A 72,089-nucleotide genomic window follows, 5' to 3' on the forward strand; every position below is an offset into this window, starting at 1 on the left:
GCAGCAGAAGTGAGGGGTGATTTGTGTTCTCACATTATGGACTTGCATGGCCCCATGGAAGAGGGGGAATAGCACCTGTACAAATGTGCTTCTGGGGGGAAAGTGGCTCATTATTTTTTGGGGGGGAGGCAGTGCATTGGAGAGGTGTGCCGTGATTGCCATGCAATGTAAGTCTGAATGACAGGATTAATGGGTGGGTGTACAGATAGAATTTATTGAAATGTTCATGTTGTACATAGCTAACTAGAGGAATACTATTTGTGTACTATTTTTTTCACCTTCCTCTGCAGCATGGGGCATGGGTCACTTGCTGAGGATTCTTTGCACCTTGAGGTCTTTAAACCACGATTTGAGGACTTCAGTAACTCAGACATAGGTTAGGGGTTTGTTACAGGAGTGGGTGGGTGAGAGTCTGTGTCCTGTGTTGTGCAGGCGGTCAGACTAGACTATCATAGTGGTCCCTTCTGACCTTAAAGTCTATGAGTCTGTTGCTCCTAAACATGTTTTAGCTTTATTAACTCAAATCCTGATTGTTCCATGTGATACAGTGATAGCAATAACATTTATTGAAAACATAACATGCTATATTTGTAAACAGGTCTTAAAATAGTAGAACACTCAGACAGTCTTGGGCAGGCCAGCTGCCATTACAAAACCACACACACATACACAAAAGGTCAGGAAACAGTTAATACCTGACAATCCCCAAGCCACTTTCTGGCACCTGGCCCAAGTTCTCCTTTCCCATCTACACATTTTCCCCACACGTGGCAGTGGAGGAGTGTGTGATTGGGTGGAGATTTCTGCTGGGGAGGGGTGGAAGAAGGAAGGTTCCCTGCCCAGCCACTCATGAGTCCTGAATGCATGGGCTGCCCCAACATGGAGACGTCCAAACTACTGCTGGACTGAGGGTACATTGCAGAGTGATCTTGCTGTGGTGTGGAGGAGGCAGCAGGAGCCAGTGCTCTTGCAGCAACAATGGACAGGAGTTGCTGAAACATTTATCTCTATTGGGCTCTGTCCTCCCCTCTTCGCCACTGTTCATGTTCCAGGAACTGCTTTGCAAGTGCCTGTTCTCCCCACTGAAACCATGTCCTCCAGCTGGGTGGTGAGCCACAGCCTTTCCTCCTGCCCGTTAGCATGACCTTGTTCCAGTCTTTTGCCCCTCTTCTTCCGGTACTGTACCTGCTGGTCTGCCATTTCGAGAACGTCGACCATAACTTCATCATGGAACTGTTTCCTTTTGGAATGGTCCGTGAAGGTACATGGGGACAGGGATCACGTTCCTGAAGAATAGCAGGCAGTACAGGTTGAGAGTCCTGAAACAGGACAAGAAACAGAGGGTTATTGTCTAAACAAGCTCGGGGAGAAGCACAGAATTAATTACTGTGAAATCTCAAGGACATAAAATATGTTTCTAAAGTGAACCAGCACATATTGTGATCTTCAGGCCTCAGACTGTCTTTGGTCACTGCCTTGTTAATCACAGTGACAGAAATGCAGAGATAACAGTAAATTTGAAATTATACACTTTTTTCTGTTTAAAAAAAATTCATAACTAACTGCCATATGTTGGTGGGGGGCAGATGTGTGTAGCACCCTTGCTGCAAAAGGCTTTTTCTGTCATTTCAGGCCTTTCCTATTTGGGAAGACATAACTATACTTGTGATGACCTATTCACAGAGGGAGATATTATTCCAAGCTGCTGGAGGGAAACCTGCACTGTATGGAGCTGAAGTATTCAAATGTATAGTGATCGAACAGCACATTGGTGAGTGGAGTGGGCTAGTCAGCTATTTTTGGAGCCTGGGAAATATTCTCTTTCCTGCAGCGTGACTACCTATCTGGAGCTTCTGCTTCAGGAAAATTTTGCAGCTCTCAGCAGCCAGGATATGGTCAGAATCCATGAGGGAATGAGCATGATGCTGTTAGCTCACTCATGGCTTACCACCTATTATTGCTGCACACAAACATGCTAAAATCTGCAGCTTTATTCCATTCCATGCCCAGCACAGCTCTGGGGAAAAATGGGAAAACCCCCGCGTGTACTTTGGAAAAATGATTTTGTGGCCTGCAGACTGCATGGATTACTTCTAACTGACATGGACCAGATATGGAAATGAATACCACTTCCCAAACATGTACACTCAGTTCACCATTTACAGGCATCTCCATAGGCACAGGAGGAGTGATTGCAGAGTGGCAAACTTCTTCTTACTGAAAGGAAAATAAGACTGACCTTAGTGAACACGTGATATAACAATTAAAATAACCTTTATAGCTGTTAATGAACGTTTGAAATTCCAAGTCCACATGGTAGGGGAGATGAGGAGGAAGGAACGTCTAGGCGCTATGATACAGTCCGCCATTAGTGGCCAAATGCTGGTACCTGGGGCTTATCATTTTTGCATTGCTTCTTACAGCAGAAATCCCTCGCATTACTGTAATACAAACCTTAAATTTGAGTCATACGCTTACCGGGCTCTGGCACGGCTTCTGTCTCTAATGGATTCTCTGCAGGCTTGGCTGTGCGCTGTTCACTGGGGTGAAGGCAATCAAACAGCTCTTCCGATCAGGAACCGAGAATTTGCTGTTGATCCTGATCCACAGCCTGCTCTGGCACTGGTTTCATTAAAAGAGTCACTTCATGCTCCTCACTGGGAGCCTGCTGCTAGCTCTCATCAATCCCCATGCTGCATTCAGGAGCCAGCAGGGCACCATTCTTGCCGATCAGGACCAGAACCTGGTCAAAGTCAGCATAAAATGAGCATGCTGTTGGCAAGTTGCGGTTCTTGTCCCTGGTCTTCCAGTACTTGTTCTTAAGCCTCTTACTTTGCTCCCTGCACTGATCACCTGTCTGGAAAAATCTGCAGAGCTGCCAGCTTTTTAGTTAGCCGATGGTATGCGTGGTCATTCTTAGTGCTTTTGTTGAAATCCACTGTTTACTGGCCTTGCACCAGAGATTCACCAAAATCTGGCTGTGCTCCCATGTCCATGAAGCAGCTCACTTTGCAAAAGGTTTGATCAGTTTCCTCTCCATTGCAAACCCAGGAAGCTCTCTGATAGTGTGCTTGCAGATTGGTGATCAGAAGAGAATGGGTTAACACTGACCTGAGCTGCTTCCATTCACTAGGGTGGGAGAGTGTCGTGGCTTCCATTTTCAAGAAAATGAATTGCAGATTGTTGGGATAGAGAGGATTAAGCAAGTTGTCCCATGGAATTGTAGGATACTTCTGGCTGTAGGCAATAAGGCTCAGGCCATGGGTCCCAGCTTGACTTGAGTTCAGATCCTACTGGCCTGAAGACTTCTGGGACCCTGGGTCCCAGCCTTGGGTTAGTGCAATTACAGTGTAGATACAAGGGTGGTTAGGCTTGAGCATGGGCTTACGCTGAAGTTTAGACGTACCCTAAGTGTCTGTGTGCACCCTGCTGCTCTGCACTAGCAGTTCCTGTGAGTGATACATCCTGCTTTGATACAGGAGTAGGTCATGTTAAGGTACTTCAGCAGGGTCTACACAGACGCTTAGTACATGGCAGGCATGTGTGGGGCAGAGCTACACCCCTACTTGCTGCTTTGTGTTGTAAGCAAGCCCTACGTGTTTTCTTTAATTCTGGTTAATATTACTATTTATTAGTTATACTGCAGCATGTGGAGGCCTCAGTCAGGAATCCTGGCCCCTTTGTGCTGGGCTCCATACAAATGACAATTCCTGTCTCCAGGGAGATTACAGTCTAAGACTATGACATGAGGCACAGCAGGTAAGTGGACGTTGGAGTGGAGTGTGTGTGCGTGTTTTGGGGGAGCACAGGAGAACAATAAAGATGGATATGTTTGCATAAGTAACTAGTCTCACTGGTCAAAGCAATCTCAAGGGGCCAATCTAGACGATGGTCGCACAGTTACATTTAAAGACGGTGAGTGAAATCCTGATTGCTTTGGCGTCAGTGAGAGTTTTGCCATTGACTTCAGTGTGGCCAAGATTTCACCCAAATTAATAACATTTTTACTTTACATAGCTAAAGGAGGTTAAAATGTATAAAAATGGAATCTCTCACTCTCAGCTATTGTCAGTGTCAGCAGCTGGACTGGACTGTTGCATCTGCTCTGTTCTGAGATGGGAAAGCTATTACATCATTCCTTCATTTAACTCTCATATTTGCAATGAGTCTGTGGGTTCAAAGCCAGTTCTCCTGTTTGCTAAGATGGCAGAGGGAGAATGGTGCATACGGGCTTCCTTTCCTATGGCAAGGCAGTGAGACTTATAGCCATCGAAACTGGGAGAGTGTTACCTATTTAAACTGTTTTTTTCTGACTTAAGAATTTTTCATCTACGGCAAGCCATTTTAAAATATTGTCTATACACAAACAGTCATTCTGAATAATAGGCCTGCACACAGTAAATGTCAGCTCTTTAAATCACAGAGGATCTCGGAAGCAGAGTAGAGAATGCTTCATAACAGTTTAAACTTCAGCCTCCCATTTATTATGTATGTGTTTATAAATCTCTGAGGGGTACTTTTTTTCCTTCTGGGAAACCCAAAACAGCAGAGTTGTTTATCAGCGTAACTTGCTAGTGTGTTTGCGCACTGGTCATTCTTTTGCCTACCGACTGCATTTGCTTTCAAGGTTGGTATCCAAGGTTGTTACCCAAGGAAATGTTTCTTTTCTAATGAGTACCATATGGGACTTTGTTTCTGGAAAAGTAATACAGTGTGAAAAACACAAAGAGGGAGTCAGTGGTGTGTTGTGTTGTTCCATTTTCTTTCTGAGTATGAATGATCACTACCTTTAGAAAAGTGCTTTTGCTTTGTCACATGAGAGGAGTATAAGATCTCACAAAGCTATGGCTCTGAAAATTTTTTTTGCCATTCCCATCTATCTTGGTTAACATTAAGTGGAGAAAAGGAGAATCCATCAATAGTTAATAACTGACCTTAAGATGGGAATTCAAAGTTCACTACAATTAAACCCAAGTGTCAGCAGAACTCACAAGGGAGACTGTCAATATATTTGACTACACATAACCTGAGATAGCAAATTTAAATTCTATAAAAGAGAGAACCATGCATTATTTCTAATAAAAAATATTGTTGTACTGTCTTATGTCCCAGACAAAGCACAGAAGTTCTGTGATATGAATGATAGTGGATGAAAACAAACTGAAGAGCAAATGATATTCTGGATGGAATTGCATCACATGATTCTATTGTAAACCAGATGTTTGTCAGATTCAATGGGAGAATGTATCCGTCTTGAAATTTTTAATAAGGTTATGTGGAGGATTAAAAGCAAACATTTACAATGTAAGGGATTTAAAGATAATTATATTTCTCTTAAATTTGTTATTTGCCTGCTAGATCATTAAAATATTTACATAATTTAAGCATGGTGCAATGCACCTCATGGATGGCTTCTTTCATTATGATATTATGATGTGCATCTATAACATCACGAAAGCAAGACATAAAAGGGCTGTTCCACAGAGATAAACAATATTGTGTGATATAAAAAGCATGCAGATAAAAATATGGAGATTTCAGCTGAGCTAGGAGTCGCTGGGCAAGATTCACTAGTGCTGGCATGTAGAGGTGTAAAATATACCTCCCTGCTCTAGCAATGCCCACTGCACCAGAGGGACACTCACTCTGGCGGATGAAAAGCTGCTTCCCTCAAGTTTTTTGTGAAGGTGGATAGCTTTGGAATGTAGCTGGGTAGCTTAATATGAGGCTGCTGAGGGAACACCAGTTAATGCATCCCCAAGGGCTCCTGTCTAGCAAATGCTGGCTACTCTGGGGAATGCACTGGTCCTGTACATCCCCAACTTGCAGCAACAGAAAGTTCATCTACTTTTTATCCAGGGACCTTTCTGTTGCTGGGACTACTTGCACAGGGTTCTAAACTAGCATACATCTAGCGGAGTGTATCAAGGGCATGAGTTATATCAGAAATACCATATAACCCAGTAATTCTCTAATTTTTGTACCGGTGACCCCTTTCACATAGCAAGCCTCTGAGTCCAACCCTCCCTTATAAATTAAAAACACTTTTAAATATATTTAACACCGTTATAAACGCTGGAGGCAAAGTGGCGTTTAGGGTGGAGGCTGACAGCTCGCGACCCACCACATCATAACCTCACAACCCCCTGAGGAGTCCCAACTCCCAGTTTGAGATCCCCTGATATAACCATAGAGAGAGGCTGCAGTGCAGCAATATTACTCTAGAGTCTTGAAATGCTAAAACTGAATACTAAACAAGCTTACCAAAAGGCTGTTTTAGGGAATCTAGGATAAAAGGAAGGAAGTAAATTAGCAAATCATAATCCTTATTCTGGGAGACACCCAAAGGTACCTCTTCCAGTGAGCAGGTTTCTAGTTCTTAGGGAAGAACAAGATCAAAATCAGTGGAAGTAGTAAAATAATTACCGTACTTACCGTAGTGGGATCAAATTCTTCACTGAATTAGGGCATGTCTACACTATGGGCACAACAGCATCACAGTGGCTGGATCTTACCAGCTGAGAATTACCCTGTGTGGGAGAATACTCAGATTATATTTTGATGCTACTGTACCAGCCCCTATCCTTGATTACAGGACCTGGCTAAAGCACTACTCCACTCTGACTACTCTCAACAGTCAGGTGGTTGCTTGGGATCCATTACAATGTGGCATAGTTTAGGCTATACTTATCATAGAATCATAGAATATCAGGGTTGGAAGGGACCTCAGGAGGTCATCTAGTCCAACACCCTGCTCAAAGCAGGACTAATTCCCAACTAAATCATCCCAGGCAGGGCTTTGTCAAGCCTGACCTTAAAAACCTCTAAGGAAGGAGATTCCACCACCTCCCTAGGTAACCCATTCCAGTGCTTCACTATCCAACCTAACCTCCCCCACTGCAGACTTGAGAGAACATCTTACTACCGTTTCTTCTAGTCTATCACGGGTAACACGGAGACACGAGTCTAGAGCATCCCCTCTTTGGGTAGTTGAAAGCAGCTATCAAATCCCACCTCATTCTTCTCTTCTGTAGACTAAACAATCCCAGTTCCCTCACCCTCTCCTCATAAGTCATGTGTTCCAGCCCCCTAATCATTTTTGTTGCCCTCTGCTGGACTCTTTCCAATTTTTCCACATCCTTCTTGTAGTGTGGGGCCCAACACTGGACACAGTACTCCAGATGAGGCCTCACCAATGTCGAATAGAGGGGAATGATCACATCCCTCGATGTGCTGGCAATGCCCCTACTTATACAGCCCAAAATGCCATTAGCCTTCTTGGCAACAAGGGCACACTGTTGACTCCAGCTTCTCGTCCACTGTAACCCCTAGGTCCTTTTCTGCAGAACTGCTTCCTAGCCATTCGGTCCCTAGTCTGTAACAGTGAATGGGACTCTTCTGTCCTAAGTGCAGGACTCTGCACGTGTCCTTGTTGAACCTCATTGTTGTCCTTGTTGAACCTTCCTCTTAGGCTGCTCTAAACTTTACTGAGATTGGTGTTGATGTCGAATCAACCCAAGAATCAAGGAACCACAACCAGTTCACTGAGTATTTGAGTTCAGTGAGACTACTCACGTGTATGAAATTAAGCACGAGAGGTGTTTGCAGGCTCAAAGCCCTTAAAGACAATGTTCACTGCAAGAGAATAGTATGAAATGCCATAAACGTCCAAGGTGAAGAATGCAAAAGCTATAATTTAGAAGTTTGCAGTTTCTATAAGGTAGAAGATTTCAGCCATTTTTGAGTTTTTTACACTAGTTAGGGTAGCTTTGGGGAGTGTGTGTGTCTGTGTGTGTCCCCTTAGTAATAGAGCTCAGCAGGCTACTTTTCTAGTGAACTGCCTGCTTTAAAGTATGTGGCCTGATGGGCAGTCGTTAATAATCTGGGTTTCATTTATATTTGGCAAATAACACCACAGTTGCCCATAGAAAAATATCTGAAATGGCTGAGCCATGGTGGGGCTTGATAAGTATTTCTTTTATTGAATAATGCAATTTTAAGGTATTGAGGCAGTCTGAGGGAACATTACTAAGTTAAAAATATGTCATCAAAGATCAAGGCACAGTTGAAAAATGTACCACTGAAGCACAGAATCAAAGCAGTTAGGGCTAGAAGACACCTCATAGGACGCCATGTCCAAACTCTGCGCTTAGTTTATCCCTTTTCACCATTCCCCTGAATGTGTTAGCTAATCTCTTTTTGAAGATACTGCAGAGGAAAAAATAAACAAGAAATAGCTAAATCTGAGTTATGTTCAGTATCTGCCAAGTTTCATGTCTTTTAAGTTCTAAACAGAGTTCAGTACTACCATAAGCTCCCTGACAGCTCAACATAAATCAGAAAGCAGTTTGGGAAAAGGTGCTTTTGTAGCCAACTTGTCTATTTCATAGATTCCAATAGAGTGTACATAGTTACATTGGGTGACTTGAACTCCACAATTACAATAGAGAGTCACTATTCTGTAGTGCTTACCCTCAGGAGCTAGCTGAAAAGATTAACAGTATCTATCAGGTTTACAGGGTGCAACAAATTCAGTCTAAATAAAATGTAATCTCACCTATGTAGGTCAAATATTCCAAGTTCATTTACCAATCACTGGCCAAATGTCACAGGTTCCAGCCAGCCTTAGAATAGATCAATGCAATATATCAATACTTAAGCATCTAAGAGAGAACTGATATGCAAGGAATGGTAAGTATTCATTGAACAACATGCAAAGGAAATGAGGGGTGGAGGTCTAACGCTTGTATTTGTGGAGAGTTTTTAAAGTATTTTATGGTTGGCTTAAATTTCCACATAATGAAAAAGCAGAGCAGTTTATATTCAAAAGAACTATAATAAATGCAATTTAGAATCACTTATGTCAAAATATATTATGTCTATCTCTATTATTGGTGGGTTAGTTTTAAGGGAAAATAGTTCCTCTTATAATTTTATATTAATTGGACCTGTATCGGCTTATGGCATCATTTACTATACTAAGCAACCGTGAATATTGGACATGAAGAGATGCAAGGTAATATCTTTTATTGGTCTAACTTTTGTTGGTGAGAGACAAGCTTTTGAGCTTACACAGAGCTCTTCTTCAGTTCCACCACGAGGAGATGGACAGATCTATTATTTGAAAATTGTTCTTGGAAGTGATGATTGTATGTATCCCTTGCCATTTAGGATTGGTTTTTAGATTGAGATCATTTGGTTCATGGAAATATTTGACTGAATTTTGCTTTCAGTTACAGTGCTATAAATCCAGAGTAACATGGAGTTTTGGGATTTACACCAGAGTAACTGAGAGCAAAATTTGGACCACTGGAGGTTGTGCTGTTGTCAGTATTAGTGTTAGTCTTCCTCAGGGACCCATTTTTATCTTGTCCCACAAAACTCTTCAGTTCAGCCACAGTAACAAAATGCTACTTGAGGAAGAACTATTCAATTCACCACCACAACCAAACACTGCCAGTTTTTGGTTGCTTTCGCAGACCACATGTTATTAACTTAGTTCCGTTGTACTCCGGTGGATAGGGCTCAGGACTGGGATTCAGGACTGACATGCTCAGTATGATGCTACAGAAGTTTCTTCCCCACTCTGTGCCTCCATTTCCCTTCCCGCCCTTTGCCTTGCATGTCTATTTATACTGTAAGTTTGTTCTTGTAGGGACTGTCTCTTGCTATGAGTAGGCATCATGCCTAGAGCAAACTTCATTGGAGCCTCTAAGTGCCTCCATAATACAAATTATAAATAATTATGCACACAAAACTATTTAAAAAGAAAATTATTAAAATTCCAAAGACAAGCACGCAAATGTTAGCAAATGCAACTAAAGTTGTCTGGGCAAAATTAATTCAGTCTCTTTGTGTGTATGTATTATAATACAGTATTTAATTACATAATCACATTATTTTTTTCCACAGGGCTCTTGCCTTAATAATGCTCTGTTAGTGTAGTGAGTACTTTTGGTTCTATGCATGTAATTTCCTAGGTTTGCAAAAAAACAAACTGAAATATCATGTGGCATCATATTGACACCCACATGGTTCATCAGCAGGGTTGGAATCTTCAGATCTGCCATACAGACCTCTGCCTCTTGAACTGATAGAGTAACTGATGGCAACACTAGGCCGTCATTCGCTATGTGGCCTGGATGGGATGAGACAAGCACTTTCCTAGTGGGTTTCACAGGTATTTGCTGACAGCCTAGGAATGGTGAGACACAAGATTCTTGGGTTCCGTTCCAGATTCTAGAAGTGTGTGTGCTTTAGCGGTCATAGACTCTCTTGCCTATTCCCCACAAACTTGACCCCTTCTTCCCTGGTTTCTCCTTCTGAATTCCCTGTTCCAGTCTCCCAACAACTTCCATCCCAGGCTTCCCCTCCTCTCACTCCCAGTCCAAAGCTCCATGCTCACACAGTCGGTTTCCACCCACTCTAGTTCCAGTTCCCCACTTCTTAGGCTCATTGTCTCAATCTTCTCCCCCACCCCACCGCAGGCCTGGATCTCATCCCTTATACATTCAGATCCGGTAGCTTTCTCCTCCATGAAACCTGGGTGTAGGTGCGAGTCACTGAAAGCGTGGGAGAGACAGGCTCCCTGCTTCCATTTCCAGGTCCTGGATCATGTCTGGACACAGCAACCCAGAGGTGCTGTAGCCCTAAAGTTTAATCTGCTTGCTTGCATAGATATATCTTTTCTTATAAATATGAGTATTTGATGTAATAGGTTTATAGATTTATATTAAAAATAAGTTTGGCTGTAATGCAGGAGACCTACAGGACAAAACCCTATATGTTAAGCTAAAGCAAAGTTAGCATATCTATACTGAGACCCTTTTCCTAAAAGTAAAGATGACCCAAATAGATAAAACACTCATGCAGATGGCTAGAGACCTTTACCTAACCCAATAGATGATGAAGGATGGCAAAGGGGATTTTTCAAAGTTGTACCCACAGACTTAACAAATACACCACAAGTGCGTGCATACCTGTCATCCATATGCACAGACATACTAGCCTATGGGATAAGTGTACCTGTAAGCGTGCGCAGAGTCACCCAGCGGCACTCCTGCTGGCCGTCCAGGGAATTAGCTCTTTTCCAGCATCCAAAGCGCCCTTACTGGCCGGTGATCCACCTTACTGCTGGCTCCTGTGTCCCTCCCACGACGCCGGTGCCCCTTTACTGGGTGCTGCCCCTCTGGCAGTAACCCCTCAGTCTTGGGGTCTCCCCGCCCAGGGGAACCCCACCACCTATCCCCACCTTGCCTCAGTGTAAGGCTAGTGCCAGTCACTGACGAGCTCCCATTCCCTGGGGCAGACTGCAGTGTATGCCACTCATCACTGGCAAGGGGAGTTTTGGCCTGCTGCTTCTGTCTAGCCTTGGGCTGTCCCCTACAATCCCAGTACCTGTTTGGCCTTATACTAGGCCTCAGCCTGGGGGGGTTCCCAGCTGGAGCTCCCCAGCTCCCTTGGCCTTCCCCCAGCCCTGCTCCACTCCTGGTACCTTGTCTCTAGCTCCCTGCAGCCAGGCCCGTCTCCCTCTACAGCTAGAGAGAGACTGTGTGCCTTTACTCCTGGCTCCAGCCTTTATAGGGCCAGCTGGGCCTTGATTGGGGGGTGGCCCCAGCTGAGCCTGCTTCCTCCCCATCAGCCTAGGCATCTTGCCCTTCCACAGGCCTCCTCTGGAACTGTTTTAAACCCCTCAGGGCAGGAGCGGGTAACCACCCCGCTACAAGTATCAGAGGGGTAGCCGTGTTAGTCTGGATCTGTAAAAGCAGCAGAGAATCCTGTGGCACCTTATAGACTAACAGACGTTTTGGAGCGTGAGCTTTCATGGGTGAATACCCACTTTGTCAGACGCAGGTAGTGGAAATTTCCAGGGGCAGGTATATATATGCTAGCAAGCAAGCTAGAGATAACGAGGTTAATCCCGCTACAGTATCCTAACATTTCTGTGGGGGAAGGATGAAATTTGGGCATAAAAGGAAGGATTTCTGACCAATGCCCTCTAAAAAAAGCGATTCATCTCACCATTTTGGAGGCAATCTATCCACCTATCTACTCTTCATTGTCTCCATCTTCAACAACATAACAATGCTACCCATCCACAATGGCTATTGCTATTACTAGGCCGTACTTTGTTTCTTTTCAAACTTTAAGTATTATGGGAACTAGGCTAAGCTTGGTTTCCCTATGCTTTGTTTCAGTTTAAGGTTTATTGAGTTAAGGTAGAGAGTAAACAGCTTTAACAGCTCTGCATTAGCTTCTTCTGCTAGAGATGTGAAGCCGGAACCACCAGAAGTGTGGTCCTGTATCTTCCAACACCAGGTTATTAAAACAGAGTGTGAATATTAACCAAACTTTGCAGCACATAATATTGTATTATCATATGTATCTCTTGAATGACAGTAGTGCAATTGCAACTCTGTGATTCTAACTGTTTTACCATTTGCTTACTATTTCATTGATTTTAATAAAAGGTCTATGACTGTATCTGTTTCAGTATGAGCTTCCTGTCATACCCCCAAAGGTCCTTTTATAAACTCTGTGAAGCCTGATTCAGGACAAACTTATCTTCTGATCCAACAAATTGGCGAGCCTAAACCCATACTAAATAATATCCATAATAATTATTATTAATATTATGAATTAAAAAATAATTAAATAAAATTAAGTGGATAAATTAAATCAACATTACTAACACACCCCAAATCAGGCTACAGTGCAATTTGAAAGACATGCCCAGTCCCTTGCAGCTTCAGGCTGGAGCATGCTCAGTGCAGATGGAATTTGAAGATTTTAGCTCTGACATTCTAGCTACTCTGTACTCAGCAAGTGTGAACTGAAATTTCAAAGGCTTCTAACTGACTAAATTTTGGTAGATTTTCACAGGGGTGGTGTGAGACACATCCTGAGGCCGCACACTTCCAAACTCCCCTGATGCCAAATTTCAAATCCCTACTTCAAAGCATGAGGGTGCTAGAGCTTCTGAAGAGTAGGTTGCCAGAATTTTTTAACGTGGCAAAATAACTTATGTTTCCCTAGCCTTGTTTTCAGAAACTGCTGAACTAGTTTGGCTGAAATGTCCCAGTAAACTTCAGCCTGAGCTGGACATTTAGCCTGGAAAATTTCAGCCCAAACGGTTGGAGTTTGGCAAAATTACAGGCAGAATGCTTATAGTGGGAAATGCCAGACAACCTTAATAATAAATGGTGCTACTCATATTCAGTGAGTATGGACGGCAATGGATTCTGTCACAACCCCTGCTTGAGAATGACCTTTACTGCACCTTTGAGTGTTATCTGTTATTGAGAGTCCCACTGCTAGCTGGGTAGCTGTAGCAGGTTCACTTGGGGCCAGCATGCCTAATGGACAGGCAATGGTTCAACTGTCTTCAGAGTATTAGGATGGCCTTGCCAGGCAATCTGATGTCCTAGCAGCTGAGTTATAGTCCACTGTCCCCTGTTGTTCCCCAGGTTCCTCCAGTCAGGCAAAGGAGGGGGGAATAGTTAGTGGGACCTGGGTCCTCCCGCTCCACCAGTTCCCAGCCCAGGGCCCTAGGGAGAGGTGGTGAGGAGAGGCTAAGTCCCTCTAGTTAGTGCAACAGCCCAGTCTCCCCTGAGCCATTTCCTATCTCCCCCTATACTCTCTTCATCTTGGGGCATGGTAGTGGTGCTCAGCTTTCCTCCCAGCAAAGGATTGCTCCCACTGTCTCAATAGTTCAAAAAGTCAGTTTGGTCTTCCCAGCTCACTTTCCAGTGTCCTCTTGCTCCCCCTTGTTAGTGAGAATCGGGGGGGAAATGGAGGTCAGGCTCTTGGCCTGCTGGTTGGGTCTTACCTCTTGCCACGTAGATTCCTCTGTTCCAGAAGCTACAGCCAAGCTGGCTGCCTGCAGCCACACACTCCTTCACTCTTCCCCTACTTTACTGTCAGAGTCCCCTTTTAAGCAGGCCCTCCATCTGGAGCATGCTCTGCAGCTGCTGAGGGGTGGGATCTTCTTGTCCCAATATGACACCATTACTCCTTTAGTCTTATTGAGTGAGCTGTAAACACAATGAAGGCCAGATAGCATCTTCATGGAGTTATACTCTGGAGAAAGTTTTGAGAAGTATAGTTGTGGTCTAATATTAGAGCAAATAATAGGAGCCAGTTTTTGAAAGTCTTAAAAAGGGTTTATTGTTGCAGTCTCAATTATGGTTGGACTCTGGACCAGAGGAAAACTAGTATTGGGCTTTAGCTATACTGATGTTAGGTTGGATTTGCCCACCTAGGTACCTATTACTTTGTCTATCCCCGTGCTAGTCTTGATCACTTTTACCTTGGTCTTTGTGATGTTTTCTTACATAGTTTAGGAGGCTAAGGCTGGCAGATATTATTTTAATGTCACCCTGGTTATTTCTGTACTTGCAGTGGAGAAAGCTGGTATTATATTCTCAGGGTTCAGGAAGAAATTCTTCTAAGCATCAACACTTCCCAAAGCTAGAGCTGTTTCCCTATCTCCCTTCCCTCCCAGCCCATCTTTGCCTGTCTGGCATATTTAGATTGTAAGCTCCTCAGGGCAGAAACAGACTCTTATGATGGGCCTAGCCCAGTGATCTTCTTTGGGACTCCGAGCACTACTCTGCAATAATAATAAGGGTAGCAATTATAGAAAGGTCGATACTTTACAGTGTTTCCTATTAGGAATAAATATTGTTGTAATAATTATAGCCCAGTACTGCATTTCTTACTCATGCAAATTGATTTATATGAAGGTGAGGGAGCTACTCACAAGAGGAAGGGCTGATCACATAAGTAAGGGTTGAAGGATCACACCCAATGTTTGTCATAGGGTCAATGGGAATCGGTCAAAAGCAGAAAGGGTAGTGGCAGGAGGGTGGAAAAAATCATGGTGGTAGCATTACTCCCAGTGAGAAAGGCATTTCTGATCTCACCTCTCCTGCCTGCCCCCCCCCACCCCCGCCCCAGCTGTAGTGTGATGCTGGGGACAGGCTGGACCGAAGGACCAGACCTGGCTTTGTTAGGTGGAGTTGGTGGTGCACGTTTGTAAGACTCTCCCAGTGTTTTGCCCACACTTTCCACATGAGCAGAGAGAGATTCCATGATAGTTCTGCCCACTTTTTTTGCTAAAGTACCCAATATGGACACAAGGCAGAGTGGATCTGCAGAGTAGATAACTGTCTGTGAAATTAACTTTATTCAAACTATGAAGCAGGTAACAGCTATGAAGGCAATGGTCTCATTGCCAATCAGATTCTTCTTCACACCATCCCAGAGCAGAATTCACACAGCCACCTTGAGTAGCTGTAGGTAGAGACAGGCCACAACCAACCCCAACAAGCTGAAGTCCCAGAGCAGGCTGCTATCCATTCTCGATGCTCCCTCCTGAATTCCCTGCCAAATAACCATTACCATGTGTTGCAGTAGTCTTTGTGGGGCTAAAAATACAGTGCAAATGGTTGTTACCATGGTATTTTTCATGGCTGAATCACAGTGTGGCTATGTTCTCGGCCTTCCTATCCCACAAATACAGCATGGCCTGATTGTTCTGTCTAAGTGCTAAGTATCATCATCATCATGAGCGAGGAGAATTCCCTTTACAGTTAGACAGATAAACACATGTAGTCCACATGGTGCAGATAAACAGACTTACTTGTATTAATTGCAGTTTACCAGATGTCAAAAAAGTCCATCTATGGCTGAACCATCCATTATTTTCTTCTACTTACAATTCCTACTATCACCCTTATAGCTCCCCAGGATGACTCTAAGGCACAACCAATATCACAAACAGTTCTGGATGATTGGTTGAGCAATCTCTACCTTCCCTTCTCTTACTCCATCCATGAAAGTTCTAACGCTCTCTCTCTCTGCTGGCTGTCCCCTCTAGTATGAGGCTGAAGGTCATGTGCAAATGAGAAGGACTTGGAAACCCACTTAAAATTATACACACCCAAAACTACAGTCCTCACATAGCTAGCCTTTAGCTTTCTCTTCTTGGGCTCCTAGACGTGTTGTGCCAGAACCGGATGAGAAGGCTATCCCCACCTCCCTTCAGTCATGAGACAAGAATAGGACAGCTAGCAGTCAAAATATTGGGTTCTACAGGAACTTGAGTAGTGTTGTGTATTCAGGTTTACAAGCACACTGCTCTTTTGGGCTTTATTTGAGTTCCCTTGAAGTCCAAACACACACAGCCCTGGAAGGTATTTATAATTCTATAATGTTCTTTAAAGTTAGCCAAGTGGATTATACACTAGATCTAGCAAGTTTGTTCCTACAAACTTGCAAAGGTGTCAGGTTGGTATGGAAATAAATATCTGCACTGTGCTGAGTGACTCTGTAAAAAATATCTTCATTAAGTAACCATCAGACATGCTGCTGCTGCTATTTGTAAAGCTGTTGTCTTTCATCAACCCATTTTTGCACCGAGTTTTGAAAAGCTGTTCAGAATTGCGTAAATATGTGAATATAATTGGCTTTCCAATTTCACAGTTTATCAGAAGCAGAAAAAGAAGAAAGGGGAGGAAAACCCTAGATATTTCAAAGATAATAAGTAAATTTGATGTAATGGTCTATGATTTTGTCTTCTGTTGTTTAACCCAGGATTGAGAAAACAGATGGTAAGATTTTCTAGGAAGCTTAAAACAGAAGCCAAGCTAATACAAAACTGCTCAGCTATCAGACAGGGTAATCCATTCTGTCGCATTTTTTTCCAAAGCACAACCCATCAGAAGAAAGGTTTAGCTTCATAAAAAGATATTTACCAGGAAGCTTTGTGCAGAGGAGAAGGGCATGCTTTGTTAAACCAGATGCATTTTATTTTTCCTGGAACTAAGATTTATGAAAGCAGTATACTCATATTTCTCCATACACAGTAATTGGAACTCATTATGCTAATTGTATTTCCATTATCACTAATTAACAATCATAGTGACCTGGCCCATAGTCTAATTTGTCTTTAATCTGTTTTTGTATAGGGAGTTTTACCCTGTAATTTCAAGGTGATAATTCTATTCAGCACAACTTTATTGAATAGAAGAATGTAATACTTTTAATATTTGGTGCTATTCCCATTCAGCTGGTTCAAAGGAAAAGGAATGTGAATTTATACCTGTCTATTCTGTTGCATCAGTGTATCTGACTGTATATTGTATTTTGCAATGTACTTAACCTATATATGTTATACTTAACCTGTATTCAGTGTAACTAGAGAAAATGGACGTTGGTGGTCAAAATCTGCTGATGAGATTTGTGAGCAGAGAAAGAATGGGAAGGGGTGTTTATTGGTGGGTAAAACTGAGGAAAGCTACCATTTTTCATTTTCTGACTATTCACATGTGAAAACCAGGACTTTCTTTAAATTGTGGTTTTCTAGTTATATAAAAAGTCTTCTGTTCTGAGGAGAAAAGCTGAGCTTAGAACATTCTGCTTGTTTATTTTAAACCACTAAAGGCATGTTTGATTTGTTTGTTTCTCCAGAGTTTGGGGTAGTGACATTTTTTCACACAACTTCAGTGTCAGAAGGGGAGCAATGTTGTGACATCAGAGTCCACAGTTCCCACTGTACTGCTTGCACATCTTGAGCTTTACAAATATATTGTCAGCATTTTATTTTAGGCAGCCCTTGTGGGTTTCCTTGGTGTCCTTTTCTGTATCTCCCTGCTACTCTTTTAGTGCCTTTTCCCTTCTTGGCTGGTTCGCTGCCTCTTTTAGTGTCATATCATGTTACCCATTGATAGTTTGTTACCAAAACTAGCCGTGTTCTGCAACTCCTTTCCCTGAATTCCTTGGCTTCTCATCTGCAACAGGTGGCACCATTCAATTAGATAGGTATTGAAGTTACTCAAATAAATTTAGTGCTGGATGGTCATAGAATGTCAGGGTTGGAAGGGACCTCAGGAGGTCATCTAGTCCAACCCCCTGCTCAAAGCAGGACTAATCCCCAGACAGATTTTTGCCCCAGATCCCCTCTTTTTTTTTTTTGCTCCCTCAAGGATTGAACTTACAACCCTGGGTTTAGCAGGCCAGGTCTTTGCACTGCTCCAACCTGCATTTATTCTTCACTGGTTTCAGCTATTATTTAGCAGTCTCTTTGCTTCTAACCTGATTCACTACTACTACATTCACTCCTCCACCTTTTAGCCCCTCTCACCTCAATAATGGGCCAGATCATCAGCTGGTGTAAATTGACATAGATTGAAGTCATGAAGCTACACATTTTTACACCAGTTGCTGATTTGGCCCCAAGTCTAATTTTTTTTGGCCTAAGTGATCTCTTATACTTCCAGAATTTCTCCTTCTGTCTCGGATACTGTTGTTGCTTTCATGTCTTTCCCCACAGCTCCTCAGTGTCCCCACACATCCTGCTACCTGTTTTAGAGAAATGTGAATCATTACACTGCCACAAATTGTAGCAGTTTCTTCTGCCCTGGTATGTGAAGCCTTCCCTTCTCCATGAGTGACTGCTGCTTCTGCTTAACCCTTTCTACCAGCTTCGTGTGCAGAATTTCTGCCCCTCCCAGGTTCAGTTTCAGTTTCAGCTCCCTGGTAGACACAGTTCTTGCACAATAATGTTAGTTGCTCTTCCTTCACCGGCAGATGAATCAAAGAGTACCACCTAATCAAGAAAATAATCTTAATCAATGCTTTCACCGTCTGGCTTTCCCTAGCAATTCTAACTCCCTGTTGATGTTTCCCATCCTCCCTTCTGTTATTCCAGATGGCATACGTTCCAGTCTTTTTATTATCCTTTCCTGACCATGACACTTCACTCAGCCCCGAGACCTCCATACTGTATGCCTGAGCTCACTCATCAGCAGCTCTGTCCTGCCTATTGCATCTTGATGTTTCAAGCATCTTGCACTCATTTTTTTCCTCTTTGCATTGATATTTTCTGCAGTAGTCGTTCCCATAAACTGGTCAACTGATTTCTGTTAGAACACATGTTGAACCATAACACATCCTAAATGAACTTCCTAGGCTATATTAACATCAGCAGTGTACAAGCTGCTGTTATTTTTCCATGTATTAGCACTCATATTAATGGCCCTAATCTTATTGCTGGATGGGATGGCTTAATAATGTAAGTATCAGGCTATAATAGCTAAACTTCCTGGATCAACAGGTTTGACTCAGCCCTTCATCTTTCTAGCGTAGTTAATTTGAGAACTGAGCTGCATAAGATTATTGTAATACCGAAAATCAGTGGCACCAAATTTCAGAAAAAAGGTCATAGAAAATTTGGTCTGAGTATTAAGTGGAACATGTATTCTGTATCACTCAAGACACATTGCAAAACCTTGCCCCCAGCAAAGTTTATAAAAGTGTTATCAGGGGGCTTGATTCTTCCTCACTACATCCTTGTATATCATTAAATGTTATGTTATCCCTGCTGCTGCAAAAGGCTTTTGAGCTAGTTCTGATCTCACTCACTCAAGTGTTATGGTGGTGTAATTCCATTGCTTAAAATATGTATGTATGCAAAAATATACATATTTTAAACCAGTGGAGTTACACCATTATATATGACTTCAGAGCCTTTTACAGCAGCAGGAATGAGACCTAGGTTCAGCAAATACCCTGGCTACAAATTCCGTATAGCTCCAAATTCAACCCAGACAGCCCTAGTTCTAAACATTTGGGTAGAGAAACACAATCTCCCAGGGCTATCTGGCTTTCTAGCCTATAATTCCAGTCTCCCCAAACACATGCTCCCTTAATACAATTTGTAGCAAATGTAATAAACATGTAGAGTTGAAAGAGAGGCTGAGTAGCTAAATTGCAAAGAACACAAATCAGTCACTGAGGAGATAGATATGCTAGGTCGACGCCATTTTTCTGTAGTATCTGACAGAAGTGGAAATCACAGTGCAGAGAGATTTTATCACGGAGGATTTTCAATTTGTTGTTTAGAAAAATAGGTCAGTAAGCACTCTTTTTATCCTTAATGACTAAAGAATGTAAATAATCTTGTTATATCCATTTTTCATGTAAATTTTGTATCTCGATAAGGTAGATTACCTTCTACGTATTTTTTTTTTTACCATTGAGCATAAGATTTTTTTTATCCTTTGTTAGAAAGAAGCAGAGCAGACTAACAACTGTTTCATTCATCATATAGGTTGGTATATCATTTTAAACTATGTCGTCTGCCAGTAATACTTAATCCCATTGTTGAAAATTCCTGGGTAGAAAATGTGTTTTCTTCATAAATGCAGACTGTAGGAAAAGGTAATGACTATTTAAATGTTAATCCAAATCATAGATTGTATATCAGGTGCCACAAGAGTTACAGCAGCTATTTATTCTAAAGAAAAGTCTAACCTTTTCCTTGTAACTTGGTAGGTTTCTGATTTATTCTATGAAAATGTTTGTCCCTACACAGACTTGTCTCATATGCTAACTCACGGGTTCTCAATCTGGGGAGCAGGGCAACCCTCTCTTTCTTCATGGCTAGATATTAGGGAGGTTCTGAAATATTTCTTCTGTTGTAACATGGGTTACAGTGTGGAAAAGAATAAGAACTGCTGGTTAAATAACCCAGAAACCAGAGACAAATTCTTAGATTTTAAGGCCAGAAAGGAACAGTTTGATCATCTAGTCTGACTTTCTGCATAACACAGGCCGTAGGACTTCCCTGCATTAATTCCTGCCTCATAGCTATGGTTGAAGGGTATATATTTTAGAAGAAACATCCAACTTGACTTAAGAATTTCCAGTGATGGAGAATCCTGGGTAAATTGTTCCAAAGGTTAATTACCCTCGCCGCTAATAATATTCATCATATTTCTAGTCTAATTTTGTCTAGCTTCAACTTCCAGCCATTGGATTTTGTTATACCTTTGTCTGCTAGATTGAGGAGCCCTCTGTTATCAGGTTGTGTTTCCCCAGGTAGATAGAGAGACTGTGTACCTGTCTAGACTGTGATCCAATCATCCCTTAACCTTCTCTTCTCTGAGTTAAATCGATTGAGTGCCTTAAGTCTGTCATGATAAGGCATATTTTTCAGATCTTTATTAATTCACATGGCTCTTCCCTGAAGCCCCTCCAACTTTTCTTGAGTTGTGAACACCAGAACTGGACACAGTATTCGAGCAGTGCCAAATACCAAGGTTATATCCCCTTCCTCATCCTACTTGATATTCTCTTGACATCCAAGGAGCGCGTTAGCCCTTTCATCCAAGCATTGCATCTCGTGTTCAACTGATTATCCACCATGGTCCACAAATCTCTTTCAGAGTAACTGCTTCCCAGGATAGCGTCTTCCACCCTGGAAGCGTGGTCTACATTATTTTTACCTAGATGTATATGACCGTACATTTACCCATATAGAAATCAATATTCTTAGCTTGCCAAGGTTCAAAGATAGGCAGACGCAGGAGTTTTGGAGGGATAGCTGCCAATCTTGTGCTTGGAGATAGAGGGTCTCCATGAGTTATGTGTTTGGGCTGTTTGTTTGTTTGTTTGCTCTCTGTGAAGGTTATGTGGCTGGGTGTTGGGTCCCTTGTACAGAACAGGTGAGACCACTCTGTTTTTTTGGTGTCTTTGTGGGGACCACATGGTTGGGACCATTGAGTCTGTGATCAGTCCAGTGCTTGAACTCACTGAGCTGTTAATCCATCCATGTTAGCAAGCAGGTGGAGCAAAATAGTAAGGCTTAGTACAGAAGTCAGTTGCTTGGTGAACCGCTGAGCAGATGATTCAGAGAGTTTTTGAGGCATATGAGAAGCTTTCTGCCTTGCTACAGTTTCTATATGCAATAGCATTATGACTGTGACTGTGACCTGAAAAGGATGTGGCACGTCTTCTTTCCTGCCTGAAGCCAGACGGGACTTCCTGTGTGGGGTGCCTGGGATGGACCGCACTGAGAATGCCACACTTAGGGCAAACTGTAATAAATAGGGCAAACAATCCTCACGAACTGGTGGCTTATTCTATAATTCACCAAGCCAGTAATAAAGGAGTTTCTGCAGTACCACACTGGTTAACCAGAAGCCAGCACAGTCCTCTCTAGGCACTCCAGCCCTTGGCTCCCATCCAAACAGGCCTAATATATTGAGAGGTTACTGAAAACCCAATTCACCATATGTGAGGTTCTTACTAATCCCAAAGGATCAGACCCTTCATCCAGGTCAATATATATCTCAGATCTTACCCAAATATCACGCTGCCAGCCAATCCCTAGCAAATTAACTAAAGATTTTATTAATAAAAGAGGAGAGTTATAAATGGTTAATAGATCATATACAAATGATTGCAAAGTCCTTGTATCAGGTTTGTAGCAGTGATGGAATAGGTTGCTGGCTTGCAAAAGTCTCTCTGGTAACTTCCAAAAGATTGGACAGTCCTCAGTCCATACTTCAGAATACTCCTTTTAATTGTAAATCCACAGTCCAGAGAATTAGAGTAGGAAAGAGGCAAAATGGAGGTGTCTCAGGTGTCTTTTATATCCTTTGCCATATGCATGGAAATTTACCATCCCAAACAAAGCCCACAGCCCATGTATATGGAAAGTTACTGACCCAAGATGGAGTCCAGGGTCACATGAGCATGAAAAGTTACTGGTAAAAGATGGAGTCTTAGGTCACATGTCCTCATCACATGTCATTATATGGTTTGCTGAATCACAGGGATGGCCATTTGCGCCTTGCTGTCTGAGTGATCTGCAGAAAGCACTTACTGGGTGGGATGAGATTCTTCAATGGCCTATAGTGAGAGCTGAATGTCCTTAATGGGCCATTGATACATAGCTGTCTAGCCCTGATGTAAATCTTTCTGGGAGTGTCACCCAAGCGTACAACACAGATTGGAGATACAAATACATAGCCAACATTCATAACTTCAGATACATATCTAGCAATTCGTAGCTTTTTTTATTGGTACTTTACATGATATGCTTTGTGCAAGATTTATGGGAATTGTGTGACAGTGGTAACAACAGTGATATAAATGGTCACCCTTTTTATACAGGTTTCAGAGTAGCAGCCGTGTTAGTCTGTATCCACAAAAAGAACAGGAGTACTTGTGGCACCTTAGAGACTAACAAATTTATTTGAACATAAGCTTTCATGGGCTACTGCCCACTTCTTCAGATGCATAGAATGGAACATATAGTAAGGAGATATATATACATAAAGAACATGAAAAGGTGGAAGTAATCATATCAACTCTAAGAGGCTAATTAATTAGGATGAGCAGTTATCAGCAGGAGAAAAAAAACTTTTGTAGTGATAATCAAGATGGCTCATTTCAGACAGTTGACAAGAGGTGTGAGGTTTCAGAGTAGCAGCTGTGTTAGTCTGTATCCGCAAAAAGAACTGGAGTACTTGTGGCACCTTAGAGATGAACACATTTATTTGAGCATAAGCTTTCGTGGGCTACAGCCCACTTCTTCGGATGCATAGAATGGAACATATATTGAGGAGATATATATATGATCTATATAAGAGGTGTGAGGATACTTAACATGTATGACAGGTTTCAGAGTAGCAGCCTTGTTAGTCTGTATCCGCATGTTAAGTATACTCATACTTCTTGTCAACTTACTGAAATGGGCCATCTTGATTATCACTACAAAAGTTTTTTTTTCTCCTGCTGATAATTGCTCATCTTAATTAATTAGCCTCTTAGAGTTGATATGGCTACTTTCACCTTTTCATGTTCTCTATGTATATATATATATCTCCTTACTATATGTTCCATTCTGTGCATCTGAAGAAATGGGCTGTAGTCCACAAAAGCTTATACTCAAATACATTTGTTAGTCTCTAAGGTGCCACGAGTACTCCTGTCATTTTTATACACAGCATCACACTGTGTATGAAGTGCAAGTTGGTGGTTATGCTGGAAGAAAATATTTGTGGTTTGGAAGGACAAGTTCTGACACTGCAGATCAGTGGTGTGGCCAAACAGTAAGTACTTGGAGAACCAGATTCAGGAAACATCCCCACCCTAGGTTCAAGAAAGAAAGATACTGCTGACCAAGGAACCAGAGAGAGAAGAAACCCAAGAGAAAAGGCTTGGTAACTCATAACCAACAGAGGCGAAAGGATGAGGTAGCATTCTGCATGACTTGATGCAGATGAGAATGAGTAGGTTGTGCTTACCAAAGAAAAATGGATCAGGAGAAATTCCACACAGCTAGAAGTATCCAGTTATGTTCAGATTCTCAACGTGAAAGCTGCAGAAAATGTTTATGAAGATCTAGCTGGTTGAATGAAACAGAGAGCTGTAAAGGACATACCTAAGAATGCTATTCAGCCTAACCCACAAGACTGTCAAGCATGCCTATCAAGAGATCTCCATCCATACAAAGAAGATGGATAATCTTTGTTAGGGATTATATGCTAAGGAGAATGGAAAGAACATTCTGCAAGGGACAAGTGAACAACAGGAGGGTGTGTTATCTTCCCAAAGATGTGACTCGAGATGTGACAGTAAGATTGGATAGGCTTCTGAAATCAACAAACAAGACTCCACTGGTGATGGTGCATATTAGCCTAACAGCTCTGCTTCATTTGCTACATCTCAGATTATAGATAACTTCGGAGAACTCTACAGGGGCTGAAGGACAGCATGTCCAAGCAATCTCAGAGATGTTTCCTATACCATTAGTAAAGGAAGACAGAAGATTCTGGATGTGAACTGCTGGCTAGGTAAGTGGCTTAAGGTAGAAGGTTTTGGTTTTGTGGAACATTGGCTAACCTGCTTTGGGTAGAGAGGGCTGCATAGTTTGGTTGCTTCCATCTCAGTCAAAGGGAAACCAATCTTCTCATGTACAGGCTGGCTAGACTAGGAGGGCATTCAGGAAACCACAAAAATTAAGTGTGAAAAGGGGGAACATATGAATATTCATTTAGTATACAATCAAGATGTCAAAGAATGAAATTAATCACGCCCAATGGAAATGAAGAGAAGAATTTTTTAATTGCCTATACCCCAGTGCTGGGAGCCTTGGTAATAAACAAGAGAAATTGAAATTGCTTATTTATGAGGATAAATTTAATCTAGTTGGTATTATTGGTGGGAAGATTCACATTTTTGACTGAAAAATCACTGATTATAACCTATTTAGGAAGGACTGAGTGCATAAAAGGAACATTACCTGTTTCCAAGTCTTTGACAGCTCAGAAGCAAATGATCTCAAATGCTTATGGATCAATGTTCTAACAGATAAGGCACAAGATGAAGTACTAGTTGGTAATTGCTAGAGACCACCAAATCACACTAGAGAACAGGATGGTCATCTCCTTATAAACCTTTCTATAATGTGGAAGGGAAAAAAAGCTGCATATTTACTGGGGACTTCAATCTCAGTGACATATTCTGCCAATACTAAAACATCCATGGAATTTCTAAAAATTATAGATGACAGTTTCCTTACTCAAGTGTTCCATCCAACACAGGGGAATTCTATATTAGACCTCAACTTGAGAGATAAAGAGGAATTAATCACAGAACTGAAAGTTAGTGGTTGCTTAGGTGCAATGATCATGACTTGATTACATTTGTTGTGTGCAAACAAAATAAAGTCCCAAACTAGTATTTTATATATATATATATATATATATATATATATATATATATACACATGCACATGTGCGCGCACGCACACACTTGGTGCTCTACAAAGGCCATTTTCACAATGCTGAAAACAATTATGAGCCAAATCAACTGGGAGAATAAATTTAAATAGAAAAATGTGAATAAAAATTGGAAATATTTTTAAAATATTTTACTAGATGCCCCAAATCAGCAATCTCACAATCAAGAAAGAAGGCCACTCTGGTTAAAAAACAAACAAACAAACAAACAAAACCTGTGTTGCTTGAAGTGGAAATGAAAGCAGCGATAAAAAATATAAAGCTATATATAACAAATGGAAGAGAGGGGAAGTTGATGGCAATGAATACATGTTGGAAGCTAGAAATTGTAGAGAATTGCTTAGAAAAGCACAAGGACAAAAGAAAAAATCTATGGCTAGCAGACTTAAAGACAATAAGGAGGAATTTTTTAGTATCTCAGAAACAAAAGGAACTCTAACAACTGGTGCATTACTAAATGGAAATAGTAGCATTATCAATAATAATGCAGAAAAAAGCAGACATGTTCAATAAATAATTCTGTTCTGTATTTAGGGAAAAAGCCAGATGACGAATCATGTAATGATGACAAAATATCTTTCACTTCAATATTAACTAAGGAGAATGTTAAACAGTGGTTACTAAAGTCTTCAAATCAGCAGGTTTGGATAACTTACATCGAAGAGTTTAAAAAAAGCTGGCTGAGGAGCACACCAGGCTGATGAAGTTCTTGTCGTTTCCCAAACTGCATGTACCTGCTTATTCTAGTGCCCTGTTGAATGTTTTTGGGCCAGATCCTTAGCTGGTTAAATCAATATGGCTCCATTGACTACACCAGTTTACACCAGCTGAGGATCTAGCCAAGTTGTCTTGAATCCTGAGTCACATATAACAAAGATGGCTTTTCTACTGATGAGGAATAATAGCATCCTTTCCATTTCTTGGATTTTTCAATCAGTTCCAAGCCCCTATAGTATTTACTGACTTGATCCAACTATCACCTAAGATGATCCAGTCAGTCCAACTATAAGCCTGGTGGCAACATAATAAACCATAGGAAACAAGAACTCAGTACTCTCTGGGTCAGATTTTCTAAATTATTCAGCATTTGACTACTTCCATTGGCATCATGGCAAAACTCTCATTGACTTTGAAGGGAGCAGAGTTAGACTAACTTTTGAAAATCAGATGCTCTCACACCACAAGACAGTAGAGTTTGTATTGTCTGTGGTAGGTGTGAAATCAGAATTGGGATGGGAAAGCCATTCTGCCTATATAGCACAGCTCTAACAAACGTCAGCTTTCTACGTGTAAAAATTGCCCTTCCTATTGGAGAGAACTTGAGGAAAGAATGTAAAATATGTGTGGACTTCCAAATATTTCACTGGCCTCACTAACAGTGAGAACTTCCTTTACACGGCCACCACAGAGCTGCATCACCAAGTGATCAACATGGCAGAATTGACATTGACATTGACTGCTGCTCTTCAAAGATTTCCTCAAGCAAGTTAAAGTCAATCTTCCCTGTAGTTGTAGACTCAAGTTTACTTACTAACATTACTATGCTTAGTTCTTCTCCTGCCCAGTATAATTTTTAAGCTGTAAAAATGGGATATATTGTTTCGAAGGCAGGCAAGTTTTCTGGGAATCTGTCAAAGGAGGGATCCTAACTTGATAAACAAAAAGTTGGTGGAGGGATGAGAGGAGGAGAGAGAGAGACTAATCGCCTATTTCTTTATTACTTCCTTTGTAGGAGGCAAATTCCATCATTACTTATATTATTTATTTATTAATTTGTGTTGCAGTAGTGCCTAGGAGCCTCCATCGTAGAGCAGGACCCCTTTATGCCAGGTGCTGTATAAACACAGAACAAAAAGACTGTCCGTGCCCCCAAAGAGCTTTCAATCTAATGGCTACTTTTATTTTCCATAGGGAGTGTTAAAGCTACCAGTCCTCTCCACAAATCCTTCTTTTGACTTTTAAGGATTTCTGAGGTGACTTCAAGCTACGGGAATACCACAAACATTTTACTAGCTTTCATCAGATATGGTCTGAACATCAGGAAAAGTGCAACAATTGCTAAGATTTAAAATAATAATAATTAATAATGAACTAATCTTAGTTTTGTTAATTTCAAACACTGAGTCCCTGAAGTTTGCTAAATCTGCTGGGAAAGAGGCCTGTGGTGTACTACAGCAGAGCTCGTTGAGTGAAAAAGCCAATCCACCTTAAGGAAATATGTAAGTTTAAGCTAAAAAGCCAGCTTGTAGCTCTTCCCGGCTCTACTATGCTCCATGTCCTTTCCACAGAGTGCAGGTAGAAAGGGAAGACCTGCCACTTACCCAGGCTTGCTCTAAGCCCAGGGTCTAGAGAATTGCACTTACATGGACAAGCAGCTAGCCAATGAGAACCTCATGTGCAATGGGTGGGCAAAGGGAGGAAGGCAAGTTAAGATTCTTCAAATATTTGTAACTGTTTGGCCAATAGCAGAACTCAGGCTTCTCTTGATCAATCCTTAACTCAGTTTATGCTTTAGTTATACACTGAGAAACTGAAACATATGCCAAACATCTTCACATTTCTCCAAGGGTAAGAGGTCATCAACTCAGATTTTTTAGATATATGGAGGGCTACCTGGTGCCATTATTTACATGTGGATATGGTAGCACTCTAGATAGCATTTTAGCCATAAAAGGTACATAATGCACCAGAAAGTGACAGCATCATTGGACTTTACATTCACAGATTGTTTCCTCAAATAAAATCCAGAGACAGCTCAGTTTGAATGAACTTTGGTACCAACTAACTAACGCAACTCTGTTTTTTTAAAAACGTCTGAAGAAGGAAAAATGACATCCTTAGTCCTACAATCACAGTACAAGTGTCTGAGCTCCACTGTTTAAGGGAGCACAATAGGCCCACATGGAAGACAAAGTTAGGTGTGATGTATTTTCTGTGTAATGCCTTGAATGTCATATAGCAATAGCTTGAACAGCATGTATCAGATCCTGGTCCTTGTTACAAGACCTTTAAACCTTTGGAGCAGTGCAAGAATGCCAGCCAAAGCTGCATTTAGTTAATTCAAGTCTAAACTTGGTGGGGTAGCTCATTAGACAGCACGTGTACAGACACTGTGGGTACAGTATCTCTATGTGGAAATTTCAGCCTCAGGAACATCCAAGAGAAGTGTTTCTAATCAGACAGGGTCTCACAGGATGAGCATAGGCTCTCCCACTTTTGTGTCTGCAGCCTGTGTTTAGCCTGGTTTAATAAAGAGTGTTCACTCCCTCGAATCACCCCAGTGTCTTGATTTACAGTGCTCGTGCAGTGTCCAGTTAGTGCCCCACAGGGTCTCCTGGCCCTTGAGACTTCTTTATTGGCAAGGAGACAGAGATACTGCCCTCCTGTCTCCTCCCAGGCTAGCCTCCTCACTGAGGTTTGCCCAGGGCTTTTACAGCCTTCTCCTGCCCCAGCCCAGCTGTCACTACTTAGCCCAGCACGTTCCTCTGAGTCAGCCCTCCTTAGGGCTTGCAGCTGGGCTCCCTGCTGGGTACCTACATCTCTACCCCTAGCGTACAGCCAGACAGCGGGCTGTAGCCAGCATTTTGGCAGGGCTTTAAAGGGGCTTTACCCCTGCCCTGCCACACAGGGCTATATGCTGCCTCGCCTTTACTCAGGTGCTCAGCGGAAGAGTGGAAGGAGCTGTCCACTTTCTTGTGCATCCCATGTAAGTACTGGGCAGAACTGCAGTCTCAATGCTTAGGAGAGTGTGAAGACTACTCCTTGACTTGTACCCTGGGATGCATGATGCTCTAAAGAGTTTGGGAAGGAGGTTGAACCATGATTCTGCCCAGGGCCGGCTCCAGGCACCAGCTTATCAAGCAGGTGCTTGGGGCGGCAACTCCAGAGGGGGGCGGCACTTTAAGGCATTCGGTGGCAATTTGGCGGAGAGTCCCTCACTCCCGCTCGGAGTGAAGGATCTCCTACTGAATTGCCACAGATCGTGATCCTGGCTTTTTTTTTTTCCTGCTTGGGGTGGCAAAACCCCCGGAGCCGACCGTGATTCTGCCACCTTATACACTGTTCATCCATGCTGCCCAGCCATTCAGTGGGCAAGTCTGGGGTTTGTTTCTGTGTCCATCAGTCATTTGCCATAGTTTTTGTCAAATTCATAACCATAGTGCTGAAATCCTCCTAAATGATCCAGGAAAGGTCAGCCTGTAGCTCTTGCAGAATTCTCAGGTTTCAGTAACACCCCAACAGTTTTTTTACTGAGTTACTTCCTTTAAAAGAAAAAGTCTGAGAAAGTTTTTTGACCAATAGTACACAGTACACTAGATGTACAGTAACAGGAATCTTATCAAAATGTGACAGGGTGGTCCAGTGGGTGAGGAATAGGAATCAAAGAGACACAAGGGCTTCTGTTTCCAGTTCTGCCATTAACTTGCTCTGTCAAGTTGGCAGAGTCTCTTTATATCTCCCACCTTTGTTCTGCCTTGTATATTTGGATTGTAGGCTCTTACTATGTGTATGTTACTGTAATGCAAATTGATAACAATGAATTAAATGACAAATACAGCAATATCTTATTAACTCACACTGTAGTCATTCACAAACTCCAAGATGGTTCTCTAAGAGAACTGATCATCAAATCCCAAGATTGCCATCAGCAAGAGAACCTGCCTTTTCCTATATAATCAAATTATTATGAACTTGATATGTTTAGAGGTGTCAGTTCCTCTCTCTTTTTGCTTGCTCACCATTACCATTTAGAGATTGCAAGCTAACAGAGAAAGGCTCTTCTAAGAATTTTATACAAAATTCCCTAAATCATTCCACTCTAGCTCACATTACTGCATATATGTGTAGAGCACACACCTAACATCATTCACACTTCCCTGTTATCATTATAAGTTTAGCAGAGATTAATAAAACTTGCAGTTTACACTGACTAACTGTAAGGTGAAGACAGACTTTCAATGATTTCCACTATGCATGGATACTACAGATGCATGCCTATTTTTTACCATTTAAGAGGCTAGTGCCTGGATCTTTCTTAGGGTCAGGCTACCTAAATTTTATAATCAGCTTGACTTTAAGATGGTCCCAAGGGAACATAGCTGCCAATGAATCGGCAAGTGACTCAGGTACTGAGTGGTAGGGGAGCCAACTAAAAATGTTTCCCTGCCCAGAGTGCCATTGTTAGAAAATATATTACTGAGATCTGAATGTATATGATATCCCAGTTGCCAATCTAGAGAGTTAGTCACAGATCTAATTGGTGTTTGGGGAAATATTTTCCAGGATTTTGAATGTGAGTTTTGTGGCTGCCAGACAACTAGTTGTCTTTTGACCAAATTATTTTTGGAAAATATTTTCCAGAGCTTTTAATATAGAGCTTATAGTGCCCACTGAAAATTAGCTGCAGTCAAGGATGTACTACTGGTGTTGGAAAATATGTTCCAGAATATTAAATGTGGATTGAGATAAAAATTACACCACTGCTGCTAGTATATAAGGAAATGGGCCAGATTCAGGTGCCCACTAAGGCTATTTTGCCCCACCTTCGTGGCACCAAAGCAGTCCTAAAGTTGGCTTCATTAGCTTTTGGATTGTAATCTCTTTGGAGCAGAGACTAGCACTTTTACATGTTTGTATAGTATAGTACCCAGCACAATGTGGCCCTGCTCTGGTTGGCCCCTAGGCACTACTGCACTATATGTGTGTAAGAATTGTCAGTAATGGGATGTCTCTGGCACAGGAGAATTCTCAAGTGGCATAGAGCCAGTATATCAGTTCTGATGCCATCACCAGCTCCCAGCCCAACTGTAGTCAGGCCAGGAGAAGAGAGATGTAGCCAGAGAATTGCTTCATTCCAACAATCCTCAGCTGCTAGGGGCCATTGCTGCTGGTCCACTTCAACAGCCATAATTGCCTGCACTAGGAGTGTTTTGCATCAATGTAGATACACTGATACAGCTGGGCCACAGCTGCATCATTGCAAACCTGTAATGTACACACACTGCACTGCTGTAAAAACCAACTCCTGTGCAGCATATTTACCAGTGCAAAAAGTTTCACCGTAGACAACAGTACTGTTAACCACAAGCATTCACAGATCAAGAGTCAGGCCTCAGAATATCATGGGGTTGGTTTAAAAACTGTGCAATATTTTTTAAAATAATGCATTTGCAAACCCACAACCATGAGGGCTGAAAACTTACTTTTTCTTTTAATGAAAGCTCTGACTCTCACCCAATCTCTTGATTCCAGGAGATGGGGCTTTAAGAAATGCACCACAAATCTCAAGACTCTCAGTAAGGCCATGAACGCTGACAACTCTGAGACAAGCCTGTCATAAGCAGACTAGCCCTTTTAGGGGTGTCAGGCTCAGCCTTGCCTATGACATAACAGCTATCCCCCAGCTGATCCTGATTTGGTCGCTTAATTCTATCAGTGACATCAGCTGAAGCAGGATCAGGGAGGACTACATAGAGAGGGAAGAGAACTCAGTGACAAAGGAGACCCAGGAGTGAAAAGTAAGGGGAAGTACCCTCTGTTTGAGAGGAACCTGCTGGTGGCAGGAAGTGGAGAACCACAGGGAGCAGTTTTGGCTTATATGGGAGGCCCTAAAAGAAGCAGGAAAGTCCCTGGGAAGAGAGGCAGTAGGGAAACCTGCCAGGAAGAAGGGCCTCCAGGGAAAAAGCCCTAGGAGGTAGTGTGCTCTGCCTAAGCAACAAAAAAGGAACTCTGCAGTGCCCATGAGTTAAGGTGTAGACAAAGAAATTTCAATATAGCCAGAGGGGGGAGGAAGAACAATGTGTCTGGCTGTTTGTGTGGATTTTCAATTGGACTTTTGTTCTGCCGGAAGGGGACAGAATTGGAAAGAGGTGACCTGGCTGCAGAGTAGGCCACAGAAATTGTGGACAGAAATGGGCCATAACAGTGTCAAAGAGGTGATCAACAGGGGGTGTTAGAGATTAAAACGCCCGCCGTGCTACAACCTGATGGCAAAGGCTGCTATTGCAGTGAGTTGCTAAATTGGTCTTGGGGATGAAGCTAGTGGTCAGTGACCTGTTGATCAAGGAGCTTCAAAGTTGCTGTGAAGCATCTTTTCAGCCCCTCATTCCCCCCAAAGAATATGACAGGTGCAGAAGGACTGATTCTGAGGATCTGACCAGCTAAGTTGAATTTTAGGCCTACCAACTTTGGCAATGTCTCTTTAAGACAGAGGACAATTGCATTTCTAGACTAACGGTAAAAAGTGTTTCAGAGTAGCAGCCGTGTTAGTCTGTATCTGCAAAAAGAACAGGAGTACTTGTGGCACCTTAGAGACTAACAAATTTATTTCAGCATGAGCTTTTGTGAGCTAAATCTCATACTGAAATAAATTTGTTAGTCTCTAAGGTGCCATAAGTACTCCTGTTCTTTTTGTAAAGAGTGTGTGGGTTTAGTTATTTTCAAGCCATATTTTAGTGCTCCCTATAATAAATCTTGATGTTTTGGTTACATGCAAAAGGCATCTATTTACAGTAGAACACAGTGCTACCAAAATATCACTTTCATGGGGGAAAAAACTTGACTAATTATTACTGGTGCAGAGTTTGGCTTCCACCACAACTGCCCTGCCTTCTCAGACTCAATCCAACAGCCTATTTGAAGCAGTGCAGTCAAAAACATAGATATTGGCACAAAAGTCCTATTTCAATTTAAAAAAATGAGAGCACAAATATGTATTGTGGCAAGGCTCATTAGTGTATTTCAGGTGATTCTCTAGGCAATTTGTACAGTTTTTTGAATGATTTCTGTATTGAATATGGATAGAAGACAGCAGTACGTGCGCCTGATATACATTTACCATTGAACTCTGTGATGACTTGCATTGACTCTGTTGGCTTCAGGAGGTGTATAGTAAATTAGCAAACTTTGGCTCACAGACAGTATGTTACACCAGCCTTTCAGCATGACCAGAATTGGTCACCCTTTTGTAAGGCTGAGGTTAGCAGTTTACTTTCAAGCAAAAAGTTGTTTGGAGATGGCACAAATGCTACCCAGATACACCAGAGTACTCTATGTCCTACATTACATGTGGCTACCTTGGGAATTAACTAGATGGTGCAAAAGCACATGCATATATGTTGTGCTACTAATGTGACTAGATCTCAATCTGTATGTTGTGCTGAGGACTGTGAAACAAAGGCGAGGGTTCAGTTATATGAAAATAGTGCTATGCTGTTTCCTAACAGCAAAAATATAAGACTACGACTCCCTTAACCTCTTCTGATGTGAGAAGTGAGAATTCCCAAAATATCCTAAATTTCTTTATCCTGCCTGTGATATACTGGAAAATGTGCTGCAAATTTGCCGGTGCATTAGTGATACTTAGTATACGTCTGTTGCTCCTGTCTGTCGAATCAGTGCGCCTGACTTGCCTCTTTCTACACCACTGATGGCAGTGGAGCTACTCACAACTGACACTTATGAAAGTGGAAGAGGCCTGTGTTAACTGACCACTTTAAAATAGTCCCAGGCATTTTACATTGTTAAATTAAGCAACTGCCTCTCCCACATAATCAAAGACCTCCCAGAATCAGTCATCACTGAGCAGGCCAGCTGCACTCCTTTGGCTTCAGTGCCCGTAAGGCCACATGCTGTACGCACAGACAACCTGGGCAAGGAAGTCTATGTACAGTGCATAGTTCTGGGTATTGGTTTAAGTTTTTTACACACCAGGCAACAGTTAAGTGAAATACAAATGTGAAGCTTATTTCATCTGTGACTAAGGTCATAGGCAGACAAATCAGTGCTTCAGCTAATAGGGGCCTCCTATACATTCCAGATCTGTTTATCTAGGGACAGGTTTTCAAAAGCCCTCTGGACCAAGCAGCTGAGAGCTGCTGGGCACTGTTGAAAATCTAGATCAAGCATTGGCAACCTCTGGCACGCGGCTCACTAGCATAAGCACCCTGGCGAGTTGGGCCGGTTTGTTTACCTGCCGCGTTCACAGGTTCGGCCGATCGCGGCTCCCACTGGCCGTGGTTTGCTGCTACAGGCCAATGGAGGCTGTGGGAAGCTGTGGCCAGCACATCCCTCCGCCTGCGCCACTTCCTGCAGCCCCCATTGGCCTGGAGCGGCGAACCGCGGCCAGTGGGAGCCACGATTAGCTGAACCTGCGGACACGGCAGATAAACAAACTGGCCCAGCCTGCCAGGACGCTTACCCTGGCGAGCTGCATGCCAGAGGTTGCCGACCCCTAATCTAGATCAAAAATGTGTAGTTCGAAGTATGTTTATACAAATATTTACATATTTGTATTTAAAATACTTTAATCTTTTTAATGCAGTTCACTAGAGTTTTTCAAATACCATTTTTATCTGAAAAGACCATATAGATTAAATGCTCACTTTTTGCTGTTCCCTTCAGCATTTACTTGTAGGTTTCAGCATATACCTCAGTTTTCCCAAATTCTGCTCTCCCGTTTACTTATGGCAACTAAGCTGTGTTTGTTTTGATTTGGGGGGGAGTGGTTTCTTTTTCTTTTTCTCATGCTTTATTTTTGGGTATGTGTTTGTTTGAAAGTGGGTAAGCTATCACGAGGGCTCAGACTCAGGAGATGGGGATTCTTCTATCCCTGGCTCTGCTATTAGCCTGCTGGGTAATCTTGGGTGAGATACTTCACCTCTCTGTGCTTCAGTTTCCCCATCTGTAAAATTGGGATAATGATATTGCCCTTCTTTGTAAAATGCTTTGAGATCTACCAAGGAAAAGCACTGTATAAGAGGCAGAAATCATTACTATTATTATTTATTATTATTATTTATTTGAGCTTGGGTTATTATATCATCCTCTTTATAAAGGTGAGTAAGGGCTGGCTTGAGTTGTAACAGTTTTGAAAGGCTGACTATATACATACACCCCTCCAACTATTTTATAGTTTCTCAGAGAAGGATTCTCTTCCTAGGAACTCCTAGAAATGTATATCTATTTAATCTCTAACCTAACCAGAATTTCTACTAAACTATAAGGTACTTACCTTAGAAATATGAGTTTAAAGGAACCATTAAACTTCATGGCTCTGTCAATATGTAGTTATCTCCTAATGCTATATGTGTTTAATATATATGTAAATAAGTGTTATTAGCAGAGATTACATGTTTGGGTCTAACTTTAGGTATAGGACATTAAACAGGGGATCCTTTAAACTATTCTGTGTTTTATTCCACAAGAGAGTGATAAGATTTTTATTGAATTGAATTTAGTTTTATCTTAATCATCTTGATATGCACCCAGAAACTACCTCTTTAAAGGAAAATATCAATTTTCAGACTTTGAAATAATGATACATACTTCTCCTGGCCCACAAAGGAACACAAAAGGTACATTTTTATTTTGATATTACCTTATTTAAGTAAAAGCTGATATGGAAAGTATGCCGTGCCCTGTTATTGATATGGACTTTTCCCAGTCTTAAAGAGACAGACTATACTGAGTTATACCTCTATATCAGGACATGGCATAAACTAGTGTAGTTTCCTGACTTTCTCATTAATTTCTGTTGTCCCCAAATTATATTTTAAATCAAATTGGTGAATTACGTCAATTTTTGTTTCTTTGAATCAGTGAAGATTTTCATAAGCAGCCAGGAAATATCCTGTATGTCCCTAGCACTCATAATTCAGAAAAAAATGTCATTTTTGCATTCTTAGCACATATAAGAAATGGAATTTATGAGTTACACTCTGCTTATGCTGCACATGCAGCCTTCATTTTGCATTCGCTAAATGAACTCAGAGCACAGAAGTTGTCTAACCTCAAACACACCCTTGAAGGGGATGTCCAGGTCAAGAAGTATGCAGGATTGTGTACCGCAGTGGTATTTCCAGATCAATTTCAGACATTTCAAATTCCATTGTCTTCTCACACTAGAGTGAAAGGTACTTAAATCTGATGGCAAAAGCACACCAACAGTACAGTGCAGATTTTGCTTTATTCATAGCTTTACTTTAGCGAATGACTTCAAGAGAACCTACTTTCCAAGGCTACTCTTTCAAAAAAAGTCATCTCTAATATTTTTGTCTTCTGGTAGGCTTTGTCCAAGATTCTCTGACACTCAGTGCAAAAGGAACATTTTGCAAAATTTCAAGAGAAATTGAAAATGATAGATTACAAAGAAAAACCCACACTGCCAGTTCCACCCCCGCACACACCCTGCCTTTTTAATAACATTTTTTTTTCTATTCCAAGTAGCTGAAAAAACAGAGTAGACCATACTTCAGGTAGGGGCTGAGGACTCCAGATACACTTGTGAGTGATTTGTAAAAGGGATATCACAATTAGGGGTCCAAATGAATGGTGCTCTGAACAACGTTTAACTGGGACTTGAATGTTGCATGGGTCTTGTGTTGGCCCTCTGCACAGTGAATTTCACCCACGGACAGGGAATGCGGGAACACTATTTTCCTTGTTAAGAATCATGTGGGAGACTGATTTGTTTCAGTGGATCTTATTTCTGTACTGCAGAATACAAGTGCTTTCCAATGAGATTTACATGTTTCCTGAGATGGTAGAACAGTGTCCCCTGAGTTTTTTTCTCAGTTTATTGTTTCTTACCCACACATTAACAGTGTGTTTGAACTATGCAGGAAATTTTGATAGTTCCCTTGTCAATGTATATATTTCCATTGCATCCATGGAAAGGAACAGCTGGTAGCTGATTTTATCCTTACAGTTTCCCATCACTTTTTGATAAAATTTTATTAGCATTAAATATTCCCTTATTGCCCATTGATATCATTTTAGACAAATTAACACTTTAGCTCTTTTTTTATAAGAAAAATCTGAAACATCACTTCAAAAAGCCAAGGTTTGTGTAAAAAAACAGTTCTACCGTATTAAGTAGTACTACTTAGTAACATAGTCACCCTAGGACATATTTAGCCATTAAATGGCCAAGTTAGACAAGGTTCAACTAGATAGCATGGACCATTTCACAGTTTTAGAGCTCTTGGACTGGACTCATAGTTGATGTAAATCTGGTCCATGGACCAATTTAGCTCAATATATAATTCAGCCTGGCCAGCTCTTTTTAATTTGGTTAATTTTTCTTTTAGCTTCTCTGCAGTGGCATGTTTTTTTCCTTCAAAACTGGCTTTTTTTGGTCATGGGACATGTTTGTAATCATACTGTATCCTAGATAGAGCTAATCGGAAAATGAAATTTCCATTCCTTGAAAAAGTGTGACACTGAAAAATTTGTTTTAATTCCAAATTGGAACAAAGTTGAAATTTCTGAATTTACCATAAGTTAGAAAGTCCAAAAAAAAAATAATTTGGAAACTGTGATAATGTCAAAATGTTTTAATATATAAAATATTAAATATATGAATTTTATATATTTTTTAACTTTTATATTGTAATACATATAATGAAACTGAATGAAAGGATGAAGTCAAAACTAAACACTTTTACCTTATCGAAAAAATGCAATTATCAAAATTAACTGATAAATTTGAAACCAGTCTTTTTGCAGCTTTTCTTTTGAAAACTATTTGGAAATTAACATGTTCCTATGAAATGTTTTGCTCTTGATGAAGCTGCAGTTTCCAGTGGAAAACTGCATCTATAATCATATACTAGTTCAATCCAGAAGGCCTTTCATGCCCATATCATAAAGATCTTTCATTATACCATTTTAGTGATGGTATACATCCTTGGCTGAATGCTGCTTACCTTGCCCATGCTACATACCCCTGAGCTCAACAAGTGTGTTTCATCAGTAAAGTGAGCAAGATTGGGCCAAAGATTTAGTGGATATATCAAGAATCCCAAACTATCTTGACATCAGGGACATGCAATAAGTCACAAGACAGGGATCCCTTATTGCAACCTAGGGAAAATGACCTTTCCAGTTATATCTGCCCTGACCTTTGATTTCTGATATTGACAGTGTAAGAGCTATCCATAACAACCATTCATATATATTGGCATATACCCCAGTACAGGGAGCCTGCCACTGTTTCCAGGTACCACTTAAGTCCCCTTAAAATCATTACAGCCAAATTCTACTCTTGTTTATTTGTTTTTAGTAGTATAAAACTGCATAATTCTTGGTGTTACCATGGATTTGTACTGATGTAACAAAGCGGAATATGACCTTCAAGGTGGACCTTATGTAGGGCTGTGGGGTTGTCTGTGAGCCCTCTGCAAAGAGGTCAATGTCAGCATCTCCAAATGATGGGCCAATTGGTGAAACTCTTCTTAACACAAATTTTGACTTCAAAGGGATTTCTTGTGCATATAAGTGCTCAGCAATATATGGACTGCATAATTTATTTGCATCTTAATTAAATTATGCTTGTTAAACAGTAATGGGAAACCTCAAATGATTCAGAGGCTCATTTGGACTCACATAAACACCCGGAAGCTCAGATGCTTCTCTGAACCTCTTGAGTCTTCACAATCTGTTAGAAATTTTGCATGAACAGCTTCTCTAGCAACTTTTTGACACTTACGATTGCCTTTCCAGCTGGAAGCAGGAAATGCATTTTTTCAAAAATGAAAAGTAACATGGGGCAGAGTGCAAAGGAGTGGAGGAGGGGAGGAAAGCTTATTCAGAAATTTTTGAAGTACAAAAAAGATTCAGTTTAAGTTGGATTCAAATTTTCAGTGGATATTCAGGTCAGTTTATCTGAACACTTTCGCTCTTCTCTTATTTTAAGTGTCTAATTTCTTACATAAATCCATGTAAGAGAAGCCAGACTGCCATCAGTTGAATATGGTATCCATAAACTTGTTTGATGTCTTTACTATTAGTCCTAGAAAATTTCAAAGCACATTCACCAAGTAAAACAGTTAGGGGGAAAATAAGGAAAGTTTTATTAATTATACTTTTAAATTATTTTATTCTGAAGATTTATTAGAACAAGAAAACCCCCTAAAGTTCTGAAGAAATATTAACATAACATGCCTGTAACTCAAGCTGTGTTTAATGAGATGTGCTGTTTTTTTCTGCCATGAGGGCTATAGTCCAATGAATGATAGCTATGAAAGAGGTCACATACATATTCATCAAATTCGACATGCACATGTAAACTGGTTTTAATAGGCCATGACAGCAGAAGTTGTGTCAGGCAAATCGCTGCACATGTGCTCATTCCCTCAACTGGCATATTTAGCCATTAACGCTCTGGTATCCATGGATGAAATATTAGCTTGTTAACTTAAGACCATCAGTTGTTGCTGATGCTTAGTGGCAACAAAAGCACAGATTCCCTCGGCAACTTTATTATGTACAGAGCTAGAATTGAATTATTACAATTTTACTGTAACATTTCCATTTCCCTTCCTTATTTATTATGGAGGATATTTGCAAGTGATAAATTGGAATGCAGATACATTATAAATAAAGGGTCTATTGATTCACATGTATTCCAAGGATTGGGTCCTACTATTGCCATGGATTCCTTATACTATACTCTGAATGTACATTCAGAGAGGAAAATGTTGCTATGGCATTCGTTTTTCCATCACCATGCAGCAGCATGTAAGGGAAAAGTATACCAAAAGAAAATATGAACCTGCAGAACCCTCCTTTCCATCCAGCAAAGGATGAACTATCAATATTGTGGATCAGATCTTCAGCAGTTTCTAAATTAGCATAGCTCCACTGAAGTCAACAGAGCTACACCAGTTTGCGTCAGTTGAGGATCTGGCCACAAAAAGTGATTTCAGCTCATTGTCTTTGCCTGCACTCTCATAAAGATAGATTAAAGGACTGGTGAATATTCGCCGTTTCCTTTTCAGGGAGTAAAATATTTTCCCCTTTAAAAAATGTGGAGAGGTAGTACATATGGAAGCAAAATAATACTTGTGAGACATCATTAAATCTTGAAGGAAGAAATGTTGATGTATTGTAATGTTGGTTCTGCATAAAAGACTTTAAATGCCCACAGTGTTTGACTGATGTATGGTATGGCTCTGAGAATTTCTTTAAGGACGTGGTCTGGACCTCCAAAGCAACATATTCACCTTTATTAGATTTGATTGCTGTGGTACTTCATGTACATATTTTTAATACAGCACCCAGGTTAACAAGCCTGTTAGGTTAATGCCCCGTGATCTTTCTAGTTATTTCGTTACAGTTGTGCTGTGGTTGTAGTACGTTGCACAGTTTCCTTTTCAAAAAATGCATCTATGTATTTCTTGGAGAGCTGGGAATGCTTCTTTGTGAATGACAGGGGCTACTTCGTTATAATTGTAAAATAATAAAACTAGAAAATGCCTAAAGGCAACTCATCCAGATAAAACCCACTAGATCAAAATCATCAGCAGGCAACAGCACGATGCGGAAGGCATATGTAGGGCCAGATTCTCTCCTGGCCAAGAGGATCTCAGAGCAGAACCTGGGAGGGGCTTGGGTACAGTTTTCTGACCCTGGATTTGTTTCAAGGGGTAGTATGCCAGAATTTGACTTGTAGTGTTCACAGTATTGCTTCAGCCATACTCATGACCTGTCCAGAGACATGCTTTCTATGCCAGGGCTGGGAGTGAGGGTGTCATAGTTGTTGGCTAAAATGGCTTTATGCCAGCTGAGAATCACTTGCCCCATCGCAGCAATTCTCAGTTGGCCAGCTATAACCAGATGAAGTTGCACAAAGGAATCAATTCAAGGTGAGAGAATCTGGCCTTTAATAGTACTCCTGCCCAGCAAACCTTTGCTCCCACAGTTCTTCACCAGCTGCACAGCACGGGCAAAAGACTGATGGTGTTCCAAGCATGCCTCTGGGTCAATGACATCATCAACTGAGGACCCAAGGGCATGGAAAGGTAGTGTCTTAAACAATGATTTTCTGGAAACCACTCCCAATGGGGCAATCCTAAAGGGAGGCAGATGGAGTAATGGGAAGGAGCAACAATGCAACAAGATGAGTTCGTGCTGGATCTAGGTCTGCTCCACATGGCAGGTGACCACTGCATACTTTAAGTTACGTGCCATAACATGAACTCCAAAGCACCATCCTAAAACCTTCCTGTAAACCTTTCCAAAGAGAAGGAGCTGCAGTCCCACCTGGTGGTTCAGCAACAAATCCCCAAAATCACTTTTGATAAACAGACATCAAAAATTTGGTTCCTAAATTGACTTTTAGGCACCTTAATATGTGCTGTGACTTCCAAAAGTACTGAGCCCTTGCAGCTCCCTTTGACTTCATTGGGTGAGGAGCCCACAGAACTTTTCCAGAAGATGCCTTTCCATAGATTCATAGACTTAAGGTCTGAAGGGACCATTATGGTCATCTAGTCTGACCTCCTGCATAATGCAGGCCACAGAATCTCATCCACTCGCTCCTGTAACAAACGCCTAACCTATGTCTGAGTTATTGAAGTCCTCAAATCGTGGTTTAAAGACCTCAAGGTGAAGAGAATCCTCCAGCAAGTGACCTATGCCCCACGCTGCAGAGAAAGGCAAAAAGCCTCCAGGGCCTCTGCCAATATTCCCTGGAGGAAAATTCCTTCCCAACTGCAAATATGACCATCAGCTAAACCCTAAGCATGTGGGCAAGACTCACCAGCCAGACCCCAGGAAAGAATTCTCTGTAGTAACTCAGATCCCACGCCATCTAACATCCCATCACAGACCCACTGGGCTTGGGTGCAGAACCCTAGAGATCCACCCCTTATTTGCAGAGGCTGCAATGACTGGGGCAGATGAAGGATTATTGGGATCCAGGTTAATAGGGTTAGGATGATCTGTGGGCACAGGTTGTCAAGTTGCTGGCACAAAGGTTGTGGCTCACTCATAATTCTTGACACAAATGAAGGTTTGGGTATGTAGTTATTTTAAGACCGTGCACTGCATCCTTGTTGTACTGTTGTTTAATTCAATGCCCAGTTAAAAAGCCTGAGATGTGCTAGTTCATTATAGTGCTGACACTGTAGTAGATTGCTCAGCCTCTTTTGCATATTGCTCAGAGAGCTAGGATTGCTCTTGGTGTCTTCCTTCTGGCTCCATTTTACAATGGCATACCATTTACCATGCTTCCGCTCAGGTAGGGGAGGAGTTAAGAGAATCCTTTATGCAAACTGAAGACACTTCTTCCTCTGCAAAACGTTTTTCTTTTTCCCTTTCAAAGAGGCTTTTCTTGGGAAAAATCTGTATTTGCAAAAATACTTCCATATTTTTCCAGGTAAAAATTATGTTGCATCTTTCTCCATAGAAATGCTCAGACTGGATCTGTCCTGTGGTCCATCTAGTCCAGTATCCTGTCTCCAAAAATAGCCAGCACCAAATGCTTCTGAGGAAGTTGCAGTAGGACTTCTCTCTTATGTGGCTTCTCCATTACTGGAGGATTGCAACCATGGTAGCCCATTTTGTATGATCCTCTGCTAGTCTCTTTGTGGATGAATAGCCCTTTTGATCCACCCAGGACAATAAGACGTGTGTGTTCCTAAGTCCCTTAGGCACTTTTGAAAATGCCCCTGCCCCCATGCTAGTGTGAACTTTGCTTAGACAATGTGCTGCAAAGTTTCTGTGTCTTTGCAAAAGCTTCTTTTGTTTTCTTGACCTGAAATCAACTTTCTATCTCAAAGATACAGTAAACACTGCATCAATTCCAAAAGATAAATGCACCTGGACATGCTTAAAAAGCCACTTATTTGTCAGGATTTTTGAGGAAGGTTGGGGGCAGGGGTAGTCCTGCATCAGTAGAAGGGGTTGTTTAGCTACTTTGATCTATTGACTTGCTGAGTTCATTATTTGTATAGGATTTATTTTATTTTATTTTATTTTTTATGGCAGAGTGGTCATCGGTTGTGATAGGCTCTCGTCCCCCTCATATTAATAGACAAACAACTTTGACATATGGCCTTTTATTTTTTTACACTACTTCAATGAAGTAGTGTAAAAAAATCCTACTATTTGTTAGGGCACCTAAAGCTTCTTGTATGGGCAATTAAATTAGTATAAAACAAACCCAGGGCCCAATTTAAAATAAAAAGTAATGGAGACTGTGTTTAAATCATACCAGAGCTGATGTGCAATCCGAGCTTGTGAATTATTTAGTAACAAATTATGTCTCATATTTGCTTGCTGCATGTAAAGGTTTTGTGCAAATGTAGCAAATAGCAAAAACATTTTATCTGAATCTGGTGAAAACAAGCATGCTTTCCTGCAATGTATGCTTGCCCTCTCCCCCCACTCCGCCCAAAGAACTCAGACTTTTTCCCTAAAGTTTTGAATTTAAACCCTCTTAAAACAAAGCCATCTCTTTGTAACCATTCTCAGCACACATTTCAGCCCAGTGCCAGCGAATCGTCCCAAGTAATTGATGTGATAGTCACAAACAAATAAGTACAACCAAAGATTGTTTTCTTGCTGTTCTGCCCAACAGGAAGAATCCCGTAAACTAGTTTTGATCACTTTATGCTTCACTGCAATGCAATATGGCATGGATTTCTTTTAAATATATTGGGTAAAGTTTTCAATGACATGACGCTTAAAAGGAGTCTTGGGCACCTTCCCCTGCCTTACTGCCTGCTGGATTATTGTTGTCTGGTTGGACAGACACAGGATGCTATACCTGAATTCACACTTTCCTGGAAAATGTGTCTCATACACAAAACTCACTCCATAAATAACCTTGGTTTTGCATTTAATCTTCATTGACGTAGTGTAAAAAAATAAAAGGCCACCTCTCAAAGTTGTTTGTCTATTAATATGAGGGGGAGGAGTGCCTGTCATAAACTCTTAACAAGCAAATTGTAGTAACCAGAATAATTGGTGGCAGCTATTACAGGACAACTGGACTAAATTGAGGGCACTCAAAAATATCACATGACTTGAACCCATGCCAAAGCCCAGGTCTCTTCCAGGCTTGGAATTCTGATGGTGCTGAGCCCGCCCCTCAATTCCCATTGAAATCTGCAGAGAAGCAGAGTGCTCAGCATCACAGTTCTGGAAAACAGCATCTGTATTTTCCCTCAGTGATCCAGCCAAGGCACCCTAGCCTTCCAGCTCCCCACCTCTTGCCTCTCTTGGGTGGAGGCTCACATCTCACTCCCTTCTGACCAGGGTATGTCCAGTCTGAGCAGTTCCCTGCCTCCACTGTGTATTTTCCAGCAAATATAATTTGCCTGAACAGACCTGCTTGCTTTTTCTTCAGAAACTGCTAGCAGAGTGATTGCTAAGCTATAAGATACCACACAGCTCTTTCTAAGCAAGCCTGCCTTATTCTGAAGGCAAAAAGTGTTACAGAGAAAATATTAAAATTATAAAAAAACTTACACAAGTGCTAAAAAGGTCACCAGGCATTGCCCCACCCTAGGGGTTTCATTGTGATTGTGTCAAAGTTTCGGCTCAGAACAAGCACACAGTTTTATGAGGCATAAGGAGGCTTAATCTTTCTAATCCTTTACTAAGGATTGAGGCCCTCTACGGACCATGGGTCCTGAATGGTTGCTGGATTAGTAAGAAAGCCCTGAGTCTGTTTAAAACCCAGGGTTTTAATCCAAAAGTCTCTTTTTTGTCTCAGAGTGGTAGCCGTGTTAGTCTGTATCAGCAAAAAGAATGAGGAGTACTTGTGGCACCTTAGAGACTAACAAATTTATTTGAGCATAAGCTTTCGTGGGCTAAAACCAATGAAGTGGGTTTCAGCCCACAAAAGCTTATGCTCAAATAAATTTGTTAGTCTCTAAGGTGCCACAAGTACTCCTCGTTCTTTTTTCATCTTTGTCTGTTGGTCTCTGGAGAGCCCAGTTTGAACCAGTATATGCATATCTCCCTGAGGGGGGCTTCAAAGGCTGATAATGGAGGAAGTTCATTATCATCATCCCTCCCTAGTAGGGAAGGTACATACAGTGCCACAACAACACATACACAATTGCATTTTTAGTAGAAAGTACCCTGATGGTTTTAACTCTAATTCAATAAGGTGCTACTCCAGTCAATAAAGCTTATCTTAATTCCATTCGGTTTTGTTCAGGATATTGTTAGTCTGTCACACTTAGCATGCCACAAACATGATCAGTATCTTGCAGGACTGACACTTTAGGCTGTGATCCTGCAAATCCTGCTGAACTTTAAACACGTGAGTGGATTCATTGACTTCAGTGGGACTACTCACACTCTTAAATTTAAGCACATATGTAAGGGTTTGCAGGGTCGGGCCTTTGTCTGTCTCCAGTTTTTATTTACATGTTGTTGTTTGATTATGTGTCTGATCCTAGTTCTCGTTTTAAGTAAGGCCCCATCTTAATCGGTGATTTACCTCATTTGGACGTTAGATAGTCTTGGCTCTGAACATATAACGAGTGCCCAGGGTTTAAAGGAATTTGTTTACAATGTTCAAAAGACTGTTTGGATTAAGTTAAATTCTGCACCAAGCAAAAAGAGTTATTACTGGAAAGATTAATCCAGCAGGTGCAGATATTCCCACAAATTCTCTTTTGAAGGAACAGTGATTATTCATGGGGAGGAAAAGAGGGGGAGGAGAAAGGAAAAAGCAAATAAAAATGTTCTGAACTATCAGTACTTGGTCCCTTGGAGGGTACAAATCCTGCTTGAAGCAGTCTTTGGGATGCCACCACTTAAAGGTCAGAAAAGGAGTTCTTTTGAGGTGACATTCAAAGCTTTAATAGCTTACAGTCAGTTTTGACAATAATAATTTTCCCTTGTTGCTTGCTACTCAGTTACCTGTAGGGTGACCAAACAGCAAGTGTGAAAAATCGGGACGGGAGTGGGGGGTAATAGGAGCCTAGATAAGAAAAAGACCCCAAAATCAGGACTGTCCCTATAAAATCGGGAAATCTGGTCACCCTAGTTACCTGTCCACAGCAGTCTGGATGGAGCAGTAACCTAATCTAGTTTATTTTAATGGTCAGGGAAAAGGCATCACCTGAAGGCCTCCCTGGACCTCCTATAATTATACCAAAAGCAGTAGAATGTTTCAGGTTGCACATTAGACCTTGCTAAGATTAGGAACTATCATATCAGTTTCCTCCAGTTTCTGTCTGACAGAATGGCTTTGGTAGCAGAGGTGACTCAAAATTTTGTAAGTCTTAGGAAAAGTTTACTGTCTCCTGCTGCTTCTGTCCCACCAGTCTGGCCTGTCTAATAACCAGCACTGGCCACAAGCAGTAGGAACCCTTTTCAATCGCTATTAGCAACACCTTCTTTCTGTCGTATTTGATCCCTGGCAAGCTGCAGCCCAACAAAAAGCATTCCTTTCAGAAAGTAACCAGACATCCAGCTAGAATGGCTTTACTCTGCGACAAATGACAATTTTAGCGGCCCCTAACAAAACTGGGGTGAATAGTCCTTTTTCATGGCATAAATCTAGAAATCCCTTCCCAGAGGAATCAAGGAAGTGGAAGAATAGAAACCTTACTTCTTCTCTTGTTTGCTTGAGATAAACTTACATTGCCCAAATACTGAAAGAATTGTCATTGGTGTTAGCCATTGACAATGATGGGTGAAGTGCTTCAGCTAAATTTAAAGACCTCCCACCCAGGCCTTTCACCTATTCCTGGACCTGGACTGAACCTGAACCATTTTTTAAGCTGCAGAAAGCTTGAGGACCTCCACCAATCTCCAAAGGAAACATGAGAGATTCCAGTATGGCCCTCATAGTATGACTCTTCCATCTCTTGGCACTTCTTCTTCCATATCTTCCCACTTCTTCTATGTGGCATCATGTTTCCTGGGTGTGGAGGGGGGAGAGATGTCAGCAACCTACCACCCCACCCCCTTCAACATACACATCTCTTCTTCATGTGTCATCAGGTGGCTTGGCAACTCTGTCTCTTTGTTTGCATTATTTTGTGGGTGGGGAAAAGCATTTTTAAATAATAACACCTAGCTTGTATATGGTACTTTTCATCCATAGGTTTCAAAATGCTTTACAAAAGAGGTAGATATTGTCCCCATTTTACAGATGGATAAACTGAGGCACAGAGCAGTGAAGTGACATGCCGAATTCACACAGCAAGCCAGTGGCAGATTTGGGTCTCTTGAGTTCCAGTCCATCACCCTAACACTCAAAGAGATCACATACATTAACAAGGCTAGTTAAGTACAGTACCATGACTGAAAACCTAGTAGGAATAAAGCACATTTTTTCTTGTAAAACCTGGCATCCATGTGAGAGATGTAACCTATAAAATGTTGGCTCTTGTTCCGATTCTCCATGGCCTCATTTCAGGTTCCAGTCACCACCATCTGAAACATCTTGCCTTGCAGTGGCCTGAAATGTGAGGCGATTGAAAGAAACATTCACATGAGGTAAGGCTGCAGGGAGGCTGTGTATGACAAGACTAACTCAAAGGAGATGTGTACGTTACAGACCCTGGCTGTGGGTAATGCCGTCTAAGGAAGAGTGCAGGCGTGGGCAAATACTAGTTCAGTCTCAGTGAAATCAGTCAGACTAGGATTTGGTCCAGTGAGTGTGATTTATATGCTAAGGAGCCAGAAAAAGGTGCAGGAAGGTCTAAGTTAAAGGAGGGGCGGCTACTTTAACTTACACCTTCTTATATATATAGATACTTAGAAGGGAGGAAAAAAGCAGGTAAGGATCACTGCACATTTGTGTGTACTTTAGGCTGAAAACTGAGCATTCTCCGTAGTCTTTGATCCATAACTTGGCATTTTACTGAAGAAGGCCAAGCTACACTGATTAGGCAAAAGCAGCGTGAGGAGGGACCAATTAGTACTCATCTAGCACCATGTCAAACTGCCTCCCATATCTCCATATGCTCTTATTACACTGAAAATAACCTCGGAATGATTACTTTGCTGATGGGACTGTATATATCGAATAAAAAGGATATTGTGGCTATCAAAACTTGCTTAAAAGGGCCTATAAGATTTGGTTCCATCTTTATGGCCTCTGTATGCATAAAAATATACAGTATCTAGAAGGAAGCAAGACATCCAGACCTTCCTGATGCAGGATTAGGAATATTGGCTGTCACTAAGGAATCAAGAATGATCTTGTGGTGAAGGCAGTGGGCTTGGCCTCGCCAGCTCTACGTTCAGTTCCTGCTTCTGCTGTAGACCTCTGGAATGACCTTGGGGCTGTCACTTGATATCTCTGTGCCTCAACTCCAATCTTCTGCTTGCCTATTACTCCCCTTTCTCCCGCCCTTTGTCTTGTCTATTTAGATAGCAATCTCTTCTGTGCAAGAATTGTCTCTTACCTATGGGACCCTGATATAGATAGATGCCTCTGTGTCTGTTAAGATGGAGGTGTAAATTTCAGTTTGAGAAGTCATGTGCTAGCTGCCCTGAGTGTGTGTGTCGCATCTTGAAAAGGCACATGCTCTTGGCAGGGAGCCTTTCCTGCCACTCACACCGCCCTGGCTGCACTCTATTTTTAGCATGGTAGCTTGACTGGGGCTAGCATGGGTATGTCTCCTGGAGCTGGGAAGTACACCACCAGCTCAAAGTATAGACATAGCCTATGTGCTACTGAAATATAAATAATTTAAAAAAGAATATTTTTCTTGGCTGGAGAGCTCTGCTTCCTAGGAAGTATTTGTTTGTTGACTGGCTGCAATGTTAATATTTATTACTGGTGGGGGGGGGTAACTTTGAGTTGTGTGAAAATCTGCATCTTAAACCTTCCCATAGTGGTCCAGTCCTGACAGAGTTAATAGAAAGCTGCGGTGGGCGGATACATGGGGACATGCCAGTGTTAACAGCTAGGGTACCAGAGGTTACTCAAAGTTTAGCAAGACTTAGAGAAAGTTTACTGTCTCCTGTTGCTCTCTGTTCCACAGAATTGGCCCATTTAAAACCAATATTGGCCAGCAGCAATGGGAATCCTTTTCTATTGCCATTAGCAACACTTTTATTTCCATCATACTTGACCACAGCAGGCTGCAGCCCAGTGAAGAGCATTCCTTTGAGAAAGCAAGCAGACATTCAAGTGCAATGGATTTACTGTGTGAAAATCAGCATTTTTAGGGGCTTCTGAAAATGTTGAAGTGAATGCTCTTTCTTCTTTCTCACAGCTTGACTCTAAACTTGAAAAACCCTTTGTGTCAAACAATTTTGGAGCATTATATAAAACTTAAAGAATTAGGATAATATTCAGAGCATACATGGCTTTTTATTACCTTTGTTATTTTCCTGAACCCTAAACATGGGCAAAACTCAAATTATTAGCTATGTTGTTTCAAGTGAACAAAGCTGGGTTTCTGATGCATGTCTTGTGCAGAATTTTGTAGTTGACTGAAATTGTTTTTAATTGTGCTGTAGGTTTTATCAAATTTTGCTGTCTGCAAAAAAAATTGTGGTTTAATGATGAAGGCACCTTCCATCATATAGTTCTATTAAACAGTGTATCCTTGAAATTAGCAAAAAGCTAAAATTTGCTAAACTTATTCACAAAGCTTTGCACACATCCCTGATCAATAGAATAATTTAAAGTCAGTAAGAGAGGCAGGAAAGTGATTTATAGTGGAAGCAGGTTTGTGGAGACAACCAAAAAATAAGGTCTAAGCTACATTACAGGGATTAGTGAGCCACCGGACTTGGTTAAACATAGTAACAATTTGTAGTGCCCCCCAAACCAGGTAAAAGTGGCTTTCGGTTTGGTTCTGTCCACACAAATGTTTGGGCCCCATTCAGTGCTAACTGAAATAAAAGGAAATCTTTCCATTTACTTCAGTGGTTGCTTGTACAGGCCCAGTGTGTGGTACTCAGGGCCATGTGTACAGTGCAATTATATGCGCGTGGAAATGGCTGTAAAGTTTAACTTTTGTTAAGTTGCCACACAAATCCCTGTTTGTGCTCATAAATTTACAAACTGTTGCCACCACCTTCCCTGGGGAAGATGGGAAATTTCCATGGTTAAATGAGCTAAATGCCAAAGGCTTCTTTTTTCAAAAGCAACCTGTAAAGTTTGTATCTGTAGTTGTTTATGTGCACAGTTTCAGGTGCTGAAATAACCCAAACCTCAGCTGTGCACATGAATAAAAATTCCATACACAAATTCGGCTCTCACAGGTCTGAGATTATGGGGATGCAAAGACATGTGCTTGCTCAGAATTGTGAGCCAAAAAGAATGATTGATTGCACGAAGCTGTGGGTGCAGATTTATAGTTTGGTCATGGCCAATTTTAAAATCTAACTCCCAAATCCCATGCAATGAACAGTAGCAAAAGAGTTTTTCCGACCTAGTTCAGGACTACTCTGAAAATGCATAAAATTATTGTAGCATGTCATTGAGAGCCTGGCTCATAATATAAGTTTATGCATTCTGGTTGATCTATTGTCCCTAGCCCCTACCAAAGTAGATTGGGTATTACACCCAATATAGAGATTGAGTGGTGTGAAAATCTCTCTCTCCCTCTGTTGTATGCAGATGTCAGACCTCGATGTCCAGGTTTTGTAACCTAAGGTTAGCCTGTATATCAAAAGAGGCTGGAAGCTGTAAACTGCTCTCCAGATGTTCAGCTGGGCACTCTTCCACCACATGAGTATTGTCTGCAACACTTCCACACAGTCACAATGGGTGGGGGTGAGGGGGAAGAAGGCCTTCTGGTGCATAGTTCTGGCAACACTGGACGAGCCAGAGAGTAGCCTGTTGAGCTTTGTGCAGGATCTATGATCAAGGAGGCACTGATGGACTCCTGAATTTACTTGGTGTGTTAGACTTTCTTTTCCACCAACACTCCCACTCTCTAAAGATGTAGTTTTCAGCTTCCTGGCAGTGTTGATCATCTGTACATGTCCATGCAGGTGCCTAATGAAAATCAAAGATAAAATGTTGCTCCCAGGAAATTTAAATGATATGCCCAGCATACATCATGCATGCCTGCCTACCCCAAGTCTAGAGATATAGGGGATATTTAATGAATTGGTTTTTAAATGAATGAACTGTATTACTTGCCAGAAGTATGTTGTCGCCACTAAATTTAACACTGTGCTTTTTATGGGGCAAGAAAAGTGACAATCATTTTTGGATTTTCTGACATTAACCAGGAGCCTACCTATCCAGTTCCTCACTGGAAATTGTGCTTGTCCAGTTCTGAAGAGTACAAAACAAAGGCACATAACGTGCATGTCAAGAGAGGCTGTACAGAAGATGAAGTTCTGTAACTCAAGCTCTGCTGGTTTGTTCTAAAGGAGGTGACTATTTATCTGACTATTACACTGGTACCAGATCAAGCGCATTTACACAATTTTAATTATGTTGATATTCTGTAAAATGGGCATGTGGATCTTGATAGTACATCTAAATTAATGCATCCAAGTACTTTATAGATAGCAGGCTAGTGTGCTTCATTGCAGATTAATTTTTTTTAAGAGTCAGTATAAAGAATTGCAGTGCTCAGGCTATATGGGAAATGCGGTCATTAAAAGTAAGTCAATTCTTCTTCTGATTTCCAGTGTCATAGCTCTTTATAAGATTACAGGGGTGAAGACCAGATGTTCAAAAGAGCTCAGTTCCCATTTAGGCCCCAAAATCAGTGGCCATTGGCTGCTGAGATAATTTGAAAATCCAGCCACAGCTGTGTTCAGATTGTGCCTTTTGCACCTTTTGAAGGTGTTGCAGCTGTGCAGCAACTGTAAAAGATGCATGGCTGGGCCTCATCTCAAAGAGAAAAGGGAAAATTCATCTTCTTATTACATTAGGTGGCTTTATATTAAAAATATTTCCTCTTATTTGCTCAATTTTTCTCCCCTCCCCTCTCTGTTTGACGTGATGGGCATAAGGGTTTTCTTTTTACAAAATATTGTAAGCTTTAGTAGCAAAGGCAAGCAAAGCTTGTAGCCTCCCCACCCAGCCAGCTTTTGCCTCTCCTTTAACTTTTGTGCCAGATGTTTCATTTGAAACAATTGAATCATTGACCTTAAACCAGTTCCCAGTCAGGAGAATAAGGACGTTACTGAACAATAAATACATTTCCTTGCATCGCTTTTCGACACACAGTGTATCTGGGAGAGATCGACTGTTCTTGTCATAAAGATGAGACATTCTAACTTCCACACCTAAACATCTTTCCCAGTATGGTCTTTTTTTTCTCCTACACGCATCCAAAACCTATATTCCCCTCTCTTCCCACAGCCCTCCACAACCTTGGCTTCCATCTATCCCCAGTCTATCTTTCTCCCCACCTTATCACTATGGTGAAGTTTTTTACCATTAAAATCAATGGAAGCTTTGACATTTCATCTTTCTATAGCAAAATTAAAAGCAACTAGGCTGATTTCTTTCCCTTTGAAATGCCACACTATGGTGCTAAACAGCTGTGTCTTTCAGCCTAGCTAGAGTGTCCATCCACACAAGAGAAAAGGCCAGGCTGTAGGTAAAATTAAAGTTTGCTGTAGAAAGATTAATTGGGAATTGGCTTAAGACTTTCCCCAGTTCTGTTCCTTAAGCCGAAATCTTTAATAGATGTGCAGGGGCGGCTCTAGGTATTTTGCCGCCCCAAGCACGGCAGGCAGGCTGCCTTCAGCGGCTTGCCTGTGGAAGATCCCCGGATTCGGCGGCACGCCTGCAGGAGGTCTGCCAAAGCTGCGGGACCAGCGGACCCTCTGCAGGCATGCCGCCGAAGGCAACCTGCATGCCACCCTCGTGGCGACCGGCAGAGCGCCCTCCGTTGCTTGCTGCCCCAGGCACGCGTTTGGTGTGCTGGTGCCTGGAGCCGCCCGTGCAGATGTGAGCTGGAGAAGCAAAGGATGGGGAAAGGAAAAAAGAAGAGACTAGAGAGGAGAAAAGGATGCTTCAAATGTTCCTCAGTCAGTCTCCTAGCTAGCCTTCTCAGCAGCAGTTTCTGGCCTTCTGATCATTTTTCACTTACATTCTATTGAATATGCAACATTCTCAGGTTAAATTTTTTCTTCTGTCATAGAGAAGAAGGTAAAAGTTTCCTGTGCGCCTATGAATTGCTACTATCAAGGCATTCTGGCCCCTGGGACAATGGAAGGTACCAAAAAAGGGTGGGAGGGGGAAAAGTTTAAATAAACTTTTACAATAAATATTTTTAAAGTAATAGAATGTGCATAGCAACATTGGCCGCTTTCTCTTACTGTTTTACGTGCTGCCTGCTATGAACCTCTCATAACAGTGGAAAGCCATGTTGCAAAATTTCTCCTCAGATTCAGTTTTAAACTTTTGTTACTTTAAAATTGGGGAGTCAAAAACTAATAATTATTAGCCAAGTCAGGTTTTGCATTGTCAGGCACACTTTTTGAGTGGCTAAACTCACAAGAAATATGTAACAGTATTATTGTATTTGTTTATGCTAGTGCCCACTGTGTACTAGGGGCTATCCAAATACTCAGGAAGGACTGCCCCTGCTCAGATGGACAAGTGGAGAGTGGTTAGGAGAAGAGGAACTGAAACAGGCAACTTTTATACAAGTCAACTAGATTCACTGTGCAGCACATCAGAAGTGGGTGGTAGGAGACGTACAGGAAGGGAGGATTGTGACTGTTGTACCAGAGATAGGGACCTCATGAAAGACTGTCCAGAGGAGTTTCTGTGAGAAGCTGCCAAACTGATATATGAGGCTGGGAAGACTGGCAGAGCAGAGCGGATTTGGGAGGGCAACTTGACTTTTGATGAGAGAGCATAAGAAGAGAGGGGAGAATTGCAGAGGATTTTAAAGTGGTGGAAAGAAGCTTAAATATGATGAAATAGCAGAAGGAGAGCCTGGGGAGAGTTTTGAAGAGGGGAATTACTGAATCAAATCAATGGTCAAGGCAGATGAATTTGTTGGCTGCATTTTGGGTGCATGTAAAGGAGACAGTGCACGAGTTTGGGAAGCCAAAAAGAAAAAGATGGAACTTGGAGCTGATGAGAAGGAAGAAGCAGCAGAATTCAGATATGGACTGTATGTGTGGAGTAAGGCCGATGGAGGAGTCAAAAATAAACTTGGATTGTGAGCCTGAGCGATGGGGAGATGGGTGGAGTTCCAATGGTGATGTGGAAGAGGGAAGATGAGTTTGGTTTTGCTTATGTTCTGTTTACGATGATGGCAAGAGGAAATGTCAGAAAAAGGGCTGAGAAGTGACACTGGATAAAAGGATGCAGGCCCTGCAGGGAGCCTTTTGGGAACAAGGCTTTGTAACGTAGATGGGGTTGCAGCCTGTTTGTTCAACATCTCCAAATCCTGACTTCCCTCCACCTGCAGTGAAACTGAACCAGTTCCAATACCTGAGGGCCCTCTGTGCTTGCAGAGGAGGGAACAGGATTGACCTTACATTGAGCAGCAGACATCAGAGCTCCAGTGTATCTGTAACTCCCAAATGTGTGTTAATTAAATTAGTGTATTAATGGTTATGAAGCTCTTCCTCCACAAGCTGTAAATCACATTTATGGTATTAATTCATGGGCAGTGATTAAAGCATCCTAAATAAGGATTTACAGGTTAATATTAGCAACTGGATTGGTGTCTCAGTCTGATATTATAGTGGATACCGATAGCACTGAGTTCATTTTTAGCGTCGTTCTTCATTAATAACCTGTTTCTGAGCCTGTCAAGTCTTTGCGAGGAAAACTGAGAAAGCTGTTTGTCTTGAGAATATGGAATTAAAGGTGACATATTTTTGTTTCTTTTAGATTAGGTAGAGTACTGTATTCTGTGCTTTGTACAGTACGGTTTTATACTATTGTAATATCATGCAGCAGGGAATGATCTGCTTTTGCCTTGGTTTGGATTCATCATGGCCACAAAGTTTTTAGAAAATTCAGGGAGCCGGTTTTGCTAAAAGGGCATTGCTATTTGTTTGTTTGGTTTTGAAGTTGATACTTTATGAATTTTCCATGTAAATAAAACACACTAGCATAGCTTTGTATAGATAATTTAGTGCTACATAGAAAATACCATGTATATAGCATTATTGCTTTATTTGCTGTTTGTAGGGCTTGCCAAATTTGCACACACAAAAATTAATGGATAATGTCTTTTCAACTAAAAGAAAATTTGTCAAAAAAACCCCCCAAAACATTTCTTCTTTCATTTGTTTTGTCCCTCAGTCAGGGTCAGAGGCATCTTATGTTAGGTACTGCACAAGTACCTAGTCACGGTGCCTGCCGGGTCTTACAATCTAAGAAATTGAGCAACATATTGACGGTGAAGGAGGCAATGCAAATATATACCATTTATAAAAGTTTTATTAACTCTATCTTTAAATACTAAATAAATACCACCACAGCTATACATAACTGTTCCTCAGCCTCTCCTTTCTCATGGGTATCACCAAAGAAGTGGGTCTTGAGGAGGGATTTGACGGAGGAGGGTGTAATGACCTTATAGACCAGTACAGAAAGGGTGTTTCATATGTACTGGGTGGTGAGGAAGACAACATGGCTATGAGAGAAGCAGGCAAGTACGTCCATTGAAGTCAATACCACTGAAGATCCAAACTATATTCTGTACTTTTCCATATAAACTATCAGTTGCTGTAGTTGCCACATGTTGCATGATCATGAATGGGAGAGGAAATGGTCTTGTAGAGTATCTCCCTATCAAGGCGTAAGGAAGTGTGGGAACCTGTGAACTATGTAACTCATTGGCTTCCTCTTCCAAATGACTCATTAATATAAAGTAAAATATTACAAGAGAAAAGGTAAATGCAATGTGGTTTTATTTAAACTTTTAGAGGCAGTTCTCCCATAGTGCCTGGAGAATCTTGGTGAGGCAAGAGGGAGGAGCCATGTCCTACAGGAAATACAATTATTCATATATTATTATAAAGTAGAGAGTTTCACCACCTGACTCTATTCCATGAAAATAAACAAACCCTGAAATATCAGAATGGTTGTTTGCTTTGAAAGCAGGCCACATTCACTCAATTAGGAGAACTTATCATGTTCCTTTTAGAGTATTAGTTTGAGGAATGCTTTAATGTTATTCTTCTATTTTCAGATTTCATGCTCCAAGATTATATGTGATTCTTACTAATGATCTTAAACTTTGTCAGGCTCTCCTTTCCTGTATCTAATTAAAGACAGCATCATGACAACGCTAGAGAGAAGCTTTATTTACACAAAACAAAAGAAAACAATTTTTTTAAAGGACAACATTAATCCTGGACATTATGGCAAATTACAAATACTGTTCTTTTAGCCAAGAGACAGACTTCTCATTCCGATGATAATATTGCACTAAGCTAAGCATCTCACTAGACCTTCTGTTGCAACATGTAGAGGTCAGTTCTGACCCTGTACAAAGCTGCCTTTTCTTTACTCGTATATAGGCCTTTATCCAAAGCACACTGAAGTCAATGGAAACCTTTCCAGAGGCTTCAGTGGGCTTGAATTAGGTTCATAGGGAGGATATTCCCAAAATGTCAGCAAACCAGAGAATAACACGCCACATTCTTTTGTTCCAGTAGGGTTTCAGCTACAAGTGCCAGTTTAAAATCACTGGTGATATTGGTCAATATCCATTTTTTTTTCTTTACTCAATAACAAACCAGTAGAGCTGGTCAAGAATTTTTAACAAAACATCTTTTCATTAAAAAATGCAGATTTGTTGAAACCAAGACCCTTTCGGGAAAGGGTTGAAGATGTCTAATTTCCTGTTAAGTAAAATTTTTTAAAAAAAATTATTAATATTTCCTGTTTTGAGATTTTTTAAAATGAAAAGTTCTGGTTTTCAGTTTGAAACAACTGGTAATTAAGAATTTTATTTTATAACAACAAAAAATAATTTTAAAGGGTCAAAACTGAAACCATGTTTTGAAATTATCTAAATGAAATGTTTTGACAGACCTGAGATGAAATTTTCTTTGGCTTATTGGTTCATGAAAATATTTGAGATCTTGACTATTGGAAAGGGAATATTTTTCAAAATCACCAGAATTTTCCGAAGGTGGGAAAACCTTTTCCCTACCAGCTGTAAAACACAGTGCCAGTTTCGCCTTTGGATACTGGTGTGCACCTCCCGTGGATTTTGTGGGAGTCAGGTATGCACATCCAATGGCAGAATTTGTCCCCATATATTTGTTTTCAATAAAGCTGCAACATTCTGCTAAGATGCCATTGTAAGATGAGAAGAAGGAAAAGCCATCAAGACGTAGGCTAACCAAGTCCCACCTCCTGCAGGAAACTGATTGTGCAAAAATACCCCAAGTTGCTCTCAGCTCATTATGTCTGCTCAGTTCTCAGACTATGTTGTTTTCCTGACTTTATTTGATAATCATTTCAACTCTATGGATGTGAGTGAGAATCACTGTAGCTCAGTATCTAATTACATTTCTACACTAAGATACTATTACTGTCTTATTCTCTTGAATCCTAGTACAGTGTGTTGTATCAGCATTTCAGGTAGCTGAGAATTCCATTGATTCCCCTGTGGGGCAAAAAAATCCCCTAATTTAATTAGCATAAACCTTGGGGGATTTTTGTTTTGTTTTGTTTCTTTCTCTTCTTTCATTAGAGGGGAGTCCGCATGATCACCTGTTGTGGCCTGCTTCAATAGCCCTTGGAATTCAGTGGAATGACTCCCATTGTCTCTAGTGGGCTTTGGATCAGGCTCTTGCTTCTTAGTTTGAATAAATCTTCACATACGTATTTGCATTTGACATACAGGTAGTTGTATATCCCAGTGAAAACTTCTTACAGGAGTCTCTTCTCCAAACTGAGTAGGCTGAGACTAAAGAGCTTATCCCTGAAGCTAAGACAGCCAGGACTATTTTATCAGTTTTATAGCTCTTCCTAAATCTCTATGCCCTCCAGAAGTAAGGTGCCCCAAAAGAATGCAGTACTGAATGAGGCTACTCCATGTAGACATGATTCAAATCCCAGCAAACTCATTGGGGGTCTTTGCATTGGCTTGTATGGGCTTCGCATCAGGCCTTGTGCCATTGCATCATGGTAATATTACCTTATCTTCTTTGAGACTTTTGATGCAGCCCAGTTTCTCATTTGTTGTCTGTGCTTTATCTGAAATTTTCATCTTGGTGTTAATGTAAAATTGCTGAGTCCTTTTCATTATCAGTTCATTCCAGTTTTTAATCGATCTAAAATAAAAATTCACCATTTTACATTTGCACACATTAAAATCCAGCTGCCACTTCAAAGGCTACTTCCCACTTTTTTCTGAAAAAGGCATGCAGGTATTTACACTGTTTCTGTGGTTGGCATCTTCAGCAAATTTCAGACACAGCTCCACTCCTCCTAGGTCATTAATAAAATTTTAAATGCAAAGATCCATCCCAGCAGCAGTGAAGTACCTTATTAGTAACTTCCTTCCACTGTGATCTGTTGGTATTTACAATGAGAAACATAAGTTCTTAAGAGACACTGGAACACTTGTGGTCCACCCCCACCCGGGTACAGAGCTGGCTTACCTTCACCATCCTGGCCTGTTATTTCAGATTCCTGGGGAAATTCCATCCAGCCCAGCACTGATCTTCTTTGCATTGCCCTTTTAGTAGCTGTCAGCCATCCCATTAAACCAGGTAGGAAGCAGCCATGTTGCAGTGCTTCCTTGCTCTTTTCCTCAGAGCATGTCTTTTGTCGTTTGTTTCCTGGATGTTTTCTCTGTATGTTTGTGGCTGTGTCTATCTATTCCCCATGCATGCATTCTCTTGCAATTAATGGTGCTTTTTGAACACATTCAGGCCATTGGTGTAGAGTTCGATTAGCACCAATTCTCCACTCTTTTGCATTCATTCTTCTTGTGGGCAAACAAATTCCCCAAAGTAATAATGTCCTTGTTCAGCTTTTGATCCCATTCTCATAATGTTAACATTTATAGGCAATGGGCTCAGTATGCTAGTTAGAACAGCTTTTGATTTCATTTATCTGCCGCCAAAGTTGTTGGCCTGTGGTGCATAACTGAACCATGTGTAAAAAGGTATTCAGCTCTGAATGAAATCATTAACATCTGTTTGCTGCACATTATATTTAATCTTCAAACATCAACAACAAAATGAGGCTATTCAGAATGTAGAAGCGAAGAAATACGAATGTGTGGAGAAAAGCTATTCTTCCCGTTACTCAGTTTGGTGTCTTGTGGACATTGGGGACAAGTTCTCCTCTCACTTACGAGTGCAACCCTAATGCTTTCAGTGGAATTGCTTCAGTATCATGGAGAGGTAAACTTGACTCACCCAATATTTGACCAGAAAAGCAGCACCAACTATGACCAGATCCCTAATGTTTGTAGACTGAACGTTCCATTGGAACTTCATAATCCTTCTGTGTGCTTGTTCACTATGCACTGATCTCTGAGCTGTAGTTGTAACCTTATTCAAATCATGTACCAAATGATGGTGAGTGAGAGAGATGTTGAACTGGTCTAGCACACTTGACAGTATGACTGCCACTACACAGGGCGACTATTCTCTTACTGTACCTAAACAACCTTTGCCTCCTATAAGCCAGTCATTTATTTTTGTCAACAATGGTCCTTTAGGTGTCTTGCTAAATTAAATGCTCCCCATATCTGAGAAGCCCCTCATTTGTCATTCTGCAGTTCCCAGACACTCATGACCCAATTGCTTCTGATCCCATGAAAGAAAACAGTGTTAAAAATTGCTAAAGAACTTCTCACTGTTGATTTATTGTAGAAGTCTGGAAGTGACTTTCATCACTTCAGGTACAATACCTACCCTGAGCTCGATGCTGCCCTTTTCTGTGCAAGGGAGTGGGGAGAAAGTTTAGGAAGTTTTGTGTATGAGTAGTCAGGACAGCAATGCTGGGACTAGGATAATGGATACTGCCAGCACAGTTTCTCCCTCTCCACCTACCGTGTTAGATCTCCATGTAAGCAGGGATCAAACTTCCAAACTCCTCTGTATAGGTGACTCCCTTTTTAGCCAAGATTATGATGCTACTACTAATTCCAACCCTTCAGTAGGACTGATATGGAGGAGAATGAAAAGCCATCATACCACCCAGTTGCTTGAGGTTTCAAGTCTTTGATACTGACAGCTGTCATATATTCGAAAGCTTCCTATTCTGACATCCCATGTTTGGTCTGCATGTCCAGCACCTCATCAGAGGAGCAGATTCATGCCACTGGTATCATCAAGTATATCTTTGCTCAAACAACCATTCAGTTCCTGGCCCTTGTGTTTTTAAAGACCTTAACACTCTTCAGTAGTGGTTACAGTGTTTTCTTTGTGTAATGGCTGATCATTTCACTAATGTTTAACTACATTGCTCAGCCAATGTGCAGAGACTCTGTGGCAAAAATAGTTCCCACAGATTTTCTTGACAACCTAGCAGTGCAGGTTTGATTCTCATCTTCTTCATGGCCCCTCCCACCCACAGAGCATAATCACAACATCCCATTCTAGCTTCCTGAGTGAACAGTCTCAATCATATCATTTGTTAGGTGCTTTCAACATTTGTCCATGACCTTTATTCTTATATCCCATTGGTTCAGCAAAGTGTATCTGCTCATCTTTCTGTTTCTCAGGCCCATTGTTACTCCTGTGGACAACCCATGCTCATCTCCTCTGGCCTTTGATTAAAAGAGATGGTTACTTCACTTAGCTCATACTCTAGGGAGTTCTGTAACGTTCTGTAAATGCTTGATGGAGCTTTATTAGATCAATTCTTGTGTGGGTCCCACTATTTGTTTTTTCTCTTGGAGGATGGCAGATGGTATTAACTTATTCACAAATACTGTCCTAAGCTCTGCTCTGGTGATCTCTGCAATCTGTCATACCAGTAATTACCCACCAGCTCCTGCATTTTTGATAAAGTCATGAACCCTCACATATTCTTTCCACTGTTAAACTTAATTCTTCAGGTGTCATCGCACCATTCAGTGAAGACTCAGTAAGATGTTAAACTGTCTGTTTTGCTTCTCTAATCTGTGTCACATGAGGCTGTGCTTTTCATGTAGGGGAATAATGCTGACAGTGGTAGATAATTAGTTATATCATCTTAGCTATGTGTGTTAATGGAGCATGCCTGGGAACCTTTCACTGTGCATATCCTGGTTTTCAGAAATTTGAGTTTTGCTCAACTCAATGCTCTGCAAAGGGATGACTTACCACCAAGCAACCAACCTTCACTGTGTATCTGTGTAGTTTTTTTGCTGTTGAATCTATGTATGGGCATGGAGAGAAGAAGGACATCTTTCTTCAGATCGGTCAAGAAGGTGTTACTAGAGTACTGAGTCTAAGGTTACGTCTATCCAACCAAAAAAACTCCCCAACAGTGACCGGGGCAGAGACTCAGAGCCTGGGTCTGCAGACTTGGGGTCATGCTACAGTGCTAAAAATAGTCAGGTAGATGTGCTGGGTCATGCCAGAGCTCAGACTCTGAAGCCTGGAGAGGGGAGTAGGTTTCAGAGCTGGGGTTCCAGCCTGAGTTGGCACATCTATATGTCTCTTTTTACTGCCATACCATGAGCCCGAGCCTGCAAACCCAGGCGCTGAGACTTGCTACTATTCTGTGTGTGTCGGTTTTGTTTTGTTGTTGTGCAGATGCACTATTAGTTATGTGGGAGACCAGCTGAGCATCATGTTGGTTCCTCATTATATGAATGCTCTACACAGAAGCCAGGCTAGGGAAGCTCTGAGGAAGTGTAGTGGCCCAAACTGCAGAAATTAAATTTGGGTTTGAATAAACATTTAACTCACCAAATTTGAATTGTCACCAATTACATCTATTTAATGAGGCTCTGTGGAAACCAGGGCCTGGCAGTATCAACCTCCAAAAGTGGAACAGAATGTCTAGATTAGTGATTAACAAACTATAATTTTCAGTTGTATGTCTGACACCTGGGGGATAACTGTGATTCAGTTCATGAAAAGAACTAGACATTTTTAGAGATGTAAGTTTGTAACTAATTTTTGTCTCTCCTTGCCAGTGTAACAGTTTGAATGTTAATTTAATTTTGCAGAATATCATTTATGTAAATGTAATTAGAAGGGAAACATGATCGGGAGACACACAGCACCAAAGAAAATTTATTACTCTAAGGGGTATTGCTCTAATCATTCAACTGCAATATTGAGTTTCCCCAGATTTAATCTAAAAGCAATAAATTACAAAAGGCTAATGTCCTGCCCAACAAAAAACTGCCATGAACACAAGTTTCTGGGGAGGGGGGGGAATTCAACTTCATTTCGGCAACAGGCTCTCCTAGTTTACACATTCCTTTTATGATTCTAGTCTAGTCAAAGTAAAGTGAATACAAATATGAGACTTCTAATACTTTCCCTGAATATGTATGCATGTCTGATGATTGCAATAATCAGCAATCCAAAGTGCTGGGACTCCAATATCTCCAGCAGACTAAGAATGCAGTTCCACAAAGATCTAATTACAAACTCTTCTCCCCGCCTTTCAGTGACCCCATGATTTACAGGAGTAAAAACTTGGCTCTAATCAATGCCAGTATCCATATTAAAGTCTATTGGTAACATACCATGGTTTCTGTTCTCTTACATTCACCTCGCTGCAAAAATGCATTAGGATGGACTTTTTCTGCTATCTCCACTTCCCTGCATATGGGATGTGTGTTGGTGACAGGCTGAGTTTTTTAGACCTACTCTGTATATTTCATGAAATTCATTGTCTGTGTATGGAGGTGCCATCATTGATATTGGCCTAAACTTGCTAACCATGTACTTTCAAAGAATAGGATTAAACATAAACAATCCAAGGTACTACAGAATATTATTGTGTAGGTTTTTTAAAGCCCCAATTTTGTGTTTCCTTGGGAGTTATGCTTGTGCTCCACTTGACAAACCTTAAAACTGAAATCACCCAGCAAACAGATGACAGGCAGGGAAGCTGGTCATTCTTTAAAAGCCTGTCTAATCCATATGCTAAAACATTCCAATGTGTTGGGGTTTTGCTGCACAGTTTGGAAAGAAGGCTGACTCCAATGTTGGGTTTCTCCAAAAAGGGTGTAATTAGTGCAGGAAATTGGTTTCTTATGCTCTATTAGCCAAATTCATCCCACGTGTCACTCCACTGCAATTTCTGGATGTTCTTCTGCATAGTTCTTGATAATTTGTCATCTATCTCCATGCAGTATAGTTTTGTGGCATAATAAATAATGATGCTCTGTTTGTAGAAAACTCAAAAGAGGAATTTGGAATCAAGAGTAGCCTCTTGTGGTCACACGTTATGGGTGAATACTTGTGATTGGAAAGTTATTTGGAGAGTAATTGTGCAGGGGAGCCAGTGAGCACATAACCCTGTGTGGGCTACCTCCACAGTGGCTCTCAGTGGGGTGGGTTCCATGTGGCAGAACCTTGGCTCCACCTTCACAATGCACTGCTGAGCCATCACAGAGTGGGAAAGGAGTTGGCCCAGCTTATTTCATACATAAAATCACAGAATATCAGGGTTGGAAGGGACCTCAGGAGATCATCTAGTCCAACCCCCTGCTCAAAGCAGGACTAATTCCCAACTAAATCATCCCAGCCAGGACTTTGTCAAGCCTGACCTTGAAAACCACCTCCCTAGGTAACCCATTCCAGTGCTTCACCACTCTCTGAGTGAAAAAGTTTTTCCTAATATCCAACATAAACCTCCCCCACTGCAACTTGAGACCGTTACTCCTTGATCTGTCATCAGGTACCACTGAGAACAGTCTAGATCCATCCTCTTTGGAACCCGCTTTCAGGGGGTTGGAAGCAGGGGTGGAAGCAGGTACCAAATTACACTTGCTTGGTTCTAGTTAGGACATATTGTAAGATGCCACTCACACCTTATTTTTTGTCAATAATACTTTTTTTTCATCCATCTCTTAATAACTTCAAATTCATGCGTGATCTTTAATTTAATGTGATTGGCTTGTCTTTTAGGTGAAGGATCATAGTTACTTAGGCAAAACCCTACGATCAGTTATGCTATAAATCAAGGTTCCTGGGCATGAACAATGTCAGATTTCATCTGCAAAGGGCAAATTGGCAGATATACAAATTGGCAGATATACACAACCGTAGTAGGGACAAAGAGAGAGAAAAGCCTTAGGGCAGTGGTACAAGGCTGTGGAACCAAAAGCAAAAGAGGAACATCTTTTTTAAAGTACTCTGAAGGAATGAGAGGCTTTCTGAAAACAGATACAAGTATTGGAAGCAGAGCATTAGGGGTTCCTATTCTCTCTCCACAGGGTTTAATGGGAGCTACTCTCTTCCTGTGAGAAGAAGAATGGGGTCCAGGAATGAGACTCTGGAAACCATATAAACGTAAATATCAAGGGTGACAGAGAGAGATAGACTGTGACCAACCTGCCCCCTTTAATGGAACCTCCCAGCTGGCGCCACTAAAATGTGGTCTCTTGTTTGATCAAAGTTAAACCAGGCTTTCTCTTGCTCCCCCCCTCCTTTCTCCCCCTCATTTTTTTCCTTTTCTGGGTAGTTTTGCTAAGGACTTGTGTACATTAAAGAGGACTAAATGTAATGTCCCTCAGTCAATTTGAAATGCTCCTGCACCCACATGTAATTGATAGGGAAGCCACCATCATATTAAATTATCTTGGTAACTTGTAGGGGGTAAAGCCTCAGTCAGTTGAGGCTTAAACCGTTGTGTGCCAGTAAAGATGCCACAGAGTGGCATAATCAGTACAGGCACCTCTGACACCTATTATCTTTCACAGCTGTGAGAGCCAACAGTTGCTTCAGCTCGTAAACCTTTATAGTTGCCATTAGAGGGTCCCCAATTTCTACATCCCCCTCATCCATCCACTAGAAATGCCTTAACTCCCTGCTCCCACTTGGAAGTACTCAGCCAGTGATCCAGATTATATTGCATTTAGCAATTGCTCGGCACCCCCCACTGTGAGACCTGCCTAGCTATGCTCCTCCCGCTTGCCAACGTCGTGGTATAAACTGCTATTTGTGGTATAAACAGCTCAATTACTTTGTTTGCACTCCTAGCTCAAAGTCTGTGGGCATTCATTTAGCTTAGGGAGTTTCTGGTGAAAACATGGTAGGAAGGACATAGCCAGTTGAGGAGGACCGGAAGTGTAGACACATTGAATCCTTTGTGCTTCACTAAGGCTAATACAATTAACCGGCTAGGTGCACTAATGTAGATAAGCCTTAAGAGAAAAAATATTCTTGCTAGGCTTCTCAGACTGATTCATTTCAAATGAATTAATCTATTAGCAGAACAAGTTTAGGCTGCTCACCCCTTGTGAGCTACGTGCCTCGGATGATTCATCTCTAGAATAGACTGAAAGGCTTATTCCAATAGCGTTAGAGTTAAAGAACATGACCCTCTCTGGGCAAGAACCTTCTCTCACTAGCACCCACATACCCCCAGTCTCTAACTCTAGCCAATGTATCCGCTACACAAACCAACTAACTGCTAATGTCAATACACCTTCCCTTGCAGTTCCCACTCTCTGCTGAAATCAATGTGATTGCATAGGTGTAATGGAGGGCTACATTTAGCCCTGAGCTTTCATCTTCTGTTGCAGTTAACAATAGGGTCCAGTCTTATGATAACTAATGTCTTCCTAGTATTACTTGAAACTCATAGACTTTAGGGTCAGAAGGGACCGATATGATCATTTAGTCTGACCTCCTGCACAAAGCAGGCCACAGAATTCTACCCATCCACTTCTATAACAAACCCCTAACCTATGTCTGAGTTATTGAAGTCTTCAGATTGTGGTTTGAAAACCTCAAGCTGCAGAGAATCCACCAACAAGTGACCCATGCCCCACGCGGCAGAGGAAGGCGATAAACCCCTCCAGGGCCTCTTGCCAATCGCCCCAGAGGAAAATCCTCCCAACCACCAAATATGGCGATCAGCTAAACCTGAGCATGTGGGCAAGACTCACCAGCCAGCACTAGGAAAGAATTCTCTGCAGTAACTCAGATCCCATCCCATCTAAATCCCATCACAGACCACTGGGCAACTTACCTGCTGATAATCAAAGATCAGTTGCCAAAAATTAAGGCTATCCCATCATACCACCCTTCCATAAACTTATCAAGCTAGTCTTAAAGCCAGATAGGTCTTTTGCCCCCACTACTCCCCCTTGGAAGGCTGTTCCAGAACTTCACTCCTCAATGGTTAGAACCTTCGTCCAATTTCAAGTCTAAACTTCTAGTGTCCACGTTTATAACATTTATTTCTTGTGTCTACATTGATACTAAGCTAAATAATCTCTCCCTCCCTAATATTAATCCCTCTGAATGATTATTATAAGAGCAGAATCATATCTCTCGGACTTGCTTTCAAATTAGGCTAAACAAGCCAAGCTCTTTGAGTCTCCTTTCATAAGACAGGTTTTCCATTCCTCGGATCATCCTAGTAGCCCGTCTCTGAACCTGTTCCAGTTTGAATTCATCCTTCTTAAACATGGGAGACCAGAACTGCACACAGTATTGTCCCAACTCCTTATTCCCACCAGCAGTCTTGATCAAGAGGTAGAGAATTGCCGTTTCATTTGCTCATGGGTACATATAATTGCACTCAATCACATAAGATATATTTTAAAGAATTAACATTTCAAGGAAAAGAAACCGAGAAAAATCATATCCTCGTACAGGACAGCTGGGTTGCAAATTCTGTCTGGGAGTCCCAATATACTTAAATGATTATTAGGTGAGATGTTGTGCAAAGCAAGGGATATAGGAACCTTAGAACAAGGAAATATTATGAGCATTTTAGGAAGTATTGGGTCAGATCCTCAGCTTGAATTAATCAGCTCCATTGGGTCCACTGTGTTTAAATGGACTGTATTTGTTGCTTTTACCACTGAGAGCCCTGTGAGTTGCATACAAATATTGAATTCTGGGTATGTGATATTTTTAATAGTAAATATACTCTTTGGTTCTATGCCTGGGTAAGGTTTAATGGAATTTTCAGAGCACCTTCTCCTTAAAAGTTTAAGAGATCAGAAGTCAAAGCTGCGTTGATAGTAACTATTATACCATCAGCAATTCCTAATGTTATAAATTTTGCCTACTTTTAAAAATATGCTTATCCTTTCTGCATAAATTCAGTTCAGAAGTTTGGATTCTGTTTGGATTATAGGGCAAGGCAGAACTAGATGCAAGATCAGTAAGGGCAGTAAAAAATATCTTGCTGTTTTCTTTTAATCTCTGATAGCAGCTGAAAGGGCAGATGAGTAAAACAGATATATTTCAAGGAGAAAAATTATATAAGTCTAAACTGCAAAGTATATTTTTACTTCTAATAATTAGTACTGGATGAATAGCTTTAAAAAAAATATGAACCTGCCCCAACTACATTGGTTCAGAACTAACTGATCTAATGCAGTTTCCCAAAGAATAATTGATATTATATAATCATAATTGCCAGTTTATGTCACAAAAGTGACACTTGACTCTTTCCTGCTAACTAGTTTAACATCATCAATTAAAACATCACTTGTGTAATGACATTTTAGTAACCAGTTTAACATAATAAATTATGACATCACCTTCTTTTATGGCATCAGGGTTGAAGAAAGGTTTTGAGAGAAAAAAAACATAATTAAAAGCCAACATTTTCCATCATTTTGTGCTGACAAAAGCCTGATAGGTTTCTAACCACTTGGTTGATAAGATCATGGGGAGTGCCAGAAACAATACCGTTTGATGGAAATCATACAAACTTGTTTTTATTTAATATAGAAGAGCATCCCTAAAGTAGGCATGTGTCATATCCTTATTGCAGAACACCCGTGAAAATCATCAAAAAATAGAAAAAGAAAACATAGCGTGAACAATGGAACCCACTGAACTCAGTTGGAGTTAAACTATACTTCAGTGTCTGTTCTCTCCCCTTCTGGGACCGTAACTTTCAGTGTAATCCTGGTGTTTTCCTCTATAGATGGTAGCCTGTTGGTATGGAGGTTGGCATTTTTTCAGATCAAACCACTGTCAGTACTGGGTGGTGTTATTATTGTTACTGCTAAAGAATTTGGGGCCAGGCTTGCAAATAGAGCCACATATCAGTAACTTTGCTCCCTTGTGGGGTCCTGTTGACATGAGGTGATTTCAGTGGGACTGTGCATGGAATTAAGTAAGGGTGGTGTGAGCAGGTACGTTTGCAGGATTAAGTGTCTGGAGTCAAATACACTTTGGATGTAGTTTATGCACACAGGCTTGGATTGTGAAAAGCTCTGCTCCCAAATGGGAGTTTGACCCTTGACTTCAGTGGGGGTCAGAACTAGGTCAACACTGAGCACTTTTGAAAATGCCAATGGTAACTTTTTCTCTTGGAATAGAGTAATTGTCATATTCATCTGCCTTGGAATCAGTGCAGTTCTGCTCTTGGATAATCTCCTTCATAATCCTGCAAACACTTATGCCCAGGTTTAACTTTAAGCATGTAAATATAGTCCCATTGTATACTTGTGCTTAAAGTTAATTCCATGAGTGAGCATTAGCAGGGCCACAGCTTGCAACAGGAACTTAGTTTGTAAAATGGAAATAAATAACCCCCTACATGTATCATTAAATGAAATTGTGCAACAGTTGTTTATTCATTGGGGCACACATTTCCCTGAAATTAATTAACCACCAGACTGCAAAAGAGAGAGCATAAGAAGTGCAGTTTAGGCTGCTGGTCTTCCTTTAAGAAAGTGCCTGGTATCCATGAGACACCCAAGTCCTGTAACAGGTGATGTCTCATCTCGTATGATAACAGTTCTTAAATAACAGCCTAAATTTTAAGCAAATCCATGTAGATTGTCAGTTCGTATCTTACTGGTCTCCAGAGGATGCAGTGATTTACCTATCTTCTTTTCTCAATATTGTTTCAAAAATTTTTTCCCCCATGAATATTTATGTCGATACTTCCTTTACTGACTGAATTCCACTCTGATGGAATTATGCATCCCCATAGTGCACCCATGAAAGGTGAGCAGTTAGAGGGGAGGAAAAGAGATTTCATGACCTTTCGGAAATAGCAAGTGGCACTAGATAAAACCTATTCTGTGCGGGTTTATGTATGGCTTGGCGGGTCATAATTACAAAAAAATTCTTTCTCTGAAACAATTAGCTTTCGGTAGATAAGACTCCAAATCTGTACTAGCTCTCAGTTTTTTAAGATTGATTTTGCCCAATACATTGTTGTACAGAACGTGCTTCTTACAATAGGCATAAGTGATAGACACCACATATTACTTATAAGCATGAATTCATTCACAGTTGGCATCCTTAAAGTGATTTGTAAATGTTAAAGGTGATGCTTGTGAATGTGTTTCTTTGGAGATAAAGCTTTCACTAACCAGGTTACCTACTTATGCTATTGTATATGCAAGTGAGAGATGATTCACACAGTATGTTATTGGTCTCCTGTTTAAAATTGAATTCTCTGGGACTTATGGCTTAGAAGCATAGAAATCAAATCCACAGCTGTTTTTCCTTAAAACTGAAATTTTGGCACAAGTTTTAATGCATTACGAAAATGTGCATTTTTAAAAGTTGTTTCACTTCCTATTTGCTTTCTACAAAACTCCCTACAAGTTAGGAGAGTTCTTGTATTTCATCTTGCAATGTCTTACCAAACTTCCACTGGATTTTACCAGCCAACCTACTCTCTATTAAAAACCTGGAAGACATACGTTGATGTGGGCAAAACATGCAATATAAATAAATAAATAGAATTAAACAACACTGATGCTTTGAATTAAAGTGGTAATTTATTTAATGATGAAACAATTGTATAAGAAATCTCTGAGAAATAGAGGAGTGGAGATGGGTTTGGAGCAGGAGAGGCAAGACAGAGAGGCTGACTTACTAGCCCAAATCCTGCCTGCCTCACTGATACAAGTAATCTCACTGAACTTAGTGAGTAAAATCCTGCTGCTGTTGAAGTCAATGGGAGTTTTGCCATTTTGTCGGTACCACTACTCCTGGGAATAAAGCAAGGAAAATTTGGTAGATCAGGTGATGCTGGGCAAATCACTCAGTATATTTCTGCCTCAGTCTATCCTTCTGTAAAATTACTTCTCACCATCTCATTCACTGAATGAGGTAGGGATCACATAGAACCAATAGTATGTGATCACCATAATACTTTCACACAGTGAGGTCAAATTAAATTTGTACAGGTAACCTTCATTCTGGCATATCCTAATTCATGGGTGCTTGACTTGGCAACCATGACAGTTTTATAGTATGTATGTATTGTGATGGGGCAAGGCCAGATGGCTACAGTAAAGTACTGAGAAACAGGTATGTTAGCCCCAGGCTAAACAAATCCCTAGGATCCTGGTAACCAAATGACAGTTGCTCCAGGTTAATCAAGGCACCTGGAGCCAATTAAGATCTTTCTAGAAGGCAGTAGAGATAGCTACTATTAATAGAACACCTGCAGCCAATCAAAAGGCAGGCTAATCAGGGCACCTGGGTGTTAAAAGGAGCTCACTCAGCCAGGCAGGGAGGAGCCAGAGAAGAAAGAGTGTGTTGAGGAGCTGGGAGCAAGAAGGCAAGGAGCTGAGAGTGAGAGAGTGTACTGCTGGAGGATTGAGGAGGACAAGCGTTATCAGACACCAGGAGGAAGGTCCTGTGGTGAGGATAAAGAAGGTGTTTGGAGGAAGCCATGGGGAAGTAGCCCAGGGAGTTGTAGCTGTCATGCAGCTGTTACAGGAGGCATTATAGACAGCTGCGATCCACAGGGGCCAGGGCTGGAACCCGGAGTAGAGGGTGGGCCCGAGTTCCCCCCAAACCTCTCAACTCCTGATCAGACACAGGAGGAGCTGACCCAGACTGTGGGTTCCACAAGAGGGGAAGATCACTGAGGTGAACAAATCCACCAATAAGCACAGGACCCACCAAGGTAGAGGAGGAACTTTGTCACAGTATCTATGTAAATTGCAGTAGTGTCTAGGGGACGCAATCCTGGCTCAGCTCCCCCTTGTACTAAATATTGTATAAATGCATTATAAAGAAATCCCTGCCTCAATAGGGTACAATCTAAGTGTATAAAAGAAAAGACAACGGGTGGCACAACAAACAAGGGAAGTGCCGTTCAGTGCAGTACCAGTTAGACTGTGTTGTTCAGCAGGCAAAGCGGTAGTCATTGCACTTCAGCTACCTAAACATTTTAATTTCGTTTTTTGTATAAAAACTATATATAAAAATTATGTGTATTAATTACAACAGTGCTTAGAAGCCCCAGCAAAGATCAGGGCCCCATTACACTAGGCTCTCTACAAACAATTAGTAAGAGACAGTCACTGCCTCAAAGTGTTTACAAACTAAGTAGATAAGACAGAGACAGGGAATATTACTCTCTCCATTTTATGGGACTCAGGCACTGAGAGATTAAGTGATTTACCCAAGGTCACAAAGGAAGTTTGTGGAGGAGCTACAAATTGACCCCAGGTCTCCTGACTCGTGGGCAGTTCCTTAACAATTATAACGTCCTCCTCTCTAACTTCCCTTTCCTGTCAAAGGGACCTCTACAACCTCCCCAGTACATGGAATGCATCTTATGAAATGGTATCACAAAGGCTGATTAGTCACAGTAAAATGATTACCTGAATTTTAAGTCATGTATCCCTGTGGTTTACATTTGTGAAAGCTTTGATTTCTTGGAAAGGGTTTAAGTTAATCTAGGCTAGAGGGGATACTGGCTCATTCTGTAAATGGCAAACTGCTCTATTCTTGACATTC

The sequence above is a fragment of the Chelonoidis abingdonii genome, chromosome 3, assembly GCF_003597395.2.
Source record: "Chelonoidis abingdonii isolate Lonesome George chromosome 3, CheloAbing_2.0, whole genome shotgun sequence".
Classification (NCBI taxonomy): domain Eukaryota; kingdom Metazoa; phylum Chordata; order Testudines; family Testudinidae; genus Chelonoidis; species Chelonoidis abingdonii.